This window comes from Cibotium barometz, chromosome 23 (assembly GCF_041138505.1).
Source record: "Cibotium barometz isolate CiBa-2024 chromosome 23, ASM4113850v1, whole genome shotgun sequence".
Taxonomy (NCBI): Eukaryota; Viridiplantae; Streptophyta; class Polypodiopsida; order Cyatheales; family Cibotiaceae; genus Cibotium; species Cibotium barometz.
The window spans coordinates 53789908-53861996 of NC_141068.1; the positions used below are offsets into that span (position 1 = coordinate 53789908).

Consider the following 72089-nt stretch of genomic DNA (forward strand, 5'->3'; position numbering starts at 1 on the left):
GATCCACCATAGCTCATCATTATGCTCAAATTTCAACATGGTATCAGAGCCATGCCTAGAATCAACTAGATTTATGAGCCCATTAGTGAATTAATTAGGATTAGTAAAATAATTAGCAAAAAAATCAAATTTTTAGTAAGCTTTCACTCTTCCCCTTCACCCCCAGCCAGTGGAGGACTCTATTCTCCATGCACAGTCAATATTAGGCTAAGCCCTTTTAGCCACTTATAGTAGACTCATAGGGCTATACTCAACCTAATTCTTGTGGGCCAATTCAGCGCAGAAACGCAGATTTTCGCAGAATGAAGGGCGCCATTTTTCTGAGGTATTTTTGCCATTGCTACTTGCTCCAATCAAATTGCTTCAATTCCTCCTAGCCCAAGGGGTTTTCAAGCATGCTCTACAAGCTGGTGAAGACAGAAATCAATTTCATCGAGTCTACAGAGAGATCAAAGCTCTTCATCAAATCTGCAGGTGACTTTGGTAAAACAGAGATTAAGCTTTCATTATTTGGTCAAATCTTGTGTTTCTTGGCTTAATCCTCTACTAGACTCATTGCTATTGATGCCTTTGAAAGCATTTGAGCTCATTTGAAGTGGAAGGCACCAGATCTGAGCTCCCCGCATACTCTGTTTTTTGCACACAAACCAGAGCATTAATTTGCTAATCAGTGATTAATCAGTGCTAATCACTGTACTTTGGTGCAATTGAGGGTTCAAATTAACCATTAGGTATCTGATACAGATCCCTATAACTTCAGATTTCAAATCGGAGTTGGTTTGATACTCCAACCATCCCGTACAAATTGGTTACCCTTAATTTAGTGTAATTTCTGGAAAATTGTGCTGATAAAATTTGTGAAAATCATCATTTTGCATTTAACCCTTGGTTAATGCCTGTAAATCTCACTCAAATTCAAGATTATTCACAGCCAGAATTGCATTTGGAATGTGCATGAGAATGAATGCTATACGCATTATGTATTGGGCACATTTTATCAGTGTAAAAATGGGAACAGACACTGCCCTTGTCCAGATTAAGGCAAGAGGTAAGACCTCCCGCATAAATTTGGGTTGCATTGCATAATGATACAAAATAAACATAAAAAGCCCAAAGGAACTGTCAGCAAAACATTGAAACATGTTGCTCACATGGAGCAAAATGACCTGACGGACGAGCTCATGGCCCCAGCCATGGAAGAAGAAGAATATCTCTTCCCAAGAAGAGGATCCACACCAAGAAGAAGACCTGAAGGAAGACATGGACACGAGAAGAGAAGCTGCCACAAGAAGAGAAGCTGCCCTGAGAAGACTGGAAGAAGAGACGGACGCGTGGAGAGATGCTGCCACGAGAAGAAGACTGAAGAAAAGAGAAGATGTGAGGCTCCAAAGAGTGAGGAGCCATGTGAAAATTTCTGAGAGAGAGAGAGAGAGAGAGAGAGAGAGAGACCCCACAACCCAATGTAACTTGCCCCAATAAAGTAAAACCACCTCTGAGCCACCGATGATGTAGGCCAAGTGGTAGATGTATGTGTGTGAGCACTTTAGTCAAGGTCGCGGGCACTTATAGTAGCCTTGGACACATAGAGAGAGAGAGTGTCAAGGACTATGGAGTTTAGGGACTTGAGGCACTGGTCACGGACTGTCAAGTAAGAAAGAAACTTGATACAGGGTCCAGGTGTGCTGAGATAACTTGAGGGGAGGAGTAGACACTGGTCGCGGACTACCAAGTAAAGGGTGGCAAACTTGGTATAGGGTCTAGGTGTACTAGGAGTATTCACTTGAGGGGAGGTGTTGAAATATACAAGTGAAAAGGGTGTGAGTGGGAACAAGCTCTTGGATAGAGGCTGTAAAAGAGGAGATGTAATTGTGAAAGAACCTGTGAAAAGGTTAGAAGAATCTACTGGGAGAGAATAATGGGTAGCATGAGGGAATTTAGGAGTGTGGAGTTATTCTGGGAGATATTCAAGGAAAAGAGAAGAGGTGGAGAGAATCAGGCAAGAGGTGGAGATATTCAGGGAGTGAATCATGGAGAAATCAATGGGATTTGATGCTTGATGTAAACGCTATAAATTGAGGCATAGCCCTAATGAGAATTTGCTGGTTTTTGAGTATCCATGCCTACATTAATCTATCTGCTAATTATTCACTAATTACGTCTTAATCATTTCTTAATCACTTTGTTAATCATGTTGATTCTAGTGTATGATCCACCATAGCTCATCATTATTCTCAAATTTCAACAGTTCTAACATCCTCAGGTTATGGCAATTCTAACATGTTATCTTCATATTCGATTGCCAATTTGTAGCATGCATCAAGGGTAGCTGGCCAGGCTAGTACCAAGTAATCATGCATCAAGGGTAGCTGGCCAGGCTAGTACCCCCACAGGTACCCCCACAGGGAACTGGTGGTATGGTTTAGTCTGCACATGGAGCACACCAGTTCCCTGTGGGGGTAAAGGTGACTATGCCCATGGCCCGACATCCCTCTTCCTTCCCTTACCTTTAATTTCTCCAATATCGCATTGCTGAGCTCATCCACAGTCTGACTTGTTTGCTTCGAGTTTCAATTTCTTGATGACTTGAGACACGCAAAGTCGTGGTTGCTCTGCCCATGTTCTAACATCCTCAGGTTATGGCAATTCTAACATGTTATCTTCATATTCGATTGCCAGTTTGTAGCATGCATCAAGGGTAGCTGGCCGGGCTAGTACCAAGTAATCAAGCATTTTATGGTCTCTAATCCCTCTCCTAAAACAAGGTAACAATTGATCATCTGTCAATCTTTCCCGAAGTTTGCATCTTGAATTCAAGTGTTTCAGGTGAGAAACATAGGCTCTCATAGACTCATCTTCCTTCTATTTGATGTTATGTAGTTGGGGCCACAGGCCTCCATTTGTCACCACTACGTGCAAAGCTGGGCACAAAAACATTTTTTAACCTAGTGAAGTTAACCTTGTCCTCATGCTTAAGGGTTCTGAACCACTAATGAGCTTTTCCTTCTAAGGTCAGCGAAAAAGCATGTATCATGGTCACATCACTGACCGGTCCGCAGGTTTCACATGTAGATTCCAAAATCTCTACATGCTGAATAGGAATATGGGGTTTCATCTAGGAAGGTCGAGGTTCTAGAGTAGAACCTAACTCCATGACCATCCCTCTATACCCATCTCAGCTGTAATATTTAACAAGTCTGCCTTTGTGGCTCCATTAAGGTCCATGGCTAGATCATTTCTAGGTATTTGGGGAATTGCCCCCCCCTTTTCCTAGACCTCGTCCCCTACCCATATTAGCTCTTCTTGGTATCTCAGGTTCATGGACTTCTCCGGTTGTGGTACCCTAGTGGGATTCCCCAATAGAAGCCTCTGTGCATCTTTGTGTAATTAAGAGCTCCATATTTTGTAAGAATGTAGGGTGATTGATCATTAGCTCTATGTCCTTCTTGGTATAGAGTTGGTCAACTTCTACAGCCAAGTTGGCTATGTTACCCTCTTCTTCTCTAGTTGTAAACCCTTCCTCCATTATGGATTCCTCATTGATGGGTTCCAGGTTCGGGATATCCCCATCGCCTCTACTTGTGTAGAAATTTCAGATTCCTTTCCTCGTGATTGGAGATGGTTAACATTATCTGTCTCCTTTCTCTCAGCTCTTGTCCTACAAGTATCACAAGCTCTTGTCTCCTTAAGCTCAATTCTCGGAGTTGTCGTTCCACCTCACTTTGTTGGAGGTCCAATTCCATTTCCTCGGTGGTGGAAGATAATATTTGACCTGTCCTAACTGCACCTTCCATATCTCGTCTAATTCGAGGGATGCCAGTACTTGACAGCCTAGAATTGAAATGGCCCTTCTTGTCTTGGACCGAGTCTAGTGCTAGTTGACAGACCCATGCCCGCAGATTGCACTTCTTCATCCATGACTGGTTTTGGAGACCAAAAAACCCCGGGGCTATATCAATGATCCCACTGGACTTGGTTGGAGAGTGTGGTTTGTCACCTTCCCCAAACCCAGTGTGTCTCAGTCCTTCTTCCATGGATTCCTCACTACTGGTTTCTGCGATGGCCAGGTTTCTCAAGACACACAAGTGTGTGCTTGCGAACTGTCCCGATCCCACACTTCTTTGGTAGGAAGTTCCTGGATGATTTGATGCACTATTGTTAAAATCATCTCCAATGAGTTTTCCAGATCTTAAGTGCATGTATGTATGATTTGATATAAGATAGTATCCAACCCAAATTGATTCAATTCTTGGTTCTATCGCTTTGTTCAAGAGGCATGGACTAGCAAAGAATATTTCACGTCGTGAAAAAGCGGGACTCAGTTCACGTCGTGAAACTGCAGAAAAAATGGTTCACGTCGTGAAACTATTAAAAAAATGATTCACGTCGTGAAACAAAAAGTGTTTCATGTTGTGAAAGTCTACTGCACTTTCACGTGATCCAATTTCCCTCCTTAAGATTAAATTCCTTCTTTAGCCGACCCTCACAGCCTTAGTTTTGTCAATTTGTTGGTTTTGGTCTTCTCGTGAAAACAGCAGGATTTAGTTCACGTCATGAAACAAAAAGTGTTTCATGCCGTGAACTACTACAAAAAATGTTTCACGCCATGAACTACTTCGAAAATGGTTCACATCGTGAAAGTCTACTGCACTTTCACATGATCTAATTTTTGGTGAACTGAATCGTGTCAGGATAAGGGTTTCTATTTTTGGAATGTAATCCCGTGATTTTCGGTGAAAATCTCGGCATTGATTTCGTTACTCGCGGCGGCGGCGTGAAATTGCAAGAAAATGGTTCACGTCATGAACAACTTCCTGCACTTTCACGTGGAGTTTTCCATGTCGGTAATTTGTAGTCTTGGGTGCATAATACTTATCCAAATGATGAAAATTAGATTGTGCCAATGCTAGGGAATGAAATGCAAGTTCCTGGCTCAATCAATGGTCCCTTATGTTTTTGATTTTTTGAAATTTTTTGAAAAAAGAAGAAAACAACACACAACCTGCTTCTTCACGCTGGTATTTTTTGTGGTGCTAACATCAAACTTATCAAGAGTAACCAATGAATCCTTTCTTAAACTACTTTCCACAACATTCACAGCATCAAAGCTATAATTTTTTTCTCAACCACACACTCCTTATCCTTCCATTTTCCACACAATGCATTACCAAAATGCAAAGGCAACAATGAATACTATGCAATGGGAGCTGAAACTCAAAGAGTATGGAAGAAACAAAGGTGTTTCCCCGACAGTGCCAAAAATGTTATGCTTAACCACACCTCCAAGAGGGAACTCTACATATTCACCTAATGGATGAGCAATGGAACACAACCGTCGTGGGGTACTTACCAATGCTTCGAGCTCGTGTCTCTTGAAGCCTCCAAGCTTGCATGTATGCTCCAAACTCCAAGCTGCATGCGCTGGTTAGAATAATTGAGAAACTAGTCTACATGTACATCGAATTTTCATGGAATATGAAACCAACATTAGAGAGTGAAAGAACTATTAAAAAAATAGAGCAAGTGCTTTCAGATGCAGGTTTACATTGTGGTCAAGTGAAGATTGAGAAGGACTTGAGAAGATCAGGGAAGACCGGAAATGTTCCTAGCAAACCATGTTTTGGAGGTGCAAAAGCCAGAAAGTTCTTATCTAATCATACCCAGAGAGGTCATCTGGGTACAGATTTTGAGGTGTGGAGGAAGCTTCATGCAGCTGTACCTGATCGAGGCTCTTCAGGACAAGCAAGGGTGGCAAAGGCCAAAGCATGGTTGGCACTTGATCGCCTAGCACCTTTGTTGCAAAAAGCAAGGTTTGAAGATGGGGATGTTGAGAAATTTGAGGCAGTTGTGACAGAGTTCTACACTAGCTATGAAAAGGCATGGGGTGCGACAAACTTGACACAATACATGGTTATTACTTGAATACCTACAGCTTTGAGTTTTTATTGTTGTTAAAAATATATTGTACGATACTAAATGTCTTGTTGTTGTTGAGCATTTGTAGCACATTTTGCATGCACATGGAACCTTTTTTGCGGAAGAGTTTGGAAGCCTTGGGATTTGGTCTACCCAAGGCATGGAAAGATCTCATTGGCAAGCACGTTGTGCCTATCAAAGGGCCACTCAACATGGAGGAGGAGTGAAGAAAAGTAATCCCATGAAGCAACTATGTCAGTGGTGGTATAGGCGGATTCAAGTGAGGGCTCGTGTGAAGATCAAACAGTCTGAATCAGCTGTGTCATGTGCAATAAGAAAGATGCAGGCTGAACGAAGACGATCAATATATGTCTCCTCACAGAGGGAAGGCAGAATCATGCTGAATGGCTAAGACAACGACGAAGACATGGCAGAGTGTGGAAGAAAATTGATCATTGAAATACATATTATAAAACAATGATGTAACTGTAAAAGATTTTAAAAGAACAAGAGCTTTCATCTATGTCCCATATTTTCAATATATATACATTTCATAGTTTTTAATGGTAAGCAAGAAGAGTATTGAGAAATGTGAAGAAACTTCTTAGCAACTAGAACAATCTAAATTTGTTAATCTGGAGCAGAGACTTCCCCCAGCCGAGCCCTTTTTGATGAAGTTTCTACATCATCTTCTTCATCCTCTATCAATGGCACAACAGGGACCTTTGGCCTTGCTGTTCTAAGAAGATGCTTCTTCCCGCAATCACTCAACAGATTAGGATCTGTGATTCCACATGCCAAGCCATAAGCAGCATATGTTAAATAATATTTACATCTCAACAAATATACTCCAGGTCCCTCTCCAAAAATTCGAACAGCTGCTTGCCGCTCCAGAAGTATTGCCTTATTTGCATTCAGCCTTAAGTGATAGCCACCTAAATACCTGGATAGAGTCTTTATTGCCATCAGAGGAAAACTTGCATTGTCCTTGGAGAAGCTAGCATGAAATATCACAATTTGAGGGAGTTTTAGGCGATGTATATATGTTCCTAGTGTCGAATCGTGGCCCAATCCCGCCATACGCTTGCCTAAAGCACGTTTGAGGAATGTGTCTTCATATATTTCCAACTGAAAAAATAAAGGAGCATTAGCCAGAAACAACATCACCAAACATTTCAGGACAAAGTTGATAAAGCCAAATCCGCAACAAAAGTACGAAAACACAACAAAAAAAACTAACCTCTTGGTTCTCATCTGCTTCAAGCAAGGCGTCTTGCCATAAATTAGTGCTCGAACTAGGAACGGTTTCCGCTGTCTTACTTGGCACATCCCTAAACCCTCCCATGTTGGTAATATTCAGTCTTTCCCTTGCTTCTTGTAGCTCTTCCTCTGTGGCATCTTTTCCTTCATATTTAAGGGCATCAGCATAGATCATCTTTAGTGTAGCTGCAGCAGCAGATAGGAACTCGGTGTGTTTCATATGGCTATCCACTAAAAAGTACTTATCTATCCCATCATCATCTACAAAATTATCATCGACCTCAAGATTTTGGGCTATGAAAGCTATGCAATGGTCCTCCCTTAAGTTAAATACATGTTGTATGTTTGTCAACAATATATACTCTGAATCTCCTACTTGGTAGGAGGGGAGTAACGGCGTTGGAATGGGGGAGGAGTCATCTGATTCAATCACAAGCTGACCTATATCAGTGTTTTGTTCTCTCACTACCTCAATATCAACCGCCGAACTGAGCTTCCTCTCTTCTTCAACATTGAACTCCTTAATCACATGAGGAGTGTCCTCCTCTTCAGCAACATCCTCAACGGTGGGACTAGCCTGACGAGAAACCGTGTCTTCACTTTCATTTGTTGCATGCGGCTCTGTACATTCTTCATCTGTTAATTGCACGTTCATGTGCAAGAAGCATAAGAAGGCATAAGAGTATTCCATCAAGTGGCATTTTCTTTTGTGAAAAGGGCATAGCAAAGCTCTCTTCTTATCACATGGTACCTTGTGCCAATCCCTGTTTAACCTCTGGCGACACCTTGAGATTAAAATGAATGTGATTTTTCCCATCAATCATCATTGGTTCTTCATTTGTGAGCTCATCAAACTCTTGCTTTGCCTCTTCAAAGTATCCGGGATGGCTAGAAAATGTATCCTCCAGAGAAAAATCGCAATTGAACATCAACAAAATTGCAAGGTGCAAATCATGACATCGACATTTGTAGAGGAAGTCATACAACAGCGTTGCAGGTGTTTCTTTAATCTCTTCGTCCACATCAAACTCGACTTGAACTTGCGCCATGGCTGAATTCAAGGGTGTAGATAAGACATGGAAAATATTAGTTCAAGCAATGAATCAAGAGACACTCGGTCTTAAACAACAAATCTCCGTGTGGTGTGAATGGATTCAACATAACGTGAGAGGAGATGCTAGAGGAATCCAGGTATTCCTCCTCGCATTGTAGTGAATCTATTTTCCCTAACGCAAATAAAATTGCATCTTATTCAAGGACCTCTTCTCGCGTTATGGTGGTGAATCGATTCACCATAATGCGAGGAAGAATATTATGCTTCCTATGGGACCTGCGCTCGCGTTATGGTGAATTGATTCACCGCAACATGATGACTTTTTCATCCTTTAGCGCTGCCTCTTACGTTATGGTGAATTACAAATAAAGATACTTATCAAGTACCCATACTGAGAGAGGAGGTGTCAAACAAATTAAAATAGTCTTATTCGCAGTCAATTCACCATAAGGCGAGGAGTCATAGGTTTTCACCTTAATGCGATGAAAAGACAAAGCAAGGAGTTGTGCATGAATGAAACCAAAAGAACGAAATAACAAAAGAAGAAGGAAGCACAAAAGAGATAAAAATACCAAGAAAACGAATTGTATACAAACGTCGCAGGAGATGGAGATGGATTTTGTCGTTATCTTTGATGGAGATGAAGGAGGTTGGAGGTTTGTCTTTGACGTTTGATACAGGAGGATGAAGGAGGATGATTGATGAAGGAGGGTTGGAGGAGATAGTCGTTGATGGAGATGAAGGTCGTTGGTGGGGAGATAAATGAGAATACGAACTCCAAGAGAGGCAATAAATGAGATGGGTATCCTAGAGAAGCAATTAAAAACCGTTTTTAATGCTATGTGATACGTCAGCGCCGCGTTTTCACCCGCCATTCCATGAATGCCACGTGGCAGACCGCCATGTACCTAACACGTGTACATGCTATAATGACTAATCAAAGAAAGAGAGGCAATTAAAAACCCTTTTTAATGCTATGCGACACGTCAGCGTCGCCTAGTCGCCTTGGCAGCCCGCCAGCACGTGTGTTCGCTCTAAAGACTAATCAAAGCCGTTAATCACGCCACCTTTTCGTCCTCTTATCAATTTTTCCTTGTCCGTACTCTTGCTTGCCTCCAGGTGACTTCCGACTACCCCCACAGTACTGAACCAATATTCCATCTCCTGCACGACAGTCTCCATCTATTCCCACGCAAGAAATGTGAGTTTTTGTATATAACTTGATTGTTTTGTAAGTTTCTTGTATATTGCTTGTTTGTTTTGTTTTTTCTTCGACTGTTTGCCCTCTGCCATTGTTTTTTATTCGACTCTTTGCCTTCTGCCATGGTGATTCGATTCACCTTAAAGCACACGACGGGCCATTAGAATCTCAATACGGCTCCATGTGTTATGGTGAATCGAATCACCAAAATGCAAGATGGAATGGTAAGAGATTCGCGATAATCCTCCTCCCGTTTGTAGTAAATCAATTCACTATAACGCGAGGAGGATTGTTTTGCTTTGACTGGCTCTTAGTCTCGCGTTATGGTGAATCAATTCACTATAACGCAAGATCAAAGGGCAAAGGATCCACGATAATCCACCTCTTATTGGTGTCAATTAATTCACCTCCTACACAACAGTCTCCATCCATTCCCACTCATAAAATGTGATGGACGTGTATTACTTGATTGTTTTGTGAGTTTCTTGTATATTCCATGATTGTTTTGTTTTTCCTTCGACTGTTTGCCCTTTGCCATTGTTTTCTCTTCGACTATTTGCCCTCTGCCATGGTGATTCGATTCACCTTAAAGCAGACGATGAGCCATTATAATCTCAATACGGCTCTATGTGTTATGGTGAATCGAATCACCAAAACACAAGACGGAATGGTAAGAGATTCGCGATAATCCTCCTCCCGTTGTAGTAAATCAATTCACTATAGCGCGAGGAGGATTGTTTTGCTTTGACTGGCTCTTGTCTCGCATTATGGTGGATCAAATCACTATAACGCAAGATCAAAGCTCAAAGGATGCACGATAATCCACCTCTTATGGTGTCAATTAATTCACCATAATGTGAGGAGGATTATTGTGTTTCGGTGGGCCTTCATCTCGCGTTATGATGAATGGATTCACCATAACGCGAGGAAGTGCATATTGCTTTCTTGGCAACCCTCTCTCGCTTTATGGTGAATTGTTAATCGTGTATTACTTAATAGCTAAGTTTTCTGCTCTTTCTTGCGTTTTTAGATGGCTCGTGTAAGGCATACAGCTAGACCCATTGACAATGCAGGTCCCTCATCTACTGGGAAGAAGATGGGCACTCTGAAAGCCTCAAGATCGAGGAAATCAAGCAGTCCTTCCCGATTATCCAAAATGCAGCCTAGACTAAGGCGTTTCGCAGAGCATTCGTCAGCTCTGCGAGAAATCACAAAATTTATGAAGCACCCGACTGCTGCTATCCCAAGATTGCCTTTCCAGAGGCTTGCCAGGAGAATTTGTGAGCAAAATGGAATTTTGTTTAGGTGGAAGGCATCGGCCCTGTTTTGCTTGCAGGAGGCCACATAAGACTGGATGATTGATTTTTTTTGGATAGTTACGTTCTTGCTGCCCACACACATAGGGTGACAGTGATGAACAAAGATTTTTTCAGCCTAGTAGCCCTTCGTTTCAGATATGATAAGTTACTTAGACCAGTTACATTTACTGATGCACGAATGGTGCAAATTTTGGATGTCCGTCCTGTACAAAAAGTGAGAATTGAAGAGGTTAGCGAGGGGGGTCCAGATCATGAACATCAGACTCGGGCAAATTATCTGACAAGCGCTCAAAGGGAACATCAAGCGGCAATGCTTGCATTGCAAACCAAAAGAGAAAATGTTCGCGCACTCCACGCTATGAATCGGGAGGCACTTCAATTTTTGTTGCCGGAGTTTTATGTACCCTTTAATATAAGAGGGCAAAGATGCTATTTTTCGATTCATGCAGAGGAGATAAACATTTTGTTTGATCCTAAAACTAAAGTCAATGACAAAGTGCTCAGATGGGTTTTAAGGTATACTCTTTTCTCTGTCCTCCCACAATTTTTCATTCTTGGCTCTTAAAGTTTATGCCTCACTCTTGATATGTTTCCTTGTGAAGTTTTGTTATTTCGTAATTGCCCGAGGACATACAGCAAGGAGTTTTCTAGATTGATTCGCTGGTCTCAACATTATTGCTAGTAGAGTCAGTTCTGTACCTCGATGTACTGAACTGGTTTCGGGAGGTCCAACTGGACGATGCTCGAGTATTTTTTTTGGCATATCATGAAAAGTGAGTTTGTCTCTCTATCTCTCTTGCATTAGGAAGTGAATGGAGTCTTCTTGGGCCCTTTAATTTGCCCAAGCCTAATCAAGGTGATTAAGGAATAGCCAAATGGGGGGTTGCCATGTGGACTGAAATGTTGGGTTTGTAAGAGAGGTGTAAGAGTGGTCAAAGGGTGCACTTTTTTCCCCAAAAAGGGGGGAGGCAATTTTACAATTTTCGGACCTCCATAACTTCTACATACAAGCTCCGATTTGAGCAAAGATTATAGATCCGTGATCTACACATCAAGAGCTTTCCATAGATATGTTACATGATATGGTTTTGTCCGCTAGATTTTAAATTCCATTTTCCTCCCAAAATTCAAATTCGAATAAAATAGCCGTTTTGAAGCTTCTAATTAGAAAACGTTTCTTCTTAAGAGAAAAGGTTTGACTCCTTAAACTGCCAAATAAAAGGGCCCAAGAAGCCTTCCATTGAGGTCCTAATGCATGATGTTTATACGAATCACCATACACGAGTTATATAGTGCTTCCTTTGGATTGAAACTAATAGAAATCTATTTGGATCTGATGCAGTTCCCATCGAAGTCTTGTACTAGTCGATGTGCAAGACAATGTCATTTACCTTGCAAATTTGACATCTGGTGTCCATGGCAATGTTTTGTTGTAAGTTAAAATTATTGTTTGAGTTAGAAGTCCGGATTGATCAGGATAATGATTGGTCTTTGTTTACAATGGTGTCAGGAAACTAATGGCAGCTTATGAGAGCCTTAGCATGGACATTGACACCCTGGATCGATCGACCATTCGAAGGGTTAGTATCCCCAAACAAGAAGATGGCTACAGCTGTGGGTGGAGGGTTGCACTTAATGCATTGTTGCTGCTACGGAGCATTTTTCAGCTCCCTTCAGAGGATGTAAGCATTTTTCAGCTCCCATACGCATACGTACTCTTGTTTATCTTCTTGTATATTGTCATGTTGATCTTATTTATGCCTTGATGAATTGTGATGGCAGTTTCCATCAATGTCTCGCTACGTGGACTTAGACGTCCAAACGTTTAGGAAGAAAACGATTGCGAAATTGATCGAGGTCGCTGAAGTTATGCCTCCAGACAGCCCAGTGGACTTCATCCCGCCCAATCCACGAGGGGGGATAGGCCCCCCTGAGCCTCTTACATGGGCTCCATATTTGGGAGAAGAGCCATGGCTCCATCCTGAAGCCGATACCTATGGGTTCCAGTAATAAATAGTTTTTTCCTTCTTCCAACAAATGTACGTTTGTAAATATGCAGCTAGACATGTACATTTATATTTTTTTGCACATATTTGGTGTTCATGGAGAGAGAACATCAATTGTAAATGCACTTTTAATTTGAAAATCAGAGGATCAACTGTGCTACTGTGTTCCTTCACTGTTTGTTTTCTTACTTTAAGCCTTTTTTGTGTACATAAAAATTCAATTGGGGAATTTTTACCTTCATTACATTGTTTTAAACAATAAAGCATTACAAAAGCAATGTTCTGAATAGATAAGTTTATTTCATATGAAAAATACATTGTCACCGTATACATGGTCACATCATATATCTTCTAGTGCCTCCAATTCATGTGGGATTGCAACATCTTTACAAATGATCTGATGCTCTCTTCTTTTACTTAGCTTCCGACCATCGAGCTTGAAGCAAAATTGATCTGGAGGATTCTGAATAGCTACTTCTTATTCCTTCCTAACATATTCGAGAGTCCAATTCTCTTCCACTTCCAATGTCAATGATGGGTGACCCTGTCGTGTCATAACTATATCTATCAAGCAAGAATGGCTGCCATCTCTTGTATCTTGGTCCATGCTTTCCCACTTGTTGTTGATCCATCGCCACCTTCTATAAGTAAATGAAATGCACAGATGTTGCCTGGCAATATAGTATCTGATTCCAAAATATCATTAGGATAATTTTTTGAGTATAATCAAACAAGCATTGTAACTGTTTCACAAAAATACATTTGAATGTTATAACACTCACCGAAATGCAATGTCGGAGGTGTTCAATCGACATTCGATCAAATCATCTCCCCTTGATGATTTCACTCTCCAACCTTTGTCAAACAAATGATCAAGCCAAGCTTCATCTATATCTTTGCACACAAAAGCTGTTCTAGTTTTTCTCAATTGTTTACAATCAGAAAATAAATCAACAAAGCATGCAATTGGAACAAACAAACTTAAGTGGACATTTCTTGCACCAATGCTAGGCTTCATAGCACATTTAATATCATTAAACATTTTGGTCCTGTATGACTCTATCACTTCTGTATCAAGCAATGGCCACTCAGGGTGCGGGCAACGGAATACGTTCCAACTTTCCATGTCGACTCGATTGAGTGGGCAAGGTATAAAATGAGTCATAGAAATAAGTTCTACTTCTTGCGAGATCACTTGGTGCACGACCTTCATATTGAAGTTCCCCCACCTCACCATGTACGACATTCAAGAATCCTGTCAAGCATTGGGCAGGCTCCCACTCCTGAAGATTGGATGGGTACAAATCTGTGCAAGGCAAAAAAAATGTATATCAATCACCTTATTTGCAACATTGAAATACAAAGCACAAGCACTTACAATGTGGTCTGTGTCTTGGAAGTCCTTCCAATGGTCCCACGTTGATCTCTTTTTTCATGAATACATGCTGGATCAACACTTCTTTGACAGTTTTCCCTCCTATTGCCATCTTAAAGTCAAGGATCCTTCCTTTCCAATGTTTGGCCAAGTCTTCAGATACCTTTCCCTTCACTCGGTAGTGGCCACGTTTTCCTGGCTGCATAGTGACCCAAGAGTACTTCCTGTATACTTGGGGAATCCATTCTTCGTTCTCGTCTTTTATGTTATACAACACAACAGATGAGATACTGCTCCTTGCTCGTTTCAGTCCACTTTCGGGTCCACTTTCGGGTGCCATGAGAGATTAACAGACGTATGAGAAAGAAGAAGTAGCAAAAAGTGGATGACTGAGCTAACCACTTTTGTGGATCAAGGAGGGAAGAAGAAATGAGGGACTGTGTGTTCTTTTGGGCGCCAAAGATGTTTCGAGATTCAAAAGTGGAACCAAGTTGAGGGAATAACCAGGAGAATGTGTATCTATCTATTCCAAGCATTCAAGTTTCATTAGTTCTAGGGGTGGTGGAAAGAGTTTTTTAGTGCTCCACGTCTAACACAGGAATGTGGAAAACATTCTTTTATTATGTTAGGTGCTGACAAAAAAATGGTTTTAAATATTTTAAGACAAGGTGATGGTTTTTTTAATATTTCATGAAGATAAGAGTTTCTCCACGTTTTAGGTGGGTTTGTACAGAGGTCCCACCACCGGTGAATATCGTTTGTAGATTTCATGTCACTCAATCTATGTGTCTATTATTATATTATTATTGAAACAGCGCTCTTTTGAGTCCAGAATTTTCCTAATGCATGGTGCAATCTCTAGAAATGGATTACTCAGCTAGATGTCTAGTCGGCTTACTATTTGGTCCAAGACCCCCAGTTCAGTTTTTAACGAGTTGGGTAAGGGGGGACAACTAGATTAGCATAGGCATAGAAGTGGAGTTCATCCAGGCTCTCCCCCAATAGGTATTATATCTTTCTCCTTAAGGACTCTGACATGGCCCTCAAGGTTCTGGGCTCTAGTCAATGGATGCACAATAATCTCTTCTTCTTCTTTTTTCATATGGTCTACGGAATTCAACCCTAATGGTCCAAAACCCTCTACCTACCCAATGTGGGTGGAGTTGCCCAATCTCCCTTTCTATTTATACCCCTGGGTGAAGAAGATAGTATGCCCCCTAGGCAAAGTCCTTGGCTTGAGACCCAAGAATGATTACAATCCTGCCTAGCATCCTCAAATCCTTGTCAAAATTGATCTTGACAAACCTCTAATTGATGAAATAGAAATCAACTGTGGGGAGTATAACATTCAATAGAAAGTCCTTTATAAATGTCATTAGGAACTATCCTATTAAGTACCCAAACATTATAGCTCCTAGTCGCCCTTCCCCTCAATCTATAGTTGGTAAAAGTCACCCACCTAGTGGTACTAATCCCCATGACCCCCCCAGTGGCCATGGCTTGACAAAAGAGAAGGGGGATGGGTTTACACTCCCCAACATGAGGAGAACCTTCAAACAAAATAGAGTAGGGCAAAAAAAGGGCTTTTGCAAACTCTTATGCCCTATTAGATTTCCCGTCTGATCCAAAGGATATTGAGGACTCTCAAGAAACCAATCATTCCATACTCCTAGATAGAACTAGAATCAATGCAGAAATCAGCCAAATGAACCATGACGTGATTAGCTCTTGCCAACCATTAGAGGAGGTGCACCTAATTGAAGAGGTTAACAGGGCTAACCGGGCCCTATCTGATACAAAAAATGGCAACACAAACAAAATGGAGGTAGTTAAGGAACTTAAAAGGGTACATGCATTGGTGGGATCCACCACTCCCCACCAATTTGCATCCAAAGTTGGCCCTAAAAAGGTTAATTCTAAAAAAAAAGAAATGAAAAGCACTACAATGAATGTGAAGGGACTAACTAACCCCTCAAAAGTTCAATTAGTGAGGTAGTGGCTAAAAAAACAAGGTAAATTGGACCTCATTTCATTTGATGAAGTCAAAGTTAGTGGCATTGAGCTAGAGAGAAGGCTTCAATCCATCTCTAAAGATAATATCTGGATCTACAGTGCCCACATTCAAGGGTCAAGTGGTGTTGAAGTAGGGATGCACATTGACCACCACCAAGATGACTTGAAAGACATACAACTAGATGTATATGACCTGTGGGATGCCTTTGAGATGTCCACATACTCCTTCATCATTGGTATATATGTTGCAGGTCCCCAAGCCAACAGAATCAGAACTTGGAGAACCCTGAAGTTGGTTCCAGACCCTATTATCCTAATGGGTGACTTTAACATGGTGGGGTCCAGAGAGGATAGGTTTAGAGGCCTTGGCCAAGTCCTCAAAGGACCAGAGTTGCAGTTCTGGCAAAGCACTTCAGAACACTTTAGGCTGTGTGATCTAGGAAACAATGATGATTTCACTTGGCAAAATTATGCTTTGGTTGAGCTAGATAGGAAGGCAAGATTGGACAGAGGTTATGCAAGCAGAAGCATCTGTAATAATTTTGTAAGGTGTGAATGCAAAACTGATTTCTCCACATGTCTCTCAGACCATTACCCCATTACCCTACTACTTGACAACTATTATAAAAAGGTGATTAACCAATGGTTTCACACTGACCCTACTTTGTTCAGGCTACCCATTATCCAAGAGCAATTTAAAAAAATATGGGGAGACTTCTTTGGGAGGGACCTCACTCCAGCCAGGGCCTAGCGTCTGGCCATCAAATCTACTCAATCCTTACTAATTTGCATCAGAAAGGAAGTGACTAGAATTAGGAAGAAAAGAAAAGAGTTGATCTACATGAAGCTGAAGGATCTAGAGGAACATGAAAATAAGAATGACCTCTCTATCCAAGATGAGGTTTGTAGGGTTAGAGTAGAGATCAGGAAGGAGGAAGAGATTTCCCTTTAGCAAGCCAACCTCTTCTTTAGAGATTGGTGGGCAAGGAAGATTGATCTCCCGACTCCGATGTTCAAGATGCTTAAGGTGAAACAAAGCAAGGACAAATTTCCCCCCCTCAAGGACATTAATGGTTGCAGTAGTAGCTCTGAGGAAGGGAACAAGAAAATTGTTTTCCAACACTTCAACAAGGGGGATGAGCTTACCAAGGATCAAATCAAATGCATTGCATCATAGGGGAGGCCAGGAAACTCTCAGTATGTATCTCTGAAACCATGGATGCTAATCTCTCAAAAGATGAAATCAGGAAGGCAATAGACAATCTGAAGGGGAAGAAAAGTCGAGGAGTGAACAACTTGACAAATTCTTCAAATCCTTCAAACAGATCTTGGTGGGTCCCCTATTAGCTATTTGGCAAGAGCCTGTCTCCTATGGGGCTCTCCCCCTCTCTATAAATGAGGTATGGATCAAACTCATTCATAAGAAAGGGGAGAAAGAAAACTTGGGTAATTGGAGACCCATCACGGTGCTAACATGTGCTTACAAAGTCTATGCAAAAGCCTTGGCATTGAGATTGTCCATCCAAATGAAAAGTTGGATTAGATAGGAACATAAGGGGTTTATAAAGGGCATGTATATCCTTGATGGTATTATCACACTGTGGGAGGGAATGAAATATACTGAAGAATCTGAACAGGACTATATTTTTTTTTAAATTGATTTTGATAAAGCCCATGATAGACTAAGTTGGCACTATGTATTGGAACCTCTTAGGCACATGGGTGTAGGTAAACACTTTATCCATATGGTTGGGACGCTATTTAGTAATGCATTAGCAAGAGTTTAATATTAATGGGGTGCTCTCTGAGGCCTTCCCACTAACTAAATCCATAAGGCAAGGCTGCCCTTTGGCCCCTCTATTTTATGCAATTGTTGTAGTGGCCTGAACTCGTTAATCAAAGAAAAGATGGACAAAGGTAAGAAGATGTAGGGTATTGCCCTCCCCAATGGTAAACAACTATGTTGTAAAATTCCTCCCCCAACCCCCTTTTGATGTCTAGTATTTTCCCCTGTAATCAATCCCTCTTCAGAAATATAAAAGACTTTGTTTCTAGCTGTTTTGACTTAGAGAGAGAATATTTAGATTTTTAATATTTGTAGATAGAAAAAGTTCTCATCTTATTAAAAGAAGTTCCCCTGAAACAGAAATTCAAAAAGAACTTTCCAATGTGCAATTGGAATTAATTGGAAATGAGTATGAAGGACCTTAGCCTAAGGGTCTAGATTTTTAGAAATTTTTGGATTATGGTCCAATTAAGGTTCCTATGGGCCAATAGCATCAATCCATGTGTAGGGAGGAGATAAATCCAATTTGTAAAAGAAGATACCCAAAAATGAGTAAATGCTCATATAAGATGAAGAGTTGAAAATGTACAAGGTATATTAGTAAAAAACTATGAGCAATATTAAAAATATGAGATATTTTGGGTATCCAAAAATGAGTAAATGCTCACATAAGATGAAGAGTTGAAAATGTACAAGGTTTATTAGTAAAAAACTATGAGCAATATTAAAAATATGAGATATTTTTGGTATAATGATTCCATTTTGACACATATGTAAGGAAGGGGAGTTCTTTAAAGGAGGTGCATATTTCACATAAGATGAAGAGTTGAAAATGTACAAGGTTTATTAGTAAAAAACTATGAGCAATATTAAAAATATGAGATATTTGGGTATAATGATTCTATTTTGACACATATGTAAGGAAGGGGAGTTCTTTAAAGGAGGTGCATATTTCACATGCTTGAATGAGTTTTAAACTCATAAAAATTGAGATATTTCATCTCTCCTCTCTCCTCATTCAAGTCTAGTTCCAAAAAGTTAGCTTAACTGACCTAAAAATGATCAAAAATTGACCAAACTGATTTGGAAAATTCTAGAATCAGTTTGTTTGGTTAGGAGCTCAATTTTTCCTATAAATAGAAGCCTACCCCTTGTTGAAAAATATATAGTGTTTATGCATCGTTACTCTACTCCACCTAAGCCAAGAACTGTGAATTCATTAATAATTCACTAGTTTTTGGAGCCTCCCTCTTTCTTGGTAGCTCCATCAACATACTTAACCAATTGATTGGTTGGGGGCCTCTACCGTGAACAAAGAATCAAGCAAATTGTAAGGTAATTAGTGAATTTTGATCATTTTCTATAATTTCTCAATGTTTCTCTCTTTTTAACCCCTCTCAAGCTTGAGAAGCTTAATTAGAATGGTTTTTGAATGCTATTCAAGTTAATTGATGAATGTTAGTGAAGAGTTACGTAATTTGATGAATGCTATTGAAGTTAATTGATTAATGATAGTTAAGAATTACATAAATTTCTATTTATGTTTAATTCTAATGGTTTTTATGTAATTTCTCTCTCTCACTCAAGAAATGGTCATACTCATGACCCATTCTCAATCCAAATGAAGCTTTTTATAAAGCTTTTCCTTAATCCAAGATTAAGCTATGCTTGAGGCCAAATTAATGGCTTTTTTCTATGCTTTTAGTTTATGTATATTGATGATTCAATCCATTATGGATTGATGATCCAATTAGAGACCAATCTAATTATTTCCTTAATCTTAAGTTTTATCCCTTAGAAAAATTGAGATTTATCAGTCATAGCAACGGAGCTATGGTAAAATTTTTATAAAAATTACGCATAAAATAATTTCATTCAAAGCATAAAAAGAGGACTTCCTACCATATTCTAGGAATTATCATCCTAGATTAATTGAAAAATATTCATTGTAATCCTAGAGAATTTGATTTTTATATTATGCATAATTGATTTTCATGCATAGAGGTATGCATAAAAGATTATTATTTTAACATAAAAGCGTTACTTTTATCATATTTAGATTTCATGCATAGAGGTATGCATAAAAGATGATTATTTTATTGTAAAAGTGTTACATTTATCATATTTGGATTTCATGCATAGAGGTATGCATAGAAGTTGATTATTTTATTATAAAAGTGTTACTTTTATCATATTTGGATTTCATGCATAGAGGTATGCATAAAAGATTATTATTTTATTGTAAAAGTGTTACTTTTATCATATTTGGATTTCATGCATAGAGGTATGCATAAAAGTTGATTATTTTATTATAAAAGAGTTACTCTTATCATAATTGGATTTCATGCATAGAGGTATGCATAAAAGTTGATTATTTTATTATAAAAGTGTTACTTTTATCATATTTGGATTTCACGCATAGAGGTATGCATAAAAGATGATTATTTTATTGTAAAAGTGTTACTTTTATCATATTTGGATTTCATGCATAGAGGTATGTATAAAAGTTGATTATTTTATTATAAAAGCGTTACTTTTATCATATTTGGATTTTATGCATAGAGGTATGCATAAAAGTTGATTATTTTATTGTAAAAGTGTTACTTTTATCATATTTGGATTTCATGCATAGAGGTATGCATAAAAGTTGATTATTTTATTATAAAAGTGTTACTTTTATCACAATTGAATTTCTTGCATAGAAGCATGCATAAGAGTTGATTATTTTATTATAAAAGTGTTACTTTTATCGTAAATTGAATTCATGCATAGAAGTATGCATAAAAGATATTCTTTTTATACTAAAAGTGTGATTTTCATCATCTAACCAAATTCCAAATTGGATCCCATCACTACAGTGGGTTGGGCGGTTGGCTAACCCATGGGATTGGATGGGGTTAGGCTGGACTGATAAATCCATAAATCGAGACTCAACTTTTGTTATTACGATAGATAAAGTAAATCCTGGACAGTAATTGTTCTATGGATAGGAATCAACGGCTGTGCCTCTTGAATGGGGAAAAAAGCGTTGATCCCAATGATCCAAGTGCAAGTTTCTTCCTTGATCCGACCAAATATCTTATAGATGCAATTGGATCAGCGTGATCAGTAATGATCTTGACTACGTTAGAGTAAAAAGTTATCTTGGTGGAATCGCCTGTGCTTTCCGAGTAAGGGAAGTTTTTCCGGGTTCGGTTTTGGAAAAACCGACGGATTAGTCTCTTGTCCGGATATCCATGGTGGACGAGGCCCCGAGTGTGGGTCCCTGCCCTGCGCATGAAGTGCTACTTCCGCTGCTAGTACCCCGAATCCGTCGCATGGTGGGGACAGGGATCTCACAATCGGTATCAGAGCATTTGGTTAATAAAGATCAATTGAGAAGACAAATATGTCAAAAATTTATCAAGAAACACAATAAGGTTGTTATTGTGTGATATAAGTCATACAATTTGATATTCAAACTAAAATTCGTAATTTGGTAATTGGGTCTTCACATGGAAGTAACACAATTATATAGAATCCCTGACTTGCTTGAGGCCTAGACATGATAGTATTTACCTTATAATTCCAAGGGCCGTGACCACCTGTATATACCAAGAGTATACTGCAGCTCTTTACTGACAGTATATACGAGTAAATCTGAGACTTGAAATTATAAGCGTTAATGCTATCCAGATGATGAATTCGAATGTGGTTAATATGATTTTTAATTCTGTTTGAGAATTGATGAATTGATTTGGATTCTGATTGAAAAATAATGATTTTTGAAATTTAGTTGAAATGTAATAAGCTGAGCGAAACCACAATGAGGATGAATGAGGATGAATGGGACGAGTCCCAGTGATGATATTCATAACTGAAATGTAATAAGCTGAGCGAAACCACAATGAGGATGAATGGGACGAGTCCCAGTGATGATATTTATAACTGGAATGATGATAATGATTTCAGCAAATCACTATGAGATTAGTGGATTGTGCTATCAGATTGCTACTGTTAACATTGACCGGTAGATCAAGTTAAGGGATGACAAATTGAGAACTTGCTTAACTGAAATTTCCGTGGAGGAATCTTCAGAAGGAAATTTTTTGGTCTAATGGACCATTATCGTGTTAAAGATATGAATGATATGATTTGAATGAATTGTTATTTAATGATGAGTTCTATATAAGGGATAATTATCCCCGTATTCTGTTGGGTTGACCAGAATATAAGGAACCCCAGAATAAATTGGATCTTAAGAAAAAGAGTTGTCCTCTACCTTGCGAGATGAGGACATCTCGCACTTTTCAAGTGGGATAGAATGTAAGATTCTCCCCCAGCCTTCGAGGTATACAGGAGTAAGAATCTCCCTTTCTGATCTTATAATTATTCTCTCTCTAAAATAAAAGAAAGATTCTGTTTAAAAAAGGAAGAACCTTTTCCCTGAATACTTCTCAAGAGTCCCACCTTTTCCCTGAATACTTCTCAAGAGTCCCACCTGTTTTAAGGATTCAGAACAATAAGTTCAGAAGTGAAAATCGATGTTTTGGATATCAAGGTTTTGGTCTTCATTCGAGTACGGCCCAAAAGAAGTTCTTTATCTCTTGGGAAGTATAAGAAGTTATCTCCCAGATATTGTGGACCAAAGAAAGTAGGTGATTTAGCTTACGAACTTCTTTTATCTCCTCATCTCAAAGTTCTGAATGCCTTCTATAGAATAATGATATGCCAAACCCAAATCATGGAAAGACGGTAAAACTTCAGTGGCAAGTTACCGTTGGCTTCTAAGTTACGCTAGCTCCTTCCTTTATATAAGTCGTAACTTTTACTTGTCATTCACAGTAATCTTACTCCCATCGATCTCCTTTCTTTCTTAATCTCCTTCATGGCTTGGCAACAAGAATTAGTTTTATCCATAATGATTCCTCACCTTCAAGACGCAAGTGAGTCTGTGAAGAAGGATTTTATAGAACAGTATGAGCGCTCACTTTTCCCTCATTTGGGAACTTCTGTAGCTCAGACCAAATGGCAGACCTATCAAGACATAACTAGGGTAACACCCTGGGGTCAGCAGCACTTTCGTAACAATGTCCGCTTGGCCATGGTTATTGAAGCTTTGGATTTGGGTCCCCGATACTACTGCGTCATGAGATCAAGACATCTTGGGTTTTCTGAGCGGGTCTTCTTACTGGCGTGTTTTCTTCCTCATGAGAAGATATGCCTTTACCCCGTTTTTGGCTTACCTCTCAGAGGTCCTTTTGTTAGATCACCTCATACCACTGAGATAGGTGCGGCAATAACCAACAGAATTATTCCCATAGATGAGTTACCTTATACATGCGCAGCTTGTGAGTGCTGCTTTTGTGATCATATGATGGACGGGCTTATGGAAGTGTAAAGAGTTCTTCTATCTTTATTGTATATGTTCCAAGAATGAATAAAGTTTAAATCTTGTTCTTGTCTTGAATCTTACTCTCTTTGAGACTTTTCTTGGTGGTTAATCTTTATTCGTGCATCTTGCGAAATTATCCCAAGTTGCGAGATGAGGACATCTCGCGTTTTTTAAGTGGGGTAGAATGTAAGATTCCTCCCCCAACCCCCTTTTGATGTCTAGTATTTTCCCCTGTAATCAATCCCTCTTCAGAAATATAAAAGACTTTGTTTCTAGCTGTTTTGACTTAGAGAGAGAATATTTAGATTTTTAATATTTGTAGATAGAAAAATTTCTCATCTTATTAAAATAAGTTCCCCTGAAACAAAAATTCAAAAAGAACTTTCCAATGTGCAATTGGAATTAATTGGAAATGAGTATGAAGGACCTTAGCCTAAGGGTCTAGATTTTCAGAAATTTTTGGATTATGGTCCAATTAAGGTTCCTATGGGCCAATAGCATTAATCCATGTGTAGGGAGGAGATAAATCCAATTTGTAAAAGAAGATACCCAAAAATGAGTAAATGCTCATATAAGATGAAGAGTTGAAAATGTACAAGGTTTATTAGTAAAAAACTATGAGCAATATTAAAAATATGAGATATTTTGGGTATCCAAAAATGAGTAAATGCTCACATAAGATGAAGAGTTGAAAATGTACAAGGTTTATTAGTAAAAAACTATGAGCAATATTAAAAATATGAGATATTTTGGGTATAATGATTCCATTTTGACACATATGTAAGGAAGGGGAGTTCTTTAAAGGAGGTGCATATTTCACATAAGATGAAGAGTTGAAAATGTACAAGGTTTATTAGTAAAAAACTATGAGCAATATTAAAAATATGAGATATTTGGGTATAATGATTCTATTTTGACACATATGTAAGGAAGGGGAGTTCTTTAAAGGAGGTGCATATTTCACATGCTTGAATGAGTTTTAAACTCATAAAAATTGAGTTATTTCATCTCTCCTCATTCAAGTCTAGTTCCAAAAAGTTAGCTTAACTGACCTAAAAATGGTCAAAAATTGACCAAACTGATTTGGAAAATTCTAGAATCAGTTTGTTTGGTTAGGAGCTCAATTTTTCCTATAAATAGAAGCCTACCCCTTGTTGAAAAGTATATAGTGTTTATGCATCGTTACTCTACTCCACCTAAGCCAAGAACTGTGAATTCATTAATAATTCACTAGTTTTTGGAGCTTCCCTCTTTCTTCAATCCCCATTGGTAGCTCCATCAACATACTTAACCAATTGATTGGTTGGGGGCCTCTACCGTGAACAAAGAATCAAGCAAATTGTAAGGTAATTAGTGAATTTTGATCATTTTCTATAATTTCTCAATGTTTCTCTCTTCTCAACTCCTCTCAAGCTTGAGAAGCTTAATTGGAATGGTTTTTGAATGCTATTCAAGTTAATTGATGAATGTTAGTGAAGAGTTACATAATTTGATGAATGCTATTGAAGTTAATTGATTGATGATAGTTAAGAATTACATAAATTTTCATTTATGCTTAATTCTAATGGTTTTTATGTAATTTCTCTCTCTCACTCAAGCAATGGTCATACTCATGACCCATTCTCAATCCAAATGAAGCTTTTCATAAAGCTTTTCCTTAATCCAAGATTAAACTATGCTTGAGGCCAAATTAATGGCTTTTTTCTATGCTTTTAGTTTATGTATATTGATGATTCAATCCATTATGGATTGATGATCCAATTAGAGACCATTCTAATTATTTCCTTAATCTTAAGCTTTATCCCTTAGAAAAATTGAGATTTATCAGTCATAGTAGCGGAGCTATGGCAAAATTTTTATAAAAATTACGCATAAAATAATTTCATTCAAAGCATAAAAAGAGGACTTCCTACCATATTCTAGGAATTATCATCCTAGATTAATTGAAAGATATTCATTGTAATCCTAGAGAAATTGATTTTTATATTATGCATAATTGATTTTCATGCATAGAGGTATGCATAAAAGATTATTATTTTAACATAAAGGCGTTACTTTTATCATATTTGGATTTCATGCATAGAGGTATGCATAAAAGATGATTATTTTATTGTAAAAGTGTTACATTTATCATATTTGGATTTCATGCATAGAGGTATGCATAAAAGTTGATTATTTTATTATAAAAGTGTTACTTTTATCATATTTGGATTTCATGCATAGAGGTATGCATAAAATATTATTATTTTATTGTAAAAGTGTTACTTTTATCATATTTGGATTTCATGCATAGAGGTATGCATAAAAGTTGATTATTTTATTATAAAAGAGTTACTCTTATCATAATTGGATTTCATGCATAGAGGTATGCATAAAAGTTGATTATTTTATTATAAAAGTGTTACTTTTATCATATTTGGATTTCATGCATAGAGGTATGCATAAAAGATGATTATTTTATTGTAAAAGTGTTACTTTTATCATATTTGGATTTCATGCATAGAGGTATGCATAAAAGTTGACTATTTTATTATAAAAGAGTTACTTTTATCATATTTGGATTTCATGCATAAAGGTATGCATAAAAGTTTATTATTTTATTGTAAAAGTGTTACTTTTATCATATTTGGATTTCATGCATAGAGGTATGCATAAAAGTTGATTATTTTATTATAAAAGTGTTACTTTTATCACAATTGAATTTCCTGCATAGAAGCATGCATAAGAGATTATTTTATTATAAAAGTGTTACTTTTATCGTAAATTGAATTCATGCATAGAAGTATGGATAAAAGATATTCTTTTTATACTAAAAGTGTGATTTTCATCATATATGGATTTTATGCATAACTTAGATGCATAAGAGAAATTCTTTTATTCTAAAAGTGTAATTCCTACCAAATTGAATTTATGCATAGGAAGATGCATAAAAGATTGATTCAAAAGTGTCATTCTCATCTAAATTGAATTTATGCATAGGAAGATGCATAAAAGATTGAATTTTAATTCAAAAGTGTCATTTTCATTAAAATGAATTTATGCATAGGAAGATGCATAAAAGATTGATTTTTACTTCGAAAGTATTAATCTCCTTAAATGGAATTTATGCATAAATAAATGTGTAAAGAAATCTTATATCAAATATAAGAGTTCTCTTGTATTCTATAAATAGATATGAGATGTGATAGGATGTGATAAGAGGTGTATAAGATGTGATAAGAGGTGATAAGATGAATTAAGATGTGATAAGAGGTGTATAAGATGTGATAAGAGGTGTATGAGATGTGATAAGATGTGATAAGAGGTGTATAAGATGTGATAAGATGTGATAAGATGAATTAAGATGTGATAAGAGGTGATAAGATGAATTAAGATGTGATAAGATGTGTATGAGATGAGGTAAGAAGTGTATGTAATAGGATAAGATGTATATGGGTTGTGATAGGGCAAGAATGGATGTGATGTAAAAGATTAGATGTGAAGTTATATGGGGTTATATGAATGGGAATGTGGAAATGGATGTATGTATGTGGATGTGTGGATGTGGAGATGGGAGTGTGGATGTATGAATGTGAAAATGGATGTATGCATGAAGATGTATATGCATAGATATGAATGTGGATGTAGATGTGGATGTATAGATGTGAATGGGAATGTGGATGTGGATGTACGTGAATGTGGATGTAGATATGGATGTATAGATGTGAATGTGGAATGTGGATGTGGATGTATGTATGTATGTGGATGTAGATGTGGATGTATAGATGTGAATGGGAATGTGGATGTGGATGTATGTGACTGTGGATGTAGATGTGGATGTGGATGTGGATGTGGATGTATGTGAATGTGGATGTAGATGTGGATGTATAGATGTGAATGAAAAATGTGGATGTGGATGTACGTATGTATGTGGATGTAGATGTGGATGTATAGATGTGAATGGGAATGTGGATGTGGATGTATGTATGTATGTGGATGTGGATGTATGAATGAGGATGTGATAGTGGACGTATGCATGTGGATGTGGATGTATGGATGTGGATATGGATGTGTATGTATGAATGTGAATACGGGATGTGGATGTATAAATGAGGATGTGAAAATGGAGGTAAGCATGTAGATGTGGATGTATGGATGTGAATGTGGATGTGGATGTGGATATGGATGTGAATATATGATATGTGATGTGAAGAAATCTAAAGTGAAGAGATGGAAAATGATGTGATTGGATGAGTACACATATAAATGGAATGTGGAATAAGTAATGTGGATTAATGAGGGATAATGTGGAAAATAACTGTTTGTAAATACTGTTTGTAAATGGCTGTTTTATGTCAAGAATGCTGGGGAAGCATTTTGACCGTCTTGTGATTAAGGTCGTGGAGACCTAACTGATAAAGTTGCAACTGCTGACGGAGAGTCAATGGAGGACGTCTCGCGTAGCAAGGTCGGCCGAGGTCTTGACCAGCCTCGGTTCGTCGATTAAAATGGTGAGCTTCCGGTACGGTGGATGAGGGACCAAGGAAGCGGCCTATGAGTGAAGCGCTAGGTCACCTGCGAAGGATCCTAGAGGGTGCTGACCATACGGTGCTCGGGCTCTGGGTCACCTAGGATACCCACACGTGCGTCGAGGAAGATATTGGAACAAGGAGTAAGAGTTGTTTTCTGAAACCGGGCATGGATTTGGTTGACTGACCTTGCTAGTCCTCAACGGATGAGTCCATGGCTCTTTATATGGATCTGTTGGTTGATCTTGCTGATCTTCAACGAGAGTCCATCTTGATAAGTGATTATATTACCGAGTATTATGGGCTAGGAACTATTGAAACGGCCCCTGAGTGGACAGGTGGTGAGCGTTCTAGTTGCCAATGATGCCATAGATACTCTGATGAAGGAATGATGGAAAATTATAAATCAACCGGATAAATTGGAAGATGGTGATCAGTGGTAATATGGTTTCATTAAAGGATTGTTTTAAAGTTAGCTGATGCTAAGAAAAAGGCAATTTCATATTGGGTGTGTAAGTGGTGTGGCTAGTTTTATGTTTGCATGAACTTCTAGCTAGGGGGCCTTGGAGCTCTTTTCCTTGGTACCCAGGACAAAACCTAACCAAATTCCAAATTGGATCCCATCACTACAGTGGTTGGGCGGTTGGCTAACCCATGGGATCGGATGGGGTTAGGCTGGACTGATGGATCCATAAACCGAGACTCAACTTTTGTTATTACGATAGATAAAGTAAATCCTGGACAGTAATTGTTCTATGGATAGGAATCAACGGCTGTGCCTCTTGAATGGGGAAAAAAGCATTGATCCCAATGATCCAAGTGCAAGTTTCTTCCTTGATCCGACCAAATATCTTATAGATGCAATTGGATCAGCGTGATCAGTAATGATCTTGACTACGTTAGAGTAAAAAGTTATCTTGGTGGAATCTCTCGTGCTTTCCGGGTAAGGGAAGTTTTTCCGGGTTCGGTTTTGGAAAAACCGACGGATTAGTCTCTTGTCCGGATATCCGTGGACGAGGCCCCGAGTGTGGGTCCTTGCCCCGCGCATGAAGTGATACTTCCGCTGCTAGTACCCCGAATCCATCGCATCGTGGGGACAGGGATCTCACATATGTACACAGATGTTTGTAGATGATACAAATGCCGTGGTTGCTAATTCTAAGCAGTATTAGATGCTTTTGGTCTTGTCTATACATATAGTGTAGAGCTTCAGGCTCAGTGATTAACCATAAAAAAATAGGTATTAGATCACTGATTGATTGACAAGCCTCCTGACTGGCTATTGCATGCAAGTTGCTACAACACCTTGGAAGATGGTGTGATATTCACGCTACTACTGGGTATTCCAATGGGCTTTCAAGTCACTCTGAAACAAAGATGGCAAATGAGTTCTTAGCAAAGTAGAAGGCAACTCATAAGGTGGCAAAAATGCAACTCAACCTTGCAGGCAGGAAAATGGTTATTAACCACTTCATAATCCCCTCTATCATCTACTATCTGAGCCATTGGAGACCTTCAGATGAAGACCTAAACAAATTCATTAGACTATGCAGGAACTTTGTATGGGGGGCTACCCTTGGTTAAAGAAAGTACCCAAGGTAAAATGGGAGACTGGTGCTGTATTGGAACTGGAAAAGGGGAACTAGGTATCCTAGATGTGACAAACATGGCTGATAGATTGGATGCCAAATGGATCCTGAGAACCTTCCTCAACCCCTCAGAAGACTGGGCTTAGTTGATTAATAGGAACACTAACTAGTTTAAATTCAAAGACCACCCCAAATGGAAGAATCTACTACCCCTCACAATTATGGTGAGCAAATTTCAAATCAAACCTGTTGGTAACCCTCTAGTCATCTCTTTTTGTTCAGCCTGTGAAAGGGGACCTAATCTTATTAGGAAAACTTAGTCACACATGGGGGGCTCCATGGAAGAGACTCAATCTAGTGGCCTATGCTCCCCTTTCCCCCAGTGGATGATCACAAGGTTGAGGCTGCTCTCAGGCTGCATAAGCTAGGCATTTGCACTTTATTTGTGGGAGTGTGGGATAAGGTTGGCAACACCTGGCTATCCAGGGCAGAGCTAATAAGGTTGTACAATGTCTCAAATGCAGAGTTAGATATCATTGGTGATAGGATCAGGTTATGTAGTCACAGTGACTACTAGTTACTCTCTATAAGAGACGTGCCACTCCCCAAAGCCTTTCAGTGGTGCACACAACCCTACTCCCTCCCCATTCTAGCCAAGAAAGGGGCTCGCCTAGTACATTGTAAACTGAACATGAGACAGATCACACCGGTACTTCCTCTTTGGCAAACTGTGGAACAAGTATGTTGAACCCAAGAAAGCATGCCTGGCCTGGTTTCTTATGCACAGAGCCATCTAGACTCAACAAAGAGCTTTCAGGTTGAATATTGGGGATGGAAAATGTCACAGGTGACAAGAGATGGAGGATGACTTGCACATTTTCATCCATTGCCCTCAAGCCAAAAAATGTTTTGACTCTCTTGCAACTTGTATCCAGTCTTGGGAATGGCATGTTCTTAGGATGGAAAAACCTAATTTTGGGGGAAAGTATTGGTTGTTCTATGGAGCTATGGTCTGCATTGACGAGACTGAAATGCTGTGGGTTCTGTGGTTAAGCAGACTTGACTTCATTTTCAACAGTAATCCTACTTAGCACATCTGGTGTTGAAAGTTCATCTGATCCATGTAGGTGAAAGGTTCATCCAAAGGAGATTGAGGGACTTGGAAGCCAAGATAGCAGAGCTGCACATGAAAGCAAAGAACAAACAGGATGACAAGTTGATCGTGCGGCAATTCAGGATGTACTGGTTTTGAGAGAGATTGTTGTCACACCAAGGACATTTTGTTGATGAAAGCTTTGCATTTGATGTGTCTTCTCTAATTTCTTAATATAAATAGCCATTTTCTTTGGGAAAAAAGGAAAATCTCATTAAATAACTTTTGTGTAAGAATATGTCTCATTCAGTTCATGCCACCAGTAGACTCAAAGTTCACGAAACACTAGGGTCTTTCGACAAGGGTTTAGACACCTGTCCTAAAAGCTATGGGGTGGTGGAGAAGAGACTCCGAGAGTCCAATTCATGGCCGGGACTTCTAACTTCCGCACGCAGGAAAGGCACGAAGGGAAAGCTGGCGCATATTCCAGGAACGCAGTTTTGGGGTTGCACGGCTGAGCTAGCATGGCGTTGGTGGTGCTGGTGGTGGCAAGCATCCTCCTGTCCGCAGTCACTTACCTCTTCGATTTCTTCAGCAACTTGGTGGTTTTGGTGGACTACTCCACCCTCTTTGTCCGCTACACCAGGCGGGAGAGGGAGGGCCATTGCGATGCGGATTGCAGGCACCAGACCAGCGACCTGGAGGGCTACTTCTACGGGCTGCTAGGAGTCCTGTTTTGCTGCCACACCCTCAACGCCCTCGTCTTCAAGCTCAAGTACAGGCAGCGAGATGCCCCCCTCTTGGCCGCCTACTTCCTGCCGCTCATCCACCTCTGGCGCCTCTCCAACCTCCTTTGGCGCAGCGTCAGCTGCGAGGGGTAACGCTTTTTCTATTTCTTCCTTGACGGTGAATTCTCATGAAGAGTTTTTCCTGAAATCGGGTGAAATTATTAGTGTATGGGCGGAATTCTGAAAACGTGCCAGAAGTCGATGAAGAGGGTCTTGTGGCGGCCACAATCTTGAGGGTTGTTAAGGATGGGGGCGTTTTCATTTCTGTGGCCACAATCTTGAGGGTTATTGAAAAATGGGTGCATGCGGAGGCAGCGTGCAGTCTAGCTGGTGAAGCGGTATACCTGTGAGCTACTCATGTGAGGCAGCCCTGAGGGGTGTAGTCTAGCTGGTAAAACAGTGGGGCATGGATTATTCCACTTTCCCAACACAAAATGGGTGATTTTATTAAGTCTATGCCTAATGAGGGTTTATCGGGCGTTTAAGAAAATGGGTGCTTTTGGTAATCAGCCTTCAATGTTTTCCGATATAGAAGAAACGACACTAATTTTGTTTTGAATCAGGGTCCAAAACTTGAGATCCCCGGAGTTGAATGGATTGTACTGCATCTTGGGCAGTGCTTTGGAGGGCGTTCCCATGCTCATCCTCCAATTCTGCAGCTACCTGGTCCTCACGGCAAATAAAGTCTTTGTCCAGAGCATGTCCACCACATTCAAAATCTCAGTAGCTGCATCTCTCATCTCTGCAGCTTACAATGGGGGCACATCCGTGCAGTCCATAGCCAAGAATACCAGAACTTTTAGGCAGAGGATTGCGGCGGGCGTCATCGCGGGGGATTCACCCTTTGCTCTAGCCTCGTCCGCTGCCTGACCTTCGCAAACATGATTGTGCACCTCCGCCAATACTTCTCCCACCATAGATCACTCCGGGACCAGGCCAAATTCCATGTCTCTGACTCCATCCCGATCTTCTTCATGGCAGGCACCATCACTGCGTACTGGCTCAATTACTGGCTCCTGCTATCGCCCAAAACCTTCTCAAACAGCCTCCGAGATGCCCATCGCTTACTGACATCACTCGCTTTCAGCTACATGAGCATGATCCTTGGCCCCCTCTACCCATGGTGAGTGAAGCCAATGACAGCAATCAGCTCGGATTATCGACCTTCCGATTTAAACTGTTTCTAGTATCCCTTATGCATCTCGTGCTTGATCTTGGAGTCTTGTTTGTGACATTCTGGCTTGGAACTCTGCCAGTGCTGTACATGATCGTAGAACTGGTGGCAGCTGCAGGCTACTTGGTTTCGATTTTCATGTACATCAAATTCGATGCAATCTGCGGGCCGAAGAGAAGTTCAAGCATTTCACTGTTGCGTGGTGATGATACACGAGGTTTGCAGATGTGGGGAAGTGTCCAAAGTGATTCTGCCCAAGCTGGCAGCTTGCAAGCACAGGCATCTGAGGATACACACTCCACTGAGGCAGTTCTGTCTGGCGATGCAGAAAAGCATCGCCAGAATTTTCTGCATTAAAGGGGCAGAATTTTCCAGAAATGCACACAAATACAAATTGATACTAAATGCGAAGTACCGTTTCAAACTGATACGATCAAGGATATGGGACCATGGCCCATAGAGAGAGCCTAGAGGCTCACAAATCAACTAGAAGACATCGGAAAGTAATTTTGCAGGATAGAATTGGCGCAATATAGAGACGGTCACAACTTTGCCAAATCAACTAGAACGAAACTAGCAAGAACCCAGCTAGTGGGAAAACATCAATGTACAGAAATATGTGAGAGAGAGAAAGAGCCGTTCCTGTATACACGTCAGTCTGTTGCCATCCTGATTCCTGCCTCTTTTGATACCCCACCGCCCATACATGGGCGGGGGAGATTGTCTTCCCATGAAATATGGGCGGTGGATGGATACCCACCACATCAGCATGGGCAGGTAGGGGTATGGCGATGTCTGATGGGTCTGATTTTGAAGTTGTAAGTTACATGAATTTGTTACGCTGAAGTGTGAGCTATATATTGGCAACGAACTACATACAATGGGCATACTGTATTTTTCATTTGAATTTGAATTTTTTATTTTCTCAATTTCAAAAATCTACTTTTTTTGACATTTGATTAAATTTTGTAAAAAACTGCAAATTCTGGAAAATTACTGCCTTGAAACGCATATACCGCTACAACATTGGTCCTTTTAGGGCTTTTAGAACTCATAGTTTTGGTGGAGTTGTCGACGCTCTCACTCGGGAGGGCATAAGCGTGTGAGATTAAACTTAATAATAATATTAAATATAATTAATTATAACCAAAAGGGTGCGGCCGCATCATAGCCTATATAAGACTCAATCCATGGATTAATATAATAAGTAGGTGACCTTCGCATTGCTGTGGCATAAAGTTTTTGCTTGTATGCATATGTGCATACACATGTATGTGCGTACATAAGTGTGCATGTGTGTATGTATTTATGCATGTGTATGTATATGCAAGTGTGTGTGAGTGTGTATTTTTATGTGTGGTGTGTGTTTGTTTATGCTTGTGTGCACGTGTGTATGTGTGCATGTGTATGTATGTGCATGTGTCTATGTGCAACTCTCTCACATAAACGTCCATGTGTCTCTCTCAAATGCATTCTTTATGTCTCTATCACGTGCATAGACGCAACCCTCTCTCAAACACATGCACATGCACTCTTTCTCTTCTCACACTTGTATGTATATGCAAGTGTGTGTGAGTATGTATTTTTATGTGTGGTGTGTATTTGTAGTGTGCACGTGTGTATGTGTGCATGTGTATGTATGTGCATGTGTCTATGTGCAACTCTCTCACATAAACATCCATGTGTCTCTCTCTCAAATGCACTCTTTATGTCTCTATCACGTGCATAGACACAACCCTCTCTCAAACACATACATGTGCACATGCACTCTTTCTCTTCTTACACCCATCTCGCATACGCACTCTCTCTTCTCGTGCCTGTCTCTCACACATATGGAAACTCTCTCTCTTTCTCTCTCTCTCTCTCTCACACACACACACCCTGCACATACACGTGTGTGGCTGTGTATACGCGTACATAATGGTGTGTGTGAATGTGTTTATATATAATGGTATTAATATAATATTATTATATATTTACTATATGTATATTGATTTATATATCATTATTATAGTATATTATGATATGTTTACTATATACATACATACATATATATATATCTTTAATTTTCTTATTTACACATGTAAAAAAAGCACACATACACACACACATAATTTTATTTTATTTATATTTTATTGAAATCTACTTTTAATCTCTCTCTCTCTCTCTCTCTCTCTCTCTCTCTTTACACCCATCTCTTTCTCTCCCCCTAGCCCTGCCCCTATCTCACTCTCTCTTTATCTCACACTCTCTTTCTCTCCCCTCCTCCTAGGCCAGCCCCTATCTCACTCTCTCTCTCTCTCTCTCTCTCTCACACACACACACACACACACACATGTACACTCCCGCACATGCACTAATGCAAATGCACACTCTCTCCCTCCACACACACTCTCTCACACATAGAAATTCTCTGTCTCTCTGTCTCTCTCTCTCTCTCTCTCTCTCTCTCTCACACACACACACACATGCACACACATATATAAATAAATTTACACATATATATACAATTTACAGATATATATAAATGTTACTCTCTCTCTCTCTCTCTCTCTCTCATGCACACATATATAAATAAATTTACACATATATATACAATTTTAATTAATTAAATTTTAATAGTGGGGGTGTGTGTGGTGAGATGTGCTCACTCTCAAATAAATGCATCTTATATGTAATGTCTCTCTCTCTCTCTCTCTCTCTCACACACACACACACTCTCTCTCTCACAAATAAATGCATCTTACATGTAGTCTCTCTCTCTCTCTCTCTCTCTCTCTCTCTCTCACACACACACACACACACAAATAAATGCATCTTACATGTAATCTCTCTCTCTCTCTCTCTCTCTCTCTCTCTCTCTCTCTCTCTCTCACACACACACACACACACACACACACCCCTACATGTACACACATCGCACATGCATTGTCTCCTCCCCCCAGTCACACTCTCTTACACATAGACGTCTATGTCTCCGTTTGTATCTCTCTCTCTCTCTCTCTCTCTCTCACACACACACACACACACATAAATATATATTATTTATAATATTATATTTTTTTATATTTAGACACATATACTTGTATATACCTATATATACATGTATATTTATAAAATAAATAAACACACATATAGATATAATTTTAATTAATTAAATTTTAATGGGTAGCGATGCACGGTGAGGTGTGCTCTATATTTTATATACAATGTCTTTTGTCTTTTCTTTACAATGAGAGAGAGAAAGAGAGATATTTTAATGGGTAGCGATGCACGGTGTGCTCTATATCTTATATACAATGTCTTTTGTCTTTTCTTTACAATGAGAGAGAGAAAGAGAGATACATACACATTTAAGTTTTCATCTCATGAAGCTCACCTTTTAAGAGGGAGGCCCCTATTTTTTCTCTCAAGAAAATCATGAAGCTCACTTTTTAAGAGGGAGGTCTCCTTTTAAAAATTGAAATGACATGAGATGGAAAAATTCAAATTGTAATAAAAGACAGTGTGAATCTCTCCCCTTTCTCCCTTGGCTTACTCTCCCCTCTCCTTTGGTCACGCGGAAAGGGAGATGGCTGGAGAGAGTGACACGTGGTAGGGGGAGTAATAGAATAGATAGATATAGTCATGTTCAAGCTATTCGAGCCACCTCTCTCAACCCTATGCAATAACTTTGTCAAGCATATTCTCTAAATTTAAACATGGTATCAATTCGCCTTCCATCGCTTAACCACCCTAGTCATCCCGGGTCTTGCAATTATTAGAGACATAAAAAGCAATGCAACCCAAAATTGCCATCTTTAGTGCTACCAACAATTGCCTCTCTTCAACGAGCATCCACTGTTTAGTATCGTTATCCAAAAGCCAAGGCGGACACCAAGGACCATCTTGTAAAGCCCACAAATGCCAGCATAAAGTATTGACTCCATAGAAGCGCATACTCTACCACATGAGTAGATCAGCGCGATGGCAAATACAAATCGTTTAAAAGGAATCCCTATTTTTTTTCCGTTGAAGATTATAGCGTTGCATAAAGCCAACAATAAGCATCATTTATTTTTAATTTTTTAAACTTTAGAAATCTTTTTTTTATCTTTTAAAAAATCCACTATATCGGAGACCTTTTAAGCCCTTTTTCCCACACATAAACATTATTAAACAAAACCTTTCCCACATCACTACACAAGACAGACGTCCAATCCTCCTAGTGTGAAAAGATAGGCCATAATATGTTCGAGTGTTCGAAGCTTATGATGAATAGCAACAAAGGAGAGACAAGATGCAAACTAACTTCTAAAATGAAAATGATGGTATTGATGAGAGAAAAATAATGAGCGAATGCTTACATAATTTTGATGGTTAAATATGTCTCAAGGAACTTGGAACCTCTAGATGTATGTGAAAGCTTGATAAAAGGAGGTGTACACACAAAAGGTCAAGGAAGTGCACACAAGAGGAAATATCCAAACATGAAGATCTCAATAAATAAATAAAAGCTAAAATATAGAAATAAAATACAAAATCTTTCAGAGATTAAATCAATGAACAAAATCAAACAAAATAAACTATATATATTAAAATTAAAAAAACATTTTCGTTTAAATCTATGTAAGAATCAATCCATGGATTAACAATAATATAATAGTGTTCAAGCTATTCATGCCACCTCTCTCAACCCTGTGCAATAACTTTCTCAAGCATATGCTCTAAAATCTTGGCTCAGATTACAATCCTGCATACAATAATCACTTAGATTTTGACTCCCTTTGACAAGATTACAATCGTGCATACAATGATCACTTAGATTTTGACTATGACTCCTTTTGACAAGATTACAATCTTGCATACAATAATCACTTAGATTTTGACTCCCTTTGACAACTCAACACTTGTAGACAAAGTACCCAATTATAATCCATCGTCAAAATACAGACCACCTAGAGAATAACCCTATTTATCATCTTTATTATATAGGTGATGTCATTTTGATCACAATTGTATGGTTTACCCAACCGCTAGAAAAAAAAACCGTCCTTTAGTGTATTTTGCACTGGGAAAAGTTAAAAAAAAAACGATTGAACTTATAGGTTTTTAATTATTAAAACTGGTTAATAATAAGATTTTTGAATAGGGAAAATCGATTGTGGAAAAAAGTCTTTCTCTAGCAATTTCCTAATTTCAGCAAAAAGTTCATCCATTGCGATGAAATTTGGGCGAACTGCTGTTTGCTTCATCTTCACGCTCAAGTACGCGCAGAGAGACCGTGGTGAAATTTCTCCTTAATTACGGATATTAAGACAAGAGGGCTTTCTGAAAATGGGTGAGAGTGGGCGGATCAATTCTGAAAATCGTTTTTCCGTCAAGCATTTTTCTTTTAGAGCAAGGTGAATATATATTTGTTGATCTTACTTTATTGAGTAAAATTTGTGAGTTTGGGCGTTTGAGAAAATGGGTGCTTTGGAGGGCCTTCCCATGCTTGCCCTCAAATTCTGCAGCTTCGTGGTCCTTACTGCTCACTTAGCAAAAGTTTTTGTCCTAGAGCATTATTGTAACCTATACATATGCCAGATGCATCTCTCAACGCATACACGTTGAGGCTACTATAGCTACTCAATTCGACGGGGCAATTTTTGCTTCTCCTGCATTTCTCCATCAAGCACTGTAAATCTAATCTATCATGTTCATCGCCAGAGAAATCAAGGCATGGAGAAATCACACTATCAAGCACGAACTAACTACTTCCGAACTATATACCATGGCGGTGGAAAAACAAGACAATTTAATTAGTTTTACAAGTACCACTTGCAAAGGGTAAGGACACAAGCCAAGAATTTGTAGCTCAGAGGTTTGATAAGCCATATTTTTCTATTTTTAAATTTTAGATATTTATTTTTTTATATTTAAGAATTACTATTTTTAAAATTACTAAAAAAATAACACTTTTTATTATTATGAAAGGGTTGTCTATCCTCATTTTCATAACTTGTTATGGCAACTAGCAGAGAATGCTAGGCTCAAGAAGGAGAGGGCAATACAGTTACAAAGGCATTGTACAAATCATGGCTAAAGAGCACGGTGAGTAGGACAGGCCCAAACCCCCACTAGAAGGTGGCCATGGAATTCTCAACGAGCTCGTACATCAAGAAACCGAAGTCTGGACACTCCCTCGCAACACAAGGGGATGCCTGTGAAGGATTAAAAGAAATCCAACCGCCGTTGGACGTGCCTGTATGTCCTTCATCAGGAGGAGGCCAGATGGAACCACCCCTTCCCTTCTCCATTGAAGCTCCACTTGGAAAAAGCCACCCAAGTCTCCAAGGGAGTAGAAAGAAAGCCATTTCCGTTGTTGTCGGATCCTTGATTCCCCGAATGAGATCCTACGAAGGAGAGAAGCTAGAGAGCCAACCACCCAAGAAGAAGAATGCTCAAGAAGGTGAACTAGAGGGTGCAAAGAAGAGCAAGACCTAAGACCCCCAACAACAATAGAAAGAGGAAGAAATGGGTGCAAAGAAGAGAAAGATCCAACAGCCCCAACAATAACAAAAAGAGGAAGCAATGGTGGGTGCAAAGAAGGGCGAGGCACAAGGGCCCCAACAACAAAAAGAGGATGGGGAAGAAGGGCAAGTGTTCAAGTTAAGAGCTTACCTTACCCTTGTCGAAGCATGTGTCGATGGGGGGAGGAAGGGCAAGTGTTCAAGTTAAGAGCTTACCTTACCCTTGTGGAAGTATGTGTCGTTGGGTCTTGCCTTCGAGCTGCAATGCAATCGTTAACGAAGTAGATTTGGTGTCACATGCACATGGGGGATGGGGCCTAGGCACTTGGGCTTAGGGTCATTTACTTGTGTGCCTTTGGGGGCCTTGGGATATATGATACATAGGGCTCATGGGCATTATACACACATTATTGATCATTTTGACTATTACCTTTCTTGGAGCTCTCATGCCCAAGCTTTCATGGTGGACTTCTCCCTTATGAGATGTTAGGATAGTGACCCACACCCATGTTGTCACTCCATGCCTTGAGTAGCCAACCCTAGTTTCTTGCATTGGTATCAGAGCTTTGAATTGATCCATTTTCTTGATTTTTTTTTAAATTTCTGAGTTTTTCTTGAGTTTCTTGATTTCTTGATTTTCTTGATCAAGAAATGGGGCTATGATGATTTTGCTCGAGTGGATTTGATCCTTTTGATTCACATTTTCATGAGCTTTTGGGGGCTATGGGTTATGGTGGATCAAATTTGGGGATGGCTTTATCAAATTTGAAATTCGGGACCAACAAACTTGGGAAAGAGGATCATTAATCCACTAATCTTGATTAGGGAATGTTAATCAAAATGCTTTTCCCTGCTCCCTCACCCTTGCTTGATTCTTGGAGCAAATCTTGCCTCCATCTTTCAAATTTTGTTTCCCAAACATTAGGGTTTTAATTGTACTACTTTTTCTCTTCACGTAGAGCACCACGAAGCTTGCATTCCACGTTAATGCCATGGCTGTTGTTTGAGCTGCATGTTTCGCTTGGCTGCTGTCTACGGTCTGTGCGCAATGCGGTCTTCAACTCTTAGCCATGGCTAGCACTTACACTCATTAGAGAGCTTCGTCTTCACAACAAATGCAAGAAGAGTGCCTACAAGCTCGCGGTGATTTACAGCAAGGGAGGAGTTTATTTTGCATTAATCTCATCCATTATGCTCTAATTCACTGAAAGATCCCTGCCCCCTACGCGCAACGAATTCTGGGGGGTGCTAGCAGCAGAAGTAGCACTTCTTGCGCAAGGCAGAGACTCTCACTCGGGGCCTCGCCCACGAATATTTGGACAAGAGACTAATCTCTCGGTTCTTCCAAAACCGAACCCAGAAAAACTTCCCTCGCCTAGAAGGCATAGGCTACATCTGCTGTTTATAGTTACTGTGGTTGATAGTTTGATCATCAGAGATGCTGCAAGCCAACGTTAATATTATGTGCGCTCTTACTACTATAAGCTGAACATACTTGCAATGTTTCGTTTATTTGTGTGGCTTTTATTTTAACATTGAAGCTTAACCTCCTGTCAATGTATGTAAAACATGTTTCAACCTTATTCGGGCATAGTCTTGCACTGTAGACAAAATATTGAAAGGGGTATATTGCACAATGCTCTTTTTTGTTATGATTTTAAGTTTGTTGCTGTGGCACATGTATAGAGATAGGTATTGTTTTTTCCGAGAGATTTACTAACAGGCCCCTATTTAAGCTTATAAGGATACCTTTAAAAATGAATGTCACCCCCCTTCCTTGGTACCCATATTCGACTCTTCCCTTGATAGTATCCCTCGGCTACTATAGGTGGAGGATGGAGATGAGGCGATGGTGAGGGGGAGGATGCCTCTTGTCCTAGCCCTTTCTTGGCCTCTTGGATCTCTGTTAGCTGCCTTTGTAGGTTTTCTACTTGATTGGCTTATGCTCTCCTTAAGATTGTGCAGTTCTTCCTATAGTGGTTCTTGCTAGCTCCTCAATTCTTCTGTGACTTTGTGCTCTAAGAACATGCCACATCTTTTTTCCTTATGATTGTTTGTAGTTTGGACATTTATTTGGCGACATTTGTCATGCATTTATTCAAGTAATCTAATACTCCCTACGTCCAGTCCCTACGTCTAGTCCAATTCTATGGTTTCCCAAAAACTAGATGGGCCTGGCACTATTGGGGCTAGTTTGGGCATGGTGGATCCAGCACAGTGGGGCCCATTAGTTGATGATGGGTGAATGTTTCTTTCCTAGAGGTTTCTTTGAATAGGGCCTATAGTTACGGCCCGATCTTGGTTTTGGTATCCGGCCTTGTGAGCTTACTGATCTCCTCTTTGAAGTTGTGTGCTAGCCTCTAGAGCTTTCACCATCCTGAATGTTTTCTTAGACATGTAGTAAGGTTTGTGTGTGAGGTTGATGTTTTCCTATAGACATGAAGTAGGGTTTATGTGTGAGGTTGATCATCTCTATCTGTCATTCAACTCAAACTTTTTGCTACTCATATTCAGGGCAAAAGAGAGAGAGATGGCTCCAAGAAAAGAGCAGGAAAACAACAAGAAAAGACTAAGAAAGGTATATGATGTGAATAGCCACGATTCTACTGAGATTGTGTTTTAATGTTTTTAGATATGCTTACTTGGGCTTGGTGTGTGTGTCTTACAGACAACAAGGGATACTCACTTAGATCTGGGCGTGTTTGTTTGACTCTTAGCGACGAGGAAGCTCAATCACGGACACCTATGTCCTCACATGTATCTCCTGTTAGAGAGGAAACAGAAGCGCATAATTCTCTTGTTCATGAGGAAGAAGCGCTTGTGTTGAAGAACGAAATGAGCTCACCTCCTCCAACTCACACGGAGATGCCTAAATCTAGTACTGGTCAAGGGGAGACCCATAGAAGGCTTCTTGGAGAATCTATTGAATTGGGATTGCTTGGTGATGTATCCAAAAAGTTTTTTGTGCAACACAATTCCTCTATCCCATTGGTCCCTTTATGCAAGCTAATTCCAAATGAAGCCATCCATACAGTTTCTAGCCAACTTGAGGTGTTTCGTGATTCCTTTGACTGCCATGGCTATGTCGAAGCATCTCGTCCTTTTTTAGTTTCACTTACACGTCCCGGAAGCTCTATGTATTTCGCGGTTACACAAATAGACTTGCAAGAATGGGGACTAAACTGGGTGGTACAACATGACAGATTTGAGGATGAAATCAGAGAAATTGAGTGGGAGGACCTCAGTGTGGTAAGAAGTTTCTTGTTTGGGATGGCAATCATCGTGTGAAGACATGGATGTCTCGAGTGCGTGAAGGTATGTTCTTTTGAATGCCATAGAGTGATTCTATGCAACATTAAAAGTAATATATTGTAATATCTTTATTTTGTTTTCTCTAGCTTGGTCTCATAGCCCCTCACGCCATGTCCGGGTCAAATGTCAATTTTTGGTTGTGGACAAGAAGCAAGAAGGAGAATTGCCATTGGCTTTGCGATCTCAAAATGAGTAAGTGATCTCTCTCTACTTAATTACGGACATTGTGAAGTCATTGTTAAGTTCTTGGCTCATTGTGACTCTTTACAACAGATTGGTGCACACTAGTGTTACACCCACATTGTCACATGAGATCTTCATGTTTCAACGATTTGGAATGGCGGACAAATCATCCATATTGGACTACCTTGGTGAAGACGTAAGGAGGTGGGCTTTAATGGAGCTTAGTTTGGAGCGACGAAGTGGAGAGCAATGGTACAATGCTCCAGCTACAATCTTGGCACAGCTTGTGTGGAAGGTAGTGTTTGCATTTCCCATCTTTTATTAATAAACGGATTATCAATGTTTTTTAATCGTGTGAGTGATAATGAGTCCTTTTCGTTATACATAGACATCGTTTGAAAATGCGGTGAAGCAAGCTATATCATGCATTAATAGACATGCCATGGGGTTTCAAGAATATGAGACAAAATGTGAGAAAGCCAGACGTGGTGTAGAGCAAACATTTCGAGATAGAGCATACAAGATGCTCATAATTGCAAACCCATCCAATGGTGATGCATTCTTTCAACTCGTATATAACTATTATTGGTCTAAGAAGGGATTGGTTGCTCTGACCAAAGAAAAGCTCTACACAGTCGCCATATCTCGGATTTCAACTCAAAGGTATGTCACATGTCAATAAACCTTCCTTAACATAAACTAACCTTAACATCTAATCTCTTATGGCTTTGGTATGATGCTGAAATAGGAAGACGGAATTGCTTCAAATGCTTATGATCGGGAGGGCAAAGGACAATTTAATTTCGGAGATGTTTGGGGATAACAAAAAGACGTTGCTGCATATGAAGAAAGAGTTGTATTGGGAAGAGCTAATAGGGGAGGCGGACTCTATTTTGGAGGGTTTATTGGTATATGATGATGTTATCTACGTCCCACCATTTATGCAATGGGTGCAAGAGGAGCGATCGAAACACATACCATGGGCCTTCCATGAGGTGTGGGCAAAGATTGGAAAAGTGAAGGAAGGCCAAAACCTGAGGTGGAGAATGCCGCAAAGAGGATTGTCTACAGGTATATATCTTCTAATGCCATTCTATTTTTGCAGAAAATACATATACGCATTAAAAAAATATTTTAGTGCTGTTTGTTTTATTTTGGATATGTAGGTGGGTGCAGCTACTCATTGGCCAAGGTCTAATGGACGAAGAGACGGAAGCAATCAAAGAATGGGTAGATCCAAATTCCTTGGAAACAATGTACCCGAAGGAATGGGTTGCCAGAGGGGTTTCTGATTGGGAATATAAGAGATGTCCTTGGTGGTTGGACTATCCTCTAAATCATGTGCCTCCAAGTGAGAAGCTCCTAGAAAAAGGTACTTTTTTACTTTCTATTGAATTATATGCATGTAAATGTAAATGTAAATGTATATGTATATGTAAACCTTCCTACCTATACAAATACATACCTATACATACATATATATATATATAAACTATCCATATGCATATACATATTAGATACATATACATACAGATATATACATATACAAATACATATGTAAACATATATGTACATATACATATGCATACATAAATACATACCTACATAAATACACTAAATTATATACTAAATTCCTACATACATACAAAGTTCATGTTACATTTAAGATTTGGCATGTTAGATTTTAAAGAAACATTGTTAAGTTTTGAAGTTTATTTTGGGATTTTTTAGAAAATGCAAAGGAGATGCTGTCCAAATTTTTTACAAATTTGTACATACATACATACATACGTACATACATAGTTCATGTTACATTTAAGGTTTGGCATATCAGATTTTAAAGAAACATTGTTAAGTTTTGATATATACATACCTACATACATATATATATAAATAGATACATATACCTACATACATATACATACACATACATATACAAAGATACATACCTACATACATATACATGTACATATGCATATACACATACATATACATGTACATATACATATACATAGATACATATACATCTACACACATATACATATACAAAAAGGTTTGGAGATTTCTACCTTTTTACTAAATTATCTTGATCTATTTCTTAAAGAATTTAAGAATTGCCAATCTGAGCTTGAAAGAGAACCCCCAACTCAAGAAGACTCTAGAATACCTTCCCCACAGCCAACAAACTTGACCCAGTGTCCAGTAGTTGGATCCTCGCGCGTGGCCCCAAAACCATCCACACCACTGTCACGAGTGCCACAATCACACCAAGAGCATACATCTACATCGTCTCAAGTGCAACGTGAGAGGCGAACAAAGAGACGTCTTGACATTATGCATGATGTTCGAGAGGGAGACCCCACAAATGAAGATCAAGAGAGAGACCCTTTAGAGCATCTTCAAGAGGGGGAGGTGTCAGGAAAACGTGACATCATGGACATGACTAGTAAGAGTACTTTCCATCGTAAATTTATTTTGAGAAGTGTGTGCTTTTGAAATGCATCTCATTTTTTGTCTTGTTTACTTGCAGGTGAGAGATGTTCTTCACACATATTGCTGGTAGACGTCCACACTCTTTCGGAGGGCTCAGATAGATAAAAAGAATAATTTCACCATATAATTAGTTTTCCAAGTTATACTTACCAAAACCAAACATCATAAATCTTTTATGTAGTGTGGAAGAATTCTTGATGAAGATTCCCAAGGCTCTATCTCATAGAGGGGCTCCCTCATATACAGTGGCTCGCCTCGTATGGACTGACTTTCCTACAGGTTTATAGGTTGTTGATGTAGATACAGATGGGTGTCCCTCATACACAGTGGCTCTATCTCATAGAGGTGCTCCCTCATATACAGTGGCTTGCCTCGTATGGGCTAACTTTCCTACAGGTTTATAGGTTGTTGATGTAGATACAGATGGGTGTCCCTCATGGAATCAAGTTTCTTTATCATTGATACGTGCCACACTCAGTTTTGTTGGTTTGTTTGGGGCTGATGAGGGTTGGTTTGTGTGTTTGAGTCTAATGGATCAACTTCCTAAAATATATTCCATGGGAAAGAAAGTTGGATTGGTCATGCATCGAACAATGTCTGTTCATGTGGAATCAAGTTATTTGTATGAGAATGGAGAACGGGTAAGTCATAATCTCTCAAATATTTCCCTTTATGTATACATGTTATGTGGTATGGATATCCAAACATAATGTTTTCTTGTTATGGTAGGTGGATACATTGGCGCTTAGTATGTTCTATCGAGTAAATTGCCATGTCCCTATTATTGATCGTGAGGCTGGGCAAAATGTTTCAAAGAAGTTATTCAATGCTCAACGAAATTTCATTTTTGAGAAGAATAAGAAGCATCCATTCCAATGCACGATGGTCTTGGAGCGCTACATTCGAGGTGGTGCAGAAAGATCTCCTATGTTCTTTAGGTGAGACAATTTTCATTCTCTTCATTTTCATAGCTACTTTTTCAAAATACTTAGATGCACGTTTATGATTGCATTTCATTGTAGGTGGCTAGTGGAGACCTTCTCAAGTGAAGGAGATGGTGTCTTGGACGTTTTTGCGGGATGTGGAGGCTTGGGACGTGCATGCCAAGAGTTAAAAAAGGCACTATATGGGGATAGAGAATGACATGGAGGTAGCCAAAGCATGTCTGGGAAATTTCTCATTAGGTCAGGATGACACATAGAAGAATGCTATAATTTGTGGATCAAAAGACTTTGTAATCAAGATTGTCATGGTTTGGAAGTTTAAAGATCAATATATACATTTTTGATCTTTAAAATATTGTGTTATATATTTAAGTAAGTAAGAAAGTATGTATGTAATGTATGTATATATGTTAGTGCTGCGTAGGTAGCTCTTGTATGTATGTATGTATATGTATATGTACGAGGTGTATGAATTTAGGTAGATATATGTATATATATAATTATATCAATAAGTATGATGTGGATCAAAAGACTTTGTAATCGAGATTTTCATGGTTTGGAACTTTAAAGATCGATATATACATTTTTTATCTTTAAAGGATTGTTTTTTATATTTAAGTAAGTAAGAAAGTATGTATGTATGTATGTATGTATGTATATATGTTAGTATGTAGGTAGCTCTTGCTGCATGTATGTATGTATATGTATATTTTGTATGTGTATATGTATGAGGTGCATGAATAATTTAGATAGGTATATGAATATATGTAATTATATCAATAAGTATGATGTGGATCAAAAGACTTTGTAATTAATATTTTTATGGACTAGATCTTTAAAAGACTGAAATTTGTATTGTTGATCTTTCAAAGCTTGTTATTTATATGTAAGTAAGTTCTTGGTCCTTTACAAAGCTCATAGTAAGTTCATGGTCCTTTGCAAAGCTCGGACTCCTTGTTCATTGCTCCAAAAAGCTCGGCAAAAAAAGCTCACAAAAAAAATCCCCCATAGAAATATACTAATTTTGAGGATAATACTGGCATGGTAATGCTCCAATATGAAAATAAAAAGGAATGAGGGTCTATTTATAGGTGAGGGAGGCCACTAACCAAGTCCAACTAGGTTGACCCAATTTGGACAAGATTTGGATCCCTTTTTTTATCCAGGAGAGAGGAGAGATAAAAATATCCCTTTTTTATCCAGTTTGACCCAATTTGGACAAGATTTGGATCCCTTTTTTATCCAGTTTTCTCCAAGAGAGAGGAGAGATAAAAATATCACATTTTTTTGAATTAAAAAACCCAAGCAATGATGATGAAGAAGGTGCCTAGCTCAAGTGGGTTTCCCACCTTACTAAAGTGTCAAAATGCATCATTTCACCTAAATATCTCATTTATTTACTAATATAGCTTAGTTTTTAACTATTAAACCTTGTACTCAGTCAACTCTTCATCTTATGTGAGCATTTACTCATTTTTGGGCTATTTTCTTTTATTCATTGTATTTATCTCATCCCAACACTTGGATTAATCCTATTGGCCCTTTGGAACCTTATTTGGACCTTAATCCAAAAAGTTCTGAAAATGTGGACCCTTAGGCTATGGTCTCTTACACATATTCAATTAATTCCTAATGCACATTGGAAAGTTCATTTTGAACTTATGTTTCAGGGGAATTCATCTTAGACATTAGGAGGATTTTTGCATCCAAAAATATCTCAATTTTGAATTACCTCTCTCTAGATATTTTCTCTCTCAAGGCCAAAACAGGGTAACATAAGATCTTTTTCCATTTATGAGGGGGGGATGATTACAAGAGACTGAAGGGGTAGTTCTTACACCTATACATCTCAAAAGCTAGGGGGAGGAATCTTACATAAACCCTTCCAGTTCGTCCAACAGTAGAACTCCACTTAGAGGATTTTGAGGATGACAAAGAGTTTGTAACTCGTCCATCCAACTCGTCCATCCTCTCTGGATGTTGGGAACAACCCATCACGACAAAACCCACCACAACACCCACCAACCCCCTGCCCCTACCACCCCTCCTCAATTTCATCACTACAACATGTTTCCATGACTAGTAGTCATGGGTGAAGTATCTAAAATTCTCCAGGAAATCTTCGGAGGATGCGAATGCACACATTCTTCTCTTTGACAGTTCTTGGCATGTGAATGTCCCCGGGCTGATTGATCCGAATGTGAAGAAGGTAACTTTTGTACCAACCTAAAAGAGTGCGGCTCTCTAGGTTTCTCAATATGATTATGCTCACTTTCCGACCTATGATGCAATCAAGGATGCATTTCTCTAGAGATTTTAGGAGGATAAGACCTCCATGCATGTGCTGGGATAAGCTATTTTGGATGAACCAAAAAAAGTTGACGGTGGAAGACTATGTAGGAAAGTTTCAAAAGCTCCTCTGAAGGCTGGATGTGGCCAATGGGTTTCACCCATAGTGATAGTGTCCAAAAAGAACGATAAATTGCGAGTGTGCATGGACCTCAAAAAGGTCAATGCCACCACGATACGGGATCACTATCCATTGCCTTTCGTAGAGCATGTGCTCAGGAGAGTTGCAGGAAAGTAAGCCTACAACTTCCTTGACGGATTTTCTAGGTAGAATCAAGTGTTGATTGATCCAAAGGATTAACATAAAATAACTTTGTTACTGAATGGGCAACACATACTGAGTCATACCATTTGGGCTAAACAATGCCCCAGGCACCTTTAAATGCCTAATGTGCACGGCCGATAAGGAATATCTCTGGAAATTCCTTGCAATTTTCATGGATGACCTCTATGTCAACTCTGTGGAAAGCACATTTGTGGTGTCTACGGAAAGTGCTAGAGAGATAACGAATCTATAGGATCTCTCTCAACCTCTCAAATTCCAATTTAGGGTCTAGCATGGGGTAATCTTGGAACATATTGTCTCAAATTATGGAATCTCCACCGAAGGTGAGACTCATTCTTGAGTTGCCACCCCCCGACCAATTTCAAAGGAGTCCAGTGATTCATGGGACATGTTGGATATTATCCACATTTCATCTTCATGTATTCCAACATTGCGCATCCCCTTTATGGACTCCTGGTTTGAATGGATAGAGGAGTGCCAAACATGCATATGATACACTGAAGAAAGCCTTGGCAAGTGCCCCAATTTTGTGATCTCTAGATTGGGAGATCATATTTCATGTTCACATGATGACTTTGCCTTTGCAATTGGGGCTGTGCTGGCTCAACCCGGTGAACACAATAGGGATTTTCCTATTAGCTTTGCTAGTTGTCGCCAATTAAATGAGGCAAAATGGAACTATACCACCACGGAAAGAGAAGGATTAGCCATGGTCTACACAGTTAAAACTTTTTGCCACCATTATCTTTTGGTGGTGACCAAGTTCATTTTTGTGGACCACCAAGCTCTCCTTTACCTTGTAAATAAACCCTGTATCACTGGCAAAATCACGAGATGGCTATTAATTTTACTAGAATTAGACTTTACCGTCATGGTATTTATGAAAAGGCTCACAGCAAGTCCTGACCAACCATATGTCATGCATCCCCAATGGTGAGCCACTGGTGGGTGTTGATGATGACTTGCCAAATGCCCCCTTGTTTTAGCTGTGCTTGATTCTTGAATGGGGAGAGGAAATTACACACTTGCTCGTTCGCTAATGGCCTACCCACCAAAACACTTATCAACAACAAAGATAGAGCAAGATGCCTCATTAAAAAGGCTATCTCCTACTATCAGTTAATCACAGGACAACTTTATAGGCAAGGCAAAGACAGAATCAAGAGACGATGTGTTCGAGAGGACGAATAAAATGTCTCTGTTCTAGAGCAAGCCCACTCTGGAATTGCAGGCGGCAGGCGAGACACTTTGCAGAGCGGACATCACTGCTCGAAAAATCCTACTGGTGGTAGGACTATGGTGACCCACTTTGTTTGGAGATGCTGTAGAATACACCAAACGATGCGATGAATGCCAACGAGTGACAACTCCACAAAGTAAGGGAAAAATGCCCCTAAATCTAGTCCTGTTCTTACAGCCATTTGAGAAATGGGGCATTATTTTTATGGGACCCATTAGTTTGGCTACTCAACACACTCAGGCATGATACATTATAGTGATAATGGACTATTGCACAAAATGGGTTGCGAAGCTAGGGCCACCCGAAAAGTTGATGCAAGGTCCATGGTAAAATTCCTTACGAGTGTGTGATCACTCATTTTGGGTGCCCTCTTGAGGTGGTGAGTGATAATGGTACACACTTCATCAATGAAGTTATACAATTCTTGCTATAAGAATTCTTGGTCACCCACCGGAAATCCTCTCCCTACTACCCCCAAGCTAATGGTCAAGAAAGAATAAGCAAAGTCTTATGCATAATCCTGACCAAGATAGTAGAGGCTAGCTAAAACGATTGGGAACAAAAGTTGCCAATAGCACTCTGGGCCTATCGTAAAATGCATATAAAGTAGCCACAAATACGACACCCTTCAGTCTAACCTATGGTACTGAAGCTGTCATGCCTATGGAATTCTTGGTGCCAAGCTTAAGAGTGGCGATATAGGAAAAACTCACTAGAAATGTCATGAGCAATCGGCTTTTGGAGCTCAAAAAGCTTGATGAAACATGCATCACAGCTATGTATGGCATGATCATGGCTAAACTAAGGCACAAAAAATGGTTTGATGGACCGACTTAAAGACAAGGAAATGGCTATATTGTCCTCCTCTATATAGCACTAAAAATATAAAAAAAAAACTCAAATATAGAGGGCTAGGACCTTTCCTAGTGGTTGAAATAACCCCACAAGGCATAGTGCACAGCGTAACCATCCACCGGCGATGTCGAGGTGGTAGGATATTTCAATGGTAGCAAACTGAAATGCTACTCAGCCCACTCATGCAATACATTAAGGGCCATTCACCTCAAAAAACAACAAAAAGATCAACACGAAGAAATGAAAGAATTGGCACAACACAAAGCCAAGGAATGCTAATAAAAACTTAGGGGCAAACACATCATAGTAAACACGGCCCAAGTAGTGAACCTTGAAGAAGAGGACTAGGAGTGAAACCCATGCGGTTGTGGTTTAGGAATGACCACCCCGATGAGTTTCACACAAAAACTAGCACTTGTCGATACAAGAGCTAATCATAATCTAATCTCTTATGACACATGGCACTCCCTCGAGAGGTCAACATTAGTGAACACCCCAGCCAAGGTCACTACTATTACTTCGCATTCGGTCCAATGTGTAGGTACTATTACAATTCTATTTCACATTGGAAATAACCCCTTAGAAGGAAAGTTTTATGTTATGCCTACAGGGACAGTGCATGAAGAGATCCTTCTAGGACACTATGGATGTGACAGTTGGCCTCAGGGCGGTAGGTTACAATCCTGATGATAAACAAAGATCCCTTGTCACACCCAATCACCCACCCAAGTACTCTCTTCCACCAACCCCAATCACCCTGCTCCCTGTGACCAACATAAAACCATGCAACCCAAAAAGAGGCCTCTCCCTCACCTGAATACCTCATCGCCTCGTCAAGCCTCATCCGCACACTGAGCCCCGAACAACTTCAAAAAAGAGACACTTGATAGCTCTAACACAACTAATGGGCTACGAGTACACACTCAACCCCAATGCACCCAACCAAATAATCATACTGTTGGGTGTCCAAGAAGATCCTTAAAGCCCAAGGTTATTATGAGGGTGCTACAACTCTATGGATTCCCCAAAGATCTAATTCCCACTTTCAAACCCTCGTAAAACCCAATACCTATACCTCGACGCGCTTTAATAAAATAGCCACAAATCCACAGAATACAGGAAAACCTCAGGGCAAATACCTTGAACGCAACAAAATTGTCATCACCAAAACCAACCTCATCCTTGCACCACAACTACCTACAGGTGGGTCCCTAAATCTCTCCTAAAATCTCAAAAATTCTATGAGGGAAATCGGCACATCTAGTTACCCCACGAATGGCCAATGTGCATTGTTCCTTCTCCCAAGATCCTAGCACCACAAAAGTTCCAATGGTGGCCCAAGATAGCTTCCATTGCTGCCACCAATACTATTGCACAGGACAAAGGGAAAGCAAAGATTCAAGAGGAAGCCATGGCCATACAACCCCTATCCACTGTCTCGAATAGTGATATACCTTCAACCTTTGCTACTCCACCCGCCCTTATCATCCGACTCCCTTGATGCACCCCACTCAACCACTCGCTTCTCCAACCCCCCATTATCTAGCCGCTCCCTTCGATGAGGCATCCAAGCTTCCAAAGGAGATTCCAACCTCACCAAAACCTAATTGGAGCCACCTTCTCACTCTCACAAATTGGGCTAGGAGGCAGTACAAAACCCATAATGGGCTGCTGGCTATATAGCCTTAGGGTACAAAACCTATTTAAAGGGTGCCACCACCAAAAATATATATATATAATAATAATCAAGACAAAATCCCCATGGTTGTTCACTCTTGGAAGCCACGACCGTTCACTCCCCATCTGTTACCCCTCAACGGTTATACCTTTCTGAACCCACGACCATTCACTCACAATATCCACCATGGCCGTTCACTTTTATTCTGCTAAGCCACAACCATTCGCTCAGAAAATCAATGACTGTTCACTTAGGTAGGCCACAAATGTTCACTCTCATTTTCCTTACCCCCGGCCGTACCCTTTCATAAGCCACGATCATTCACTCCATGAATCCATGCCCATACCTTCCTGTGAAGTCTATATAAAGGGCCCACCACCTCATTTCACCCACTATTCTGCTTCCACTCTAGCCAAACTCTTGCAATTTTGCCTCCGGAGCTCTTTTACTTTCTTGCTAGCTTTTTATCCTCATACTCATGGTAGCCCCCACACAATCGGACTCCTCCTATAAGGTCCAGGGCCACACAATCCACATCCTCATGCAGAATACCCACAAGGTTAAGCATAAATGTATCTATTACACCAAACCTTGTTATTATTGGGTTATAGCAAACCCAGCCATTGTGGCCCATTTGGAGCAAATAAGGCCCGCGAGCGACGGCTTTCTCACCCTTCAGCCCCAAAGGCTCCATCTCCTGAACTACTTATATTTCATGGAGACATATGATGCCAACCAAGCTACAGGGTAGGTCATTGAAAATGAGGGCCATACCTAGACTATCCAACACCTAAGTTTGGACCTCATTCGGGATGCCCTTCATCTTCCTTGCATCAAACAACCCTATGTCTGGCTCAACAACATCATGCGCTATGTGCACAATGCCTACCAAGGTCCAACCACTAAGGATAGAGTGGAGTGTCAAAACATCTCTTGCCACCATGAACTCGTGATGTGCCAGGCCTTGATCTTCCTCCTCAACACCCATTGGACCAATAGGTTTAACCAGTGTAAACTGTCCACCTGAGCCCGTGTCCACCAAGGTGTTGGACCGAGTATCTACATAAAGAACTTCATTCTGTTTGCTCAAGCCCCCAAGGAAAGCTTGTTGCCTCCTCTCTCTTAACGAAGGTGATCTACCATGCCAGCGGGCTGGGAGGATGTTGGGCAACTGCTGAAATGTTAGAGCCATGGCCCAGTCCGACACACTTAACACTATGGTCTAGCTGGTTAATTAGGTCATTATGGATGTATATCAACAATGCTTAGAGCATGAGGGTATCTTAACAGGGATCATTCTGTATATTCATCTTGTCTACCATTTTGTAAATCCATCTTTTAAGTCTTCATTCTATATATTCATCTTGTCTACCATTTCTGTAAATCCATCTTATAAGTCTTCTTTGTTTATGTTTGCAATCGAATAATATGCATGAGTCGATCGGTCTTGTACAACCATTTCCATTGTGAAATCTCTTGTACATAGATATGCTATTTTTTATGTCTTCTTGTGTATGTTTCTGTAATTAGACTTGTGTATTGTTGTGCGCATAACTAGAGACACTCAGTAGGTTGATCGGGTAGCGGTCACAACACTTTGGTAGCCACGATGCGTATTGCTGACTATTTCACTTGTTGCTTGATTTCCTTTGTGTTTGAATCATTTCATTTGTGTTTGAATCAATTATTCATGTCAGCACGTGAATTACGCTACTTAGCATGGCTTGAAGCTCGAGAACTCTAGTTTGCTAGATCTAGCTCCAAATCATCACAAGAAGAAGAGCCACAAGAAGAACTGATAACTCCTTCACCATAACGACGACTGTTCACACCGCCACCATCACCATCACCACCCACACCATCACCTCCCCATCTTTTACAATAATACAACATGCTTATCATGGTAAAGTATCCAAAATTCTCCGGGAAATCCTCAGAGGAATGCCCACATCCTTCTCTTTGACTGTGCCTGGCACATGAACGTCCCCAAACCGATTGATCAAAGCCTCAAGAAAGCAACTTTTGTCCAAACTTTACAAAAAAAAGTGCCGCTCTTTGGGTTGCTTAGTATGAGTATGTACATTTCCTCACATACGATGCAATTAGAGATGCCTTTCTTCAAAGATTCTAGGAAGATAAAACATCCATGCATGTGCTTGATAAGATTTGCCAAATGAACCAGAAGAACCTCACGGTCGAAGACTATGCCACCAAGTTTTGGAAGCTTCTCCAAAGACTCGATGCGGCTAATTGACCAACGAAAGAAAGACTCAATTCCTATTTCATGTGAAGAGATGTAGCTGAAAATTACAATTGTGATGATGCCGATCTTGCAACAATGACTCTAGAACAGCTGGTTGAATTGGCTCTCAGGACAAAGAGAGTGTTAGTAGGGTCTGTCAAGAGAAAAGGCAAGAGAAAAAGCTAGAGGAAGTCAAAAAGGTCCACTTCCCACTCTTTGGAGGAGGAGGAGGATGATTCTGATCACTCAACTTCAAGTGAGGAATCGGAGGAAGAGGAACTTCAAGTGAGGAATTGGAGGAGGAGGAGGAGGAGGAGGAAGATTGCAAGACAAGGTCAAAGAGCAAGAAGGCATGAAAAATAGCCAACGAGCTAGCTACATCCATGGCTCAGTTGACCACTAATGGAGCGAAGTCCCCTCCCAAAGTCCAGTCAGGAACTTGGTGCTTGAGGTGTTGGAATCATAGACATAGAGCCAAATAATGTTGCTTAAATGAGCTCTGGTGTGCCATTTTCAGGAGAGCCCCACACAACACAGAAGCATGCAGATACAATGGGAGGAGAGTGCCTCAATAACCTACAATCCAAGCCCCAGTGGTGGCGGCAGTTCAACCCACCCCACCGATGGCTCTGCAGGATGTTAAGATTCAAGCTCGATGTCAGTGTGAGCCAGCTATGCTATGTGCTGGCATGTTAGGTAGGAACATGTGTGAGACATAAATGACCGCATGTCCAGCTATGCTATGTGCTGGCATGTTAGGTAGGAACATGTGTGAGACATAAATGACCGCGTGTCCAGCTGGTCATAGTGTGTGGACATTAGCTAGGGTTAGTAGAGTGTGGACACAACTCATAGTGTGTTGTGTGTATTATGGATTATGGCATTATGCATTGTGTGAGGGTGGAGATGGCTTCCCTCTTTAGTTAGGGTTTGCAATATACATTAGGGTTTGCTCCTCTGTGTGTGTCTCCTCCCCCTCTACCGTTCTTTCAACATGGTATCAGAGCCTTGTGTTGTTTATTAGGGTTTATGAGTGAGTGAGTGAAGAGGGAGAAGAAGCTGTGAAGAGAAGCTGTGAAGCTTGCCATTGGAGCTGTGAAGCTTGGAGCACACCAAACTACTATCAATCAGATCTGAGAGCTTGGCCTACCGAGTAAGGTCTTCTAAACATCCTTGAGCAGATTGCAGGTGATTCGGGCAAAAGCAAAGCAATTTAGAGCAACTCAAAGCAAAGCAAATTTTTGGTTTTTGGAAGCTTTCCATTAAAGCTTGGAAACATTGATGTATGGTGGAAATACATGTAAATCTGGCAAAAGACATATGTATCTGACAAGGAGAGATGTATTGGAAACTCCTATGCAAGCCCTAAACTCATTTTGGAGCAATTTGGATGCATATGAATGTATGTAAATTTCTGGTTTTTGAGCTCTCACAAAACAGAGAAAAGGAGGTGAAGATTTGATGCATTTGGAGCGTGTTTTTGGCAAAAATCCAAGCATTGACTGGTTGCACACATGCCCAAGTGTGTTGGGGACTTAATTACCTCACCAATTACCGACTCAAACACTCCCAAAGGCCCCTACAGCAGGCGGCGCATTCTGCACAGGGAAACAGAGCAAAATTTTGATCATTTTGGTACGAGGAGATCAATTACTACTTGGTTGCTTATACATTTCACAATTGCTTTAGCAATTGGTTGCTATACACATTGGAGAAGAGGGCTACATGATTGGATTGAACAATTATGCCTAATTGAGCTGGGAATGAGCTGATTAAACAGGTTGTCCACTGGTTGCAGAGCAACAGGGTGATTTTAATTGAGCAATTAATCTTTGGTCTTATACAATTGGACAAATTCCTCTTACATGGAGTTAGTGGACATCATTGCTAAGCTATTGAATGCCTGGTTGCTCAATTTGGACAAATATTGAAGAAATTAGAGCCATTTTGCTACTGGTTTTTCTGGTTTTTCTGGTTTTTCCCAAAATAGAGAAAGGGGTTTTCAAAAATTGATATGTACACATGTCAGATGGTGTTGATACTCTACATTGAGGTTGTTTAGGTGTCAATGCAAGTTGTCCATACTTGATTGCACCACTACATTGTGATTTGGAGCCTTGGAAAGCGCATCAAAGCAAGGTATCTCGGACTACGTGTGAGCCAGTTCATTTTGGATGCATACATGTTGATTTTCTACATCAAATTTGAAGATTGGTGATTACTTTGGAGTATCTGGAACACTCATTGGAGTGTGGTTGAGCTGAGGAAGGCTCATTTATAGATTTGGACGAGTGCGAAAGGTGCACATTGAGCAAACTTGTCGGATAATCCAGTACAGATTGTTGGTGGATAGGAAGAACTTCCAGGCATGGAAGTACAGGATAAAAAGTTTCTTGAAAGGAAAAGGATTTTGGAATCTCATTACAGGTGCTAAGCCAGAGCCTGAGTTACCCCGACAACCTACACAGAGCAGGTTATTGCTCACAAGCAATGGTCAGAAAGAGCATTCAAAGTGCTGCACTATCTGTCTATATGTATTTCTGGTGCTATGCTCATACACATACAGGATGCTGAGAATCCCAAAGATGCATGGGATACTTTGGTAAAGATGTTTGATACAGACACGAGTGCTCGTAAGTCTCAATTGCGACAGCAGATACATAATGTGAAAAGGAATAAAAGGAGCATACATGATTATGTGCAAGAAATAAAGAAGTTTGCAAATGCATTGGCCACAATAAATGCCCCCATGCCTGATGATGATTTGGTGGATATTACCTTGCGTGGTCTTGGCAAGGAATATAAATCATTTGATACATCTATCTCAGTTCGGAGTACAAGTTTACCAGACTTTGATGAGTTGGTTTCACTCTTACTTGTTGAGGAAATCAAACTCAGTTATTCATTTCTGGATGCATCTACTAGCCATGATGACAATGGCAGAAATCAGGCTTTCTATTCCCAGAGAGGTTTTAGAGGCAGGGGGAGATTCGCATCACGTGGACGTGGTGGTAATGGTCATGGATGGCAGGACAAGTCACCACAACAAAATTTTCAGCCTTCATATGGTGCTCGAGGTGGTCGTGGATATACACCTCAAAGAGGCAGAGGTAACCCCCATTGTAGAGGATGTTGGCAAGGCCAACAAAATTCTATACAAGATGTGGAATGCCATTACTGTGGCAAATATGGTCATATGGCGAGAGATTGTTTTCGCAAACAGAATGATTTGAGAAGGGGTAGAGCACAACGTGGTGGTCATTATGGTGGAAATTATGCACAACATGGTGGTGGAAATTATGCATCAAGCAGTAATGATGGCACTGCAAATCATTTGTTTGCCATGAAGCATGTTGTGGGATCAATGATGACAAATGCTGAGAATGATGACACATGGTATATGGACTCTGGAGCATCAAACCATATGACATGTCATGGTGAATGGTTTGAGCATATGAAGCCTATGGATGTGAAAGGCTATGTGGAGACAGGTGATGATACCCAGCATGTCATTACACATGTTGGAAGTGTACCATTGGTTATGCACAATGGTCAGACAAAATCTATGTCAGATGTATTATATGTGCCTTCTATCACAAAGAGCTTGGCCTCAGTTGGTCAAATGGTGGAACAGGGATTACAGGTTTGTTTCAACGAGCATGGTTGCTTCGTTGAGGATTTCAAACATGGATGTAGAGTCATTGCTAAAGGAAAGAAAGAAGGCAGATTGTTTAAGCTAGATGCTAGAATTCCTGAGTTAAAATCAGCCATGTTCTCTAAAAGCAAAAATGTGGTACATGACATTGATATATGGCATAAGAGGATCGGACATGTCAATATACAGAGATTAAAGAACATGCAAACAAGAGGCATTGTTAGTGGATTGCCTAGATTTAAATATGATGGAAATATGCATGTTTGTGAAGCCTGTCAGTTTGGAAAGCAGGCAAGATTGAGGTTTCCTAGAGAAGGAAATATGAGTAGCAGGCCACTTGAGATAGTACATAGTGATGTATGGGGTCCTGCACACAAAACCCATCTATCAAAGGCAGTTTATACTATGTGACATTCATTGATGATTTCAACAGGATGACATGGATATACTTTCTCAGAGAGAAGAGTGAAGTGTTGGAAAAGTTCATGGATTTCAAAGCTTTTGCAGAAAAGCAATTTGGTTCATGGATTAAATGTTTGAGGATAGATGGAGGTGGTGAATACACCTCAAAAGCTTTTGAGCATTTCTTGAGGAAGCATGGAATAAGAAGACAATTGACTTGCAGGTATACACCTCAGCAAAATGGTGTGGCTGAGAGAAAGAATAGAGTCATATGTGAAGTGGCTAAGGCGATGCTTAATGAAAAGAGCATGCCATATTATTATTGGGCAGAAGCATGTGCTACTGCAGTGTATATACTGAACAAAACACCTACAGCACAGCAGCCATTCATGGAAGTACGCCAGAGATGCGGCTTACAGGTTATAGGCCAGACATTGGACACCTCAAAGTTTTTGGATGCATGGCTTATGTACATGTGCCTGATGAAAGAAGAAGGAAGTTGGATCCTAAGGCAGAGAAATGTGTATTTGTTGGATATGCACAGGATCGAAAGGCATACAAATGTTACAACCCACAAACTAGACAAGTGGTCATCTCACGAGATGTGGTGTTTGATGAGCTTGCTAGTTGGTACAAAGCAAAAGATGAGGGTGTCATTGAGTCACTTGAGGCTGATGTGCCTGTGAACTTGCCACAAGCAAGTTCTAGTTCTACTTCTATGTCTGGGCCAACAGCAGCAGAGGCTGAGAGTAGTACTGTACGTCCATGGTCAGGACGTTTGAGGCATGAGAGTGTGAGCACTGGGAGTAGTGCTATGGATAAAGGCAAAAAGAAAGTCGAAGGAATTGGAATCATAGGTTATGAGTCATCTAGTTCTGAGAGTTTGGATGAGGAGCTTGGCATACCTGTTTTACGCACACCTGGTGCTAGGCAAGATAGATATGTGCCACCACATGCTAGAGTTACAGGTGTTCAGAGTGACCCGCAGGCATTGCGGAGATCCCAGAGAGTCAGATATCCAGTTGTTGACAGATTGACATATCGAGATTTTGCTATGCACTATGCATATATGACATCTATGGTGAAGCATGTGGAACCTACATGCTATACAGAGGCTATTGGAGAGCATGTATGGGAGAAAGCAATGGATGTTGAGATGGACGCATTGGTCCATAATGACACATGGGACTTGGTTGCATTACCAAAGGACAAGAATGTTATTGGATGTAAATGGGTTTACAAAGTGAAGTGCAAATCTGATGGTTCTATTGAGAGACATAAAGCAAGATTGGTAGCAAAGGGTTATGCACAAACCCAAGGTTTGGACTATGATGAAACCTTTAGTCCAGTGGCTAAGATGGGCACAGTGAGAGCAGTCATTGCTATGGCTGCAGCTAATGGCTGGGAAATGCATCAGATGGATGTCAAAAATGCATTTCTAAATGGAGATCTACAAGAGGAAGTGTATATGGCACAGCCAGAAGGGTATGTACACCCAAGATATCCTACTCATGTATGCAGGTTGAAAAAGGCATTATATGGTCTGAAGCAAGCACCTCGTGCTTGGAGTGATAAGATGAGCAGATATCTTATCTCTCTTGGTTTTTAGATTTCTACAGCAGATTCTTCACTCTATGTGAAGAAGACAGAGCATGGGATTGTTTTACTCGTCATCTATGTGGATGACTTGATTATCACAGGTGATCATAGTGCAGATGTGATGCATGTCAAGAAAGCTTTGAGTGGGCAATTTGACATGAAAGACCTTGGTGAGTTGAGATACTTTCTTGGAATAGAAGTGATCAAAGATCATGCAGGTACATGGTTAGTACAGTGCCAATATGCATTGGATATGTTGGCAAAATATGGCATGACAGGGTGTAAGCCTATGAGTACACCTTTGGAGCAAAATGTGAAGTTGCGGGCTGATTATGGTGAGGAGCTTGATGATCCATCTATGTACAGAAAGATGGTTGGTAGTCTCATTTACATGACTATCACACGCCCGGATTTGAGTTATGCTGTGGGGCTAGTAAGCCAGTTTATGCAGAGCCTCAGAAAGCCTCATTTGGATGCAGTGAGACGCATTATGAGATATGTGAAGACCACTGCACATTATGGTCTATTTTATGAGAGTGGTAAAAGCTTGGACATACATGGCTACACCGATGCTGATTGGGCAGGTAGCTCATATGACAGGAGGTCTACTAGTGGATATGCTTTTACACTTGGAAGTGCCGTGGTGAGTTGGAGTAGCAAGAAGCAACCTACAGTTGCTTTATCTAGTACAAAGGCTGAATACAGGGGTGCAGCCATTGCTACTTGTGAAGCTGTATGGTTAAAGAATCTCTTGGCAGATTTGGGTGAGCCTATTGATGGCAAAGTTGTCATTCATTGTGACAACATGAGCAGTATACAGTTGGCCAAGAATCCAATATTTCATGCGAGGACCAAACACATAGAGGTCCATTATCACTTTGTCAGAGAGAAGGTGCTGGATGGTACAGTTGATCTACAGTATGTGAAGACTAATGAGCAGGTGGCAGACATTCTTACAAAGCCACTTAGCAGGGAGAAGTTTGAGTACTTCCGTACTATGTTGGGAGTACATGGGATGAGCTTGAGGGGGAGTGTTGAGAGTCTTGATATCCCAAGCTCATCTACATCTTCATCGGCAGTACATCATGAGCTTGAGAGGGGCTGTTGAGATTCAAGCTCGATGTCAGTGTGAGCCAGCTATGCTATGTGCTGGCATATTAGGTAGGAACATGTGTGAGACATAAATGACCGCGTGTCCAGCTGGTCATAGTGTGTGGACATTAGCTAGGGTTAGTAGAGTGTGGACACAACTCATAGTGTGTTGTGTGTATTATGGATTATGGCATTATGCATTGTGTGAGGGTGGAAATGGCTTCCCTCTTTGGTTAGGGTTTGCAATATACATTAGGGTTTGCTCCTGTGTGTGTGTCTCCTCCCCCTCTACCGTTCTTTCAACACAGGATCCATACTGAAGGTCACCATTCCACCCACGTGAGAATTGCCCTCCCAGGGATGTGGCCGATGCTCAACAACCCGCTTTCACATGCTTCTATTGACATGCCTTAGGTCATTGAAAATGCGACTTTGAGATATGGAGGAAGCATAGGGCCAAGATGGAAGGCTCCTAGGCTTCAATATGAGGCTCGTCGACAGTGAATGTCATGGAAATCCAAGCTCTGGATGAGTAAGAAGGAATCAGGCCGACCAGAGAGGTGATAGAATCATCAGCCACCATGGCAATGACCAGATCCATGCAACCTGAGACTCCAAAGGCAGGGAAAGAACTGACCTCGGATAAGAGAGGAAAGCAAAAGGTTGTCACCTGTGGTAGGAGCAAAACAAGGTTCGGATAGAGGTGTCCAATTGGGTGGAAAACTAGCAAGCCTGAGAGGCACTATGGAAGAAGGAGCCAAAAAGGTCCAAGCATCCGGATCTATTGGTGGCAAAATGCCAAATTCACCATACCGCCAAACTGAACCCAGTCTAACAAACCTTAGATCAGGAAGGCAAAGTTCCCACACCCATGACCAAGAGGAAACCCACAGAAAGGTGCAGAGACACCGAGGCTAGAGAAAGGTGCAGAGACACTGAGGCTGGAGAAAGGTGTGGAGACACCAAAGAAGAAGGAAAACTGAATTAGGCTCACAAAAGGGAAAATGTTGTTGTATGATCTGTGGGAAGATATGAAGCAGTAGCTGATCCATATGTCGATGGAACAACACCTCACATTAGTGCCAAACTTCATAGAGCAGTTGACATGCCACCTTATTCCCCTGGAAGAGAGGATGGCACCCTCGCAGACTCTAGAAGCCATGCACATTGAGAAGACAGAAACCTCATGAAAGGAAGCCCCAATTTATGATGAAGCCAGCCCGATGATCTAGGTCGAGCTCGCCGGAGTGGACATAGAAAAAGTACTGCTCGATGGTGGAATAGGAGTCCACATTTTGTCGGATATGACATGCCAAATGCTCATATTGAGCAGCTAGGATCCAACCTCGTTCATGGTAAAAATGGCAAATCAATGTTGTCCAGCCACTCGGACTAATCATCGGGTTCACATGGGAGGTATCTCGATTCACTTTCCAGATTGCACTAGTGTGTGGTGCTCCACATAGAGGACATCAAAGGTGCCTACATGATGTTCCTAGGAAGACAATGGCTTAGGCAGGCATGGATTAAGCAGGATTGGGATGTGGATAGAATAACCATCTAGAGAGGAAAGAAGAAAAGCAGGCTTTTACTGTGGCTAGCAAAAGGAAAGCAAAGATTCCTTCTTGGCCAAAAAGAGTTGAAGGAGTAAACATGCTGGAAGGATTGGACCTCAATGAAGAGGAGGAATATCTCCAACAGAAGATCAGCCTATTTGGGGTTGATGTGGTCCATATCATGGAGAGGTACCGACCAACCCATCATCACAACAATGAAGTCGACAGGGATTAGAGAATTTCGTGGATGAGACCAAAGATTTTTATGAAGCCTTAGCCGATGATGGTAGTGCACCGAGTCTTCAGCAATCATTACAGCAGAGAAATCCTTTGAAAGGGACCTGAAGAAATCCAAACGGGTTAGGGAAGATGAGCTGATTGACATAAATCTGAGATGCCGACCCAAAGATGTTCAGAGTCAATGCCAAACTAGATGCTGCATTCTGAGAAGAGATTTGGGTATTTCTCACGTCCTTCAAGGATGTTTTTGCATAGAGCTACACTGAGATGAAAGGGATTTTAACCACATCGGCTCAATCTGAGGGAAGATGCAGTCCCCATCCGACAACAAAGATACCAGATGAATCCCACCTATGCAAAACAGGTCAAGGAGGAACTAGACAAAAGCTGCACATCGGATTCATATATTCGATCGATCGGGCGACGTGGTTGTTCCCTGATCATGATCTTCTAAAAGAAGAATCAAAATCTTAGGGTCTATGTGGATTACAGGAAGCTTAATGCTGCGCTACAATCTCAGACCCCCTTCCCTTTGCCGTTCAATTGGATGTAGTAGTCGGCCATGAGATGTATTCATTTTTGGATGGCCTTAGTGGCTACAATTGGGTCTAAATGGCACCGGAAGATTGCAAAAAGATGGCCTTCATCAATGAATGGGGTGCCTTTGCATCCAATGTAATGACCTTTGGGCTCAAGAATGCTCCCGCAACATTTCAGCAGATGGTTCATGAAGTTTTTCATGAGCATTTGACAAGCTTCATGTAGGTGTGTATCGATGACTTCCATGTCTTTGGAAAATCATGCCAACACCTGTGTTGACGCACCTGGAGATGTGCTTGTCAAAATGCCAAGGTTCTAGGCTGAGGTTGAATCTTGCAAAAATGTGCATTTTTCGTCCAAAGCGGTATGCTCCTTGGCCACATAGTATCTCAAGAAGGCATTGTAGTGGACCCGACCAAGGTGGAGATGATTCGGAAGGCTTCGATCTTAACCAGTGTGAAGGAGCTAAAAAGGTTCTTGGGGAAAGTTTGATGGCGTAGCTGAATGCTCTGATATCTAGCACATGTAGCCGTCCCATTAAACCAACAAATGGCACAAATAAAAATGCCACTGAACTAGCAGCTCAAGCAAGCCAATCTGGAGTATATGTGTGCACTTTTGACGCACGAGTCGTAGCTGGGGACTTGCCGAACACCGTATGCGAGCCACGAATGGCTGCAAGCATACAACCAGGAAAGCAAGCTCAAACAGAATGCAAAGGTGTGTCACTCACCCCGCTAAAACCACCGCCATGAAGGATTCCCGCGTCGCCAGTGAAGAAGGAGCCGCCGTCGCCGCTCTACCGCCTCGCCGCCACCGTGTCGTTACACAGTGCTCGATCGCTCTCTCACTCTCTCTCTCTCTCTCTCTCACACACACACACACACGCAGGAGAAGGAAACCAAGAGGATAAGGCAAGAGCACTCTTGTATTCAACACATTGAGAATGAGAGTTTTAGGGTTACATTTGACTCTTATAGGTGACGGCCGTTCACACATGGGTGCCCATACATGGCTGGCCGATCCTAACCCTTATCCTACTGATATTCAAGGTGCGCCTCTCATCGACGATCACCCAATCCCTTTATCGTTTGCATATGGTGCCGACAAGCCCGGCCCATGACTCAGAATACTTAATATTAACTACATGACGTAAAACATAGTACGTCTCAATGTTCGTCATAGGTTAACATGCCCCCCTTCCTGATGTAGATTCCGTCCTCGTCGGAAGCTATGGTATGGTAAGCTCGATAGGGTTGTTGTGGTAGACCGTCTGCAAAACAGGGAAGTAGAGTGAAAGTATGCTGGAATTCAAAAGATATAAAGTGTATAAATTCAAGCATGTTAGACCACAATGGATGTTGCTATGAGAACTTAGTTTAAGGGGTCACATGAATGAGCTAGTGTAGCAAATTAACAGGAGTTTAAAATTATTGAAAGTAAATCAAGAGTTAGCAAGGTGTCAAAGGTTAATCAAGGTTTATAACTAGCCTAAGTCAAGGAAAATAACCAAGCTTAATAAATAAACAGATGACCACAATGTGTCTACTCTAAGAAACAAGTTAATACCACGAGCCTAGGGACACAAGAAACATCAGAGTTACAAGAGCCTTTTGCCTTTATTTCTTTATGCACGTGACAATTTTTACACACAATGGCGACCTTCCTAAGGCAAAACTAACATCGATCCTGGAACCATGTTTAACACAAGGTATTATCCAGGAATCTATTAGTTCACTTAGGCAAGGCTACCCCCTATACCAACCAAGGCATAGGTCTGGAGTAGAATACTCCTCGCCTACCAAGTATCAATAAGGCGATAGGCCAACATTAGAGCACATAATAGACTTGTATTGCCATTTTTGTAGGCTTCTTTTTTTTTATAATTTATTTCTTTTGATCTTCGCTCCTGAACTATAATGTGTTCTTGTATCCTTTCGACAAAGGGGTAAAAGCTATGTCCTAGAGGTCAACACACACATGGCCAGGTGTCAAACATTAAGATAGTTTGACCCTAGACCTAAGACAATCGTATTCCAAGGTTAACTAAAGACGTCATGCTGCTCAGGAATATATCCAATAAGGTTAAGCTCATTAATGATTTACACTAGCACGTCAGGCAACTTCAAAAACTAAGTAGTCTTTGACAAGTTCCATGTGGTCATGCCTTCAGTTCATGCAATTAATTGAACAGTAAAAACGAAAGAGAGTGGGTATGGAAGAATTACACCTGTATTTTGGAGATCTCCTTGATTCGATGAGAAAAATGCCTGCAATTTGATGAGATATTTATGTATGAGCGTTGCGGCTATCTCAGGACTTCAAAGCGAACCCACCTCAAACTTTTCCACCTGTACAACCAACTAACAAGCACTATACCTCGAGAGGCACATCAGTGTGAAAAATTAAAGACTCGTTTAAGGAATCCAAACTAGAAAAACCTTGAAAACACTAACCTACCTACCAGTCACCACACTACTACTGAGGATACGGTAAGAGGATGTTGTAGAGTCCTGGCTCTAAGCCTCTATCCGCATCATCCAAATAAATAAAGTCAACCTCAGTAGTGCCATGAGTTTCATCCGTCCATTCATCATTGTCAGATATTTCCTTTTCGTTTTCCCATCCACATAAACTCATCAAGAATGTAACCATGCGAGGATAGTCATCTTGTGGAAAAGGAAAGCATTGGGCTATCGGGGATATGTCCTCTACGGAGTAGAGGTCAGTCATGGTCAATAGGCGAATTAGCCATTCTAATTCCTCAACATTTTCCTCTCTGGCTAGTACATCTATATGATCCCATTCAGTTTCAATTACAGGATAGCACATGTGAAATATCTGAGAAAGGTACAGATGATACCTCTCACCAAAGGTGGGAGTGGATGAAGTGTATGATGATCGTGCATCTGCCATATCTGCAAACACAGATATAGCATTAGTAGGTTTATGGACAGGTCAATCTAGTTCTTAATTGTATATACGGATATTTCTGCTCTTAATGTGCTCTTGCTCTTTTTACTATTTTTTGCTTTTCTTTTCTTTTCTTTTCTGTGTATGAAGCTATATATATACATCCCCTTGAATTTGGCAATTACATGGTCAGGGGAGAAGGTTAAGGAGGAAGCAATAGAATGTCGAGCGTGAGTACATGCTCCCCCTTTCCTTGGGTAGATCATATTTTCTGCAATGATGTTGCAGCCTCTTGGAACTAGTTTGTCCAACGGGTCATAGGTTGTGATGTGGGCAAATAGCTTTTTATGACCCTTGTGGCCACATCCAATTGCAGAGATGGTAGTGTACGCTCCCATTGACGAATGGAGGAAATGGTTTCCAACGATACTATTACAAGGGGAGACGTAGACTCATCAGTCTTTTGTTGGGTGTTGACAAGAGTAGGTGTAGAGCATGTAGAAACTTCTATATCAGCGTGTGCCTGGCATGAGGAGCTAGAAGCTTCATGTGGCTCCCCCCTTCCTGAGCTAGGTGGTAATGATCGATATCGTTTGGGAATCCAAACTAACCCTAGAAGAAGTGGTGCGGAGCACTCTGTTACCTTTCCCTTACCACGGTCTTGAATTGTCATTGGGGTGGCAACAATTGGTTTGCAACGTTTTACAGGTGATGTAGAGGGATTCAGCTTATGTTTAGGAACCCAAATCTGGTCATTCCCCTTGGGGATCCATCGTGATGTTACATTGCCCTTTCTCAGGTGGGTAGCTGCTTTCTTTGTACGAGGCTTCTTGTCTGAACGAGATTTAGCAGGGGAAGTAGCTGTTAACGAAGCTTTTGGGACCCATTTGTATGTATTTTTTGGCATAGTAAGCGGAGCTTTAGAGACCACCCTGCATGTTTCCACTCTTGGCGTTGAAGCGTTAGAGGGGTGGCAAACAATCAAAGATGGTTTTGCCACTGGACTTTGTGATTTTTCATTATCTAACATTTGAGTGGATGACTTAGGTGCGAGATTTTGAGCGGTCAGACCTAGTGTTGGTTCTTGCATTGTGACTCGTCTGGTTGCCCAATTGATATTGCACTTGGTGGCCATCATCCATTTGCACCCTAAGTTTACAGTCCCTTCCATGGTACCAGTAGGCATAACCAAAAAGCTTTGAATTATGGTCCCCTTGTCATAGGCAACCGAAGTGTGCAGAATTCCTGAGACAAGGGTTTTCTTCTTGTTGATTCCTTGAACTTGGATAGCACTCTTGGATAAAGGTGGTTTTCCAAGTTGACACCACACGCCATATGATAGCAAATTGTGTTGAGCTCCTGTATCCAATAATGCATTATACAGCACCTCCCCGTAAGGACTCTGTAACTCAATTGGGTATCTTAGAGGCGGGTCAGATTCCAGGGAATCCTCGTCTGCCTCCTCGAAAAATGCTTGCGTAATTCACAAGTTGGCCTCTCGTTGGCGCCTAGCACGCTGTTGACGTTCTTTGGCTTCAACTCTCGCTTGTATCTTCTTAAGCTCAGCTTGTTCTTTAGCTGCCCTCTTTTGATGGATTGCATGTAACTCCTCTTGGCTCTGGGGGTCATAGTATCTTTTGAATTTACTCCCATTAAGGAATCCAATGGTTTCAACTCCGTCGAGAGTCTCCACTCGGATGGTACCTTGCGGGGTAATTTCACATACTCTATACGGTCCCTTACCAGCATATTTGAGCTTCTTCTTTTCGTTACGCACTCCATACATCAGGACTTTCTCCCCAACCTTGATGTCCTTGTCCTTCAGGTGTGGCGATCAAACCATTTTTTCCTTCTATCCTTCTCCACAAGGGCATTGTATATAGCCAATTGTCTTTCTTCGTTTAGCCGCTCAAGGATATATAGGCGCTCTACTAAGGGATTACCATCCCAACCCTCTTGAGTAGCAACACGGAGACTAGGAATGATAAATTTCCACGGCATGACCGCTTCTTGGCCATATACCATTTTGAATGGTGTGCAATTAATAGCCACTTTGTATGCAGTACGATAGGCCCATAAAGCTGTTGTAAGCTTTAGATCCCAATCCGTGCAATGAGCTTCAACTGTCTTTGTCAAAACAGAGATTAAGGTCTTGTTGGTACTCTCGGCTTGGCCATTCGCTTGCAGATAGTAAGGAGTAGATTTATGATGGGATATCATGAAATTTGTTGTGAGCTCCTTAATCACTTCATTTATAAAATGTGTACCATTGTCGCTCACAAGTTCAAAAGGACAACCGAAGCATGTGATTATATTTTCAAAGAGGAATTTGGCTGTTGTCCTCACATCTGCCTTACGTGTCACTTTCGCTTCAGCCCATTTGGTCATATAGTCAGTGGGCACAATAATATAGCGAGATTGTGTGTTGCGGGCCGCTGGGCTAATTGGACCTACAAAGTCTAAACCCCACTTTTCAAATGGTTTGTTTACTTTTGATCGGATGTAGGGGCATCTGATCTTTCCGCTGGGGTTTCTTGTATCGTTGGCATTCATCGCAACCCTTCACAAAGAGTGATGCATCTTGGAACATAGTGGGCCACCAATACCCTGATTGTAAGATCTTTCGCACAGTTAAGTCTCCTGAGAAGTGACCACCGGCTACGCCCATATGTGCCTCTTGCAAAATGTATAGATACTCATCCTCTCGGGCACAACGCCTAAGAACGTCATCCTTTCCTCTTTTATAAAGAGTCCCGGCTATCAGGCAATAGGGTTCGCATTCTTTGATCAGCTTTCGAGCTAGATCTTTACGAAGCTCCTTGGGTTGAAAGCCATTAACCAAAAAGTTAACAATCTTCTCACTCCATTCAGGCATTGTCTCCACCATGAACAGGGAAGTGTCAGCAGGTAAGTCATCATCAACTCCCGTAGGAGCCTCACCATTAGGTATGCAAGACAAATGATCAGCCATGACATGTTTTTTGCCAGGTCTCACAACAACAGTGAAATCAAACTCAAGAAGAATCAATAGCCATCGTGTGATTCTTCCTGTGGAGCATGGTTTGTTTACCAGATACAACAATGCTTGATGATCCACATAGAAAACAAACTTGGTGGCAAGGAGGTAATAACAAAATTTCCTTACTGCATATATCATTGCCAACCCTTCTCGCTCCGTAGTGGTGTAGTTCATCTCAGCATCGTTCAACTGGCCAACGACTGGCAAAGCTAATGGGGTAGTCTAGTTTGTGTTCTCCAGGTTGAGTTAACACACACCCAATAGCAAAGTTTGATGCATCAATATGCACATGGAAGAGTAAATCCCAGTTAGGCATTCTCAAGATTGGAGTACTCGCCAAGGCCTTCTTTAATAGCTCATAGGCATGGTCACATTCTTCGGTCCAAATAAACTCGATGAGAAGCTTATACAATGGTCGAGCTATCTCGGTGAAGAATAGAATAAACCTTCGATAATAACCAACATGGCCCATAAAGCGTTGGACTCCCTTATAGTTGGTGGGTGGGGGAAATTCTAGAATGACCTTGATTTTATTCTTGTCGGTGGAAATCCCATTTTTGGACACTATATGCCCTAAGATAACTCCGTGTTTAACCCAGAATTGGCATTTAAAAGGATTCAATGAGATGCGATATAATCTACACCTTTCAAATATTTTTCGTAAACACATCAAGTGCTCATCCCAAGAGGAATGAACACAAAGATCATCTAAGAAAGCTTCACAAAAGTCTCTTAGATATTCCTTAAAAGCTGTGTTTATCAATCGTTGGAATGTTGCAGGCGCATTGGTCAAGCCAAAAGCCATGACGCGAAAGGCAAACACTTACAAACTCCATGATAAATGCTGTTTTAGCTTGGTCCTCGACTGCAATTGTGATCTGATTGTAACCCGAGTACCCATCTAAAAAGCTATATGCCTCCTTACCTGCCACTCTTTCAAGCACATGTTCAGAATACGGTAAGGGGTAATGATCCCTTCTGGCTGCATTAACCTTTTTGAGATCAACGCACACTCTGAGTTTCCCATTCTTCTTTGGGTGCGATGACTATCGGAGAAACCCATTCTGAGTGCTCGATAGGGTATATGAATCCACATTTTACAAGCTTTTCAATTTCCTCTTGTACAATCTTTGCGTACTTAGGATTCATTGGGTAGGGATGTTGCTGGATTGGTTTAGCAGTGCTAATCATTGGAATCATGTGTTGCACCACCGAGGGTGGAACACCCTTCATATCATGATATGTCCAAGCAAATATGTCCTTGAATTCTTTAGGAAGCTTCTTAAGTGCAGCTTCTTCCGTCTTGGTGAGGTCTTGAGCAATAAAAACTGGTTTAGACTCCTCACCCGGATCTGCTAAGTCTATCTCCTTAACTACCATAGGGCCATCGTAGACACCGCTACTCCCATTGGTAAGCGTTCGTTGGGATTTTGTGTAGACCACTTTACGTTCCCCTGTGGTGAATGATTTGAAATGCTCGGGTGTGGGGTGTAAGTCTATTGGTTCTTGTTGTGCCAGGATTTTTTCTTTCAATTTCGCCTCCTTTTGTTGCTGAGCTAACTCTTGGTTTTGTCGCCTTCTTGCAGTACGACTTAGTTTTGGCTTCTCTTCGATTTCTAATTAGGCGACGTCATGAGGTTGCGGAATATACTACATGACACTTTGGAGGTATTGTCCCCAATTATCCGCTAACTTCCGATGAGCATCAATAGCTCCTACATAACTAAGCCATTCTGCAGTGGATCTCTCCTTGTTTATTGCAGTTCGTACATTAGCTCGATAGCGTTGTCGCTTATGTCTCGTTTTCTTCTTACCAAGTTTTTGATTTTTGTTTTTGTCAGATTCGAACTCACTTGGTCGATCTTCACTTGTGTCCCCCTCACTTTTGGATGAACTGTAGGAGGTCACTGTCCTAGGCCTTGAGCACCTTGCTTCCACATTTGGGTGAATATTTGATTCATCCCCCCCATCAGGCTCAGAGTCAGTTTCTTCTTGAGATTCAGACGACTCAGAGTTACATTGGTCAAAGTCTTCGCTACTTTCAGTGTCAGTGGAGTCTGCCGCTTTCTCGCCACCATCAGGCGTCAAGTGCATAACACCTATCATGTTTATTAGCACTAACGGTGGCATATCTTGCCCCTCAGGTGTCACCCAACTTGTGCCTCTATTTCCCCATGTGTCTATGGTTTCCGCTAGGTGTACCCAATCCACATTATCCGACTCAGTCATACCCGGTAGGACATCCATATAAGGAGAATCTTTCCCATCATCAGTCTCTTTTTTGCATGTATAGCAATACCTTAATGGGGTGGAGTGAATAGTAGTATCCGATCGATTATCGATGATAACCTTGCTTCCTAAAGGATGCGCGCAACCATTCTCAAGATCAACTCGAATGACAAAGTCCTAGAATTGTAGGTAGACATGGTTTTTCGACCAGTCATGCACCATTTGTGCTTCCCTCATGAAAGGACGTCCTAAGATCATTTGATATGACATAGGATGCTTAGAGAAATCCATTACAATGAAGGTATGTCTTACCTT

At 40.5% G+C, this 72089-nt stretch overlaps 1 protein-coding gene and 1 pseudogene across 8 annotated transcripts; both read left to right on the forward strand.

The window, feature by feature from the left end:
- Positions 1-30883: 30883 nt before the first annotated feature.
- LOC147626093 (uncharacterized) lies at positions 30884-32951 on the forward strand (annotated as a pseudogene). Its single transcript, XR_015268827.1, has 2 exons — positions 30884-31368; positions 31843-32951. The product of XR_015268827.1 is annotated as an uncharacterized LOC147626093 (transcript).
- Positions 32952-37624: 4673 nt separating this feature from the next.
- On the forward strand, positions 37625-46190 carry LOC147626094 (uncharacterized). 7 transcript variants are annotated; one of them, XR_015268773.1, is made up of 12 exons: positions 37625-38298; positions 41462-41525; positions 41616-42262; positions 42346-42451; positions 42533-42737; positions 42831-43105; positions 43191-43513; positions 43581-43814; positions 44547-44888; positions 44973-45576; positions 45665-45873; positions 45958-46190. XR_015268773.1 is itself a non-coding variant. In XM_086817651.1 (10 exons), exons 3-10 carry the CDS (start codon positions 42244-42246, stop codon positions 45038-45040), a joined length of 1572 nt encoding a protein of 523 aa, XP_086673777.1. In that variant the 5' UTR covers positions 37625-38298; positions 41462-41525; positions 41616-42243; the 3' UTR covers positions 45041-45929. The 7 variants fall into 7 exon arrangements, 2 of the variants coding, with proteins under 2 accessions (XP_086673777.1, XP_086673778.1); XR_015268776.1 differs by having other exon boundaries at positions 37625-37837; positions 38145-38298; positions 44973-45873; XR_015268774.1 differs by having other exon boundaries at positions 44973-45845.
- The last annotated feature ends 25899 nt before the right edge of the window (positions 46191-72089 follow it).

What these genes read in the sequence shown, in the direction of transcription:
- LOC147626094 (XM_086817651.1), top strand. An exon ending in TGAGAAGCTCCTAGAAAAAG is followed by an intron (nt 43,815 to 44,546) that starts GTACTTTTTTAC and finishes TATTTCTTAAAG; the next exon opens with AATTTAAGAATTGCCAATCT. An exon ending in TGACATCATGGACATGACTA is followed by an intron (nt 44,889 to 44,972) that starts GTAAGAGTACTT and finishes GTTTACTTGCAG; the next exon opens with GTGAGAGATGTTCTTCACAC.